At 39.1% G+C, this 72,089-nt stretch overlaps 5 long non-coding RNA genes and 1 other non-coding gene across 8 annotated transcripts; 3 read left to right on the top strand and 3 right to left on the bottom strand.

Moving 5' to 3' along the window:
• The first annotated feature begins 15,343 nt into the window (after nucleotides 1-15,343).
• LOC146706320 (uncharacterized) lies at nucleotides 15,344-22,296 on the top strand. 2 transcript variants are annotated; one of them, XR_014921495.1, is made up of 4 exons: nucleotides 15,344-15,637; nucleotides 17,500-17,637; nucleotides 20,538-21,687; nucleotides 21,765-22,296. It is a non-coding gene; the product is annotated as an uncharacterized LOC146706320 (long non-coding RNA). The 2 variants fall into 2 exon arrangements; XR_014921494.1 differs by having other exon boundaries at nucleotides 20,538-22,296.
• A 3,480-nt stretch (nucleotides 22,297-25,776) lies between these two features.
• Nucleotides 25,777-25,940, bottom strand: LOC146706319 (U1 spliceosomal RNA). The gene has a single exon (XR_014921787.1). It is a non-coding gene; the product is annotated as a U1 spliceosomal RNA (small nuclear RNA).
• Nucleotides 25,941-26,048: 108 nt separating this feature from the next.
• Nucleotides 26,049-28,711, top strand: LOC146706318 (uncharacterized). The gene is made up of 2 exons (XR_014921749.1): nucleotides 26,049-27,342; nucleotides 27,476-28,711. It is a non-coding gene; the product is annotated as an uncharacterized LOC146706318 (long non-coding RNA).
• Nucleotides 28,712-32,626: 3,915 nt separating this feature from the next.
• LOC146706317 (uncharacterized) lies at nucleotides 32,627-34,952 on the bottom strand. The gene is made up of 3 exons (XR_014921748.1): nucleotides 33,771-34,952; nucleotides 33,539-33,602; nucleotides 32,627-33,140 (listed from the first exon to the last, which is right to left on the bottom strand). It is a non-coding gene; the product is annotated as an uncharacterized LOC146706317 (long non-coding RNA).
• Nucleotides 34,953-49,443: 14,491 nt separating this feature from the next.
• On the top strand, nucleotides 49,444-56,208 carry LOC146706316 (uncharacterized). Of its 2 annotated transcripts, XR_014921493.1 has the most exons (5): nucleotides 49,444-50,170; nucleotides 52,033-52,170; nucleotides 54,765-55,821; nucleotides 55,881-56,042; nucleotides 56,133-56,208. It is a non-coding gene; the product is annotated as an uncharacterized LOC146706316 (long non-coding RNA). The 2 variants fall into 2 exon arrangements; XR_014921492.1 differs by having other exon boundaries at nucleotides 55,881-56,208.
• Nucleotides 56,209-62,801: 6,593 nt separating this feature from the next.
• LOC146706315 (uncharacterized) lies at nucleotides 62,802-65,166 on the bottom strand. Its single transcript, XR_014921491.1, has 3 exons — nucleotides 63,944-65,166; nucleotides 63,712-63,775; nucleotides 62,802-63,313 (listed from the first exon to the last, which is right to left on the bottom strand). It is a non-coding gene; the product is annotated as an uncharacterized LOC146706315 (long non-coding RNA).
• Between the last annotated feature and the right edge of the window lie 6,923 nt (nucleotides 65,167-72,089).

The raw sequence follows: 72,089 nt of genomic DNA, 5'->3' as shown, positions 1-72,089 counted from the left end.
TAGAAACAGCTAAAAAATGAGCGTTTTGTTGACACTGATGACAAAATCCTGATCAGATACAGACAGACACATGCATACAACACACACTACTGCTCAAAAGTTTGTGGTCAGTTTCAAACATTCTTGTCTTAATTTTAAAATTATATTTGCTATAACATAAAATTAGGCAAAGTTTATCAGAAATGTTTTCACAGATGTGTGTTAAACAGTGTTGGTCAAGTTACTTGAAAAAAGTAATCAGTAACTAATTACTGATTACTCCCCCAAAAAAGTAATCCCGTTACTTTACTGATTACTTATTTTCAAAAGTAATTAATTACTTAGTTACTTAGTTACTTAGTTACTTTTTAAAAACACGATTTACAACCTGAAGAGGTGATAAAGTGATAGATCTTTCAGCCCAATTCTACTTTTTCTACATAATCCATCATACAAAATGTAATCAAATGGAAAAGTCTCTTTTTTTAACTTGTTTTATCAGTTTTAATCTTTTAACTTCATGCATCAAGCAAAACATTTAATTATATGCAACATTCTCTGACTTGAATAAATTAGTTTAACATTTAAACCTATTTTCTACACATTCCAGCACATAAAATAAAATATTTTTTGTGTTTTCACTCACTCTTTCAAACAGATGCAAGTAAAACACAGCAGAAAATAAATAAAGTCAAAGACTCAGCGGTCCTTTTGCTCTATTTTCACCTGTAAAGCAGGAGCAGGGTAGGCGGAGGGTTACCCTGGTGCAGGTGTGCTGCGGTCAGTTGAAGAATCCGCGCGAGTGTCTCTGTGAGTTTCCCATTACGTCGTAGCTACTCGGTGCTTGCTCGGAAGTTTAGGGGTTTTTTTCGCTGTAAAAAGAAGTTTTCTTCCCACGCACGATGGACGCTAATGTTTTTGTCACTTTTTATGGAATCAAACTCAAAGTAAGGTCAGTACTTCCACACTTTAAACGCTGCACGCTCATACTCTCTCCCGCACTCGATATATTATCCATTGTTGATCTGCACACAGCTGCTGTCACCAACGTCGCACTTGCTTACGTCACTGTCATGAGACATTCTCGCAAAAAAATCACGGTTTTAGTAACGCAGTAACGCAGCGTTCCTACGGGAAAGTAACGGTAATCTAATTACTGATTTTGCAATAGTAATCCCTTACTTTACTCGTTACTTGAAAAAAGTAATCAGATTACAGTAACGCGTTACAAGTAACGCGTTACTGCCCATCTCTGGTGTTAAATGAATCATTTATGTTAAATCACCCATGATGCATTAGGAAATGTCTACACACATATACATGGGCCCATTTTTAGTAACCATCACTCCTGTGTGGACAGATCACATGGTTATAAACCAGGTGAAAACTGACTTCAAACCTTTGAGCTGTAGTGTAGATTGCAATGATAGCGTATAGTTATCTATTACAGAAGAATATATAGAAGTCTGAGGACAGGGAGACACTGTAAAAAAGTTATGAGCTGTCTTGCTGCAGAGAAAGTGGAGTCTGTCATCCTTGAAAAGCTCCCAAGATAGGCAGCTGGCAGGTTGAATGATGCTCTGCCTCTGTGGTCAAGTACAGACATAGGCCTTAAGCAACCATGAGCCACTGATAAGTGTGAGAAATTAGTGCACTTAATGCAGCGGTCCCCAACCCCCGGGCCTCGGACCGGTACCGGTCCGTGAGTCGTTTGGTACCGGGCCGCGAGAGTTGAGGCTCAGGTGTGAAATGTATGGTTTTCAGGGTTTTTATCGGTTTTCAGCGTTATTTTGTTATCGTTTTTATCGTTAACTCGGTGTCCCTGGGTCTTTTCAAGTGTGTCATAAATAAATCTTCTTTTTTTCGGTACCGGTACTAGTTTTATTTTGTTGTATTTATCCGCGACACCTTAAAGGCCGGTCCGTGAAAATATTGTTGGGCATAAACCGGTCCGTGGCGCAAAAAAGGTTGAGGACCACTGACTTAATGCATGTTTCCTAATTATATATGTATGAGCAACTAATAGGAGAAAATGAGCACGCAATAAAATGGACTTGTTAGGGAGAGATTGCCATCAGAGTTAAAACACTCCAACTCAATTTTGATGATAGAAACAGCTAAAAAATGAGCGTCTTGTTGAAACTGATGACAAAATCCTGATCAGATACAGACAGACACATGCATACAACACACACTACTGCTCAAAAGTTTGTGGTCAGTTTCAAACAGTTGTCTTTTAATTAATAATTTACATTTACTTTTAACATAATATTACATGAAAATGATCATAAATGTTTTCACAGATGTTTGTTTAATTAATCATTGAAGTTAAATCACCCATGATGCATTAGGAAATGTCTACACACTTATACATGGGCCCATTTTTAGTAGCCATCACTGCTGTGTGGACAGATCACATGGTTATAAACCAGCTGAAAACTGACTTCAAACCTTTGAGCTGTAGTGTAGATTGCAATGATAGTGTATAGTTATCTATTACAGAAGAACATATAGAAGTCTGAGGACAGGGAGACACTGTAAAAAAGTTATGAGCTGTCTTGCTGCAGAGAAAGTGGAGTCTGTCATCCTTGAAAAGCTCCCAAGATAGGCAGCTGGCAGGTTGAATGATGCTCTGCCTCTGTGGTCAAGTACAGACATAGGCCTTAAGCAACCATGAGCCACTGATAAGTGTGACAGATTAGGAAACATGCATACAGTTCATTAGTTAGACTCCTATGAGCCACTAATAGGAGAAAATGAGCACGCAATAAAGTGGACTTGTTAGGGAGAGATTGCCATCAGAGTTAAAACACTCCAACTCAATTTTGATGATAGAAACAGCTAAAAAATGAGCGTTTTGTTGACACTGATGACAAAATCCTGATCAGATACAGACAGACACATGCATACAACACACACTACTGCTCAAAGGTTTGTGGTCAGATTCAAACTGTCGTCTTTTTAATTAATAATTTACATTTACTTTTAACATAATATTACATGAAAAAGATCAGAAATGTTTTCACAGATGTGTGTTAAATGAATCATTTATGTTAAATCACCCATGATGCATTAGGAAATGTCTACACACTTATACATGGGCCCATTTTTAGTAACCATCACTCCTGTGTGGACAGATCACATGGTTATAAACCAGCTGAAAACTGACTTCAAACCTTTGAGCTGTAGTGTAGATTGACTGCAATGATAGTGTAGAGTTATCTATTACAGAAGAATATATAGAAGTCTGAGGACAGGGAGACACTGTAAAAAAGTTATGAGCTGTCTTGCTGCAGAGAAAGTGGAGTCTGTCATCCTTGAAAAGCTCCCAAGATAGGCAGCTGGCAGGTTGAATGATGCTCTGCCTCTGTGGTCAAGTACAGACATAGGCCTTAAGCAACCATGAGCCACTGATAAGTGTGAGAAATTAGTGCACTTAATGCAGCGGTCCCCAACCCCCGGGCCTCGGAAAGGTGCCGGTCCGTGAGTCGTTTGGTACCGGGCCGCGAGAGTTGAGGCTCAGGTGTGAAATGTATGGTTTTCAGGGTTTTTATCGGTATTCAGCGTTATTTTGTTATCATTTTTATCGTTAACTCGGTGTCCCTGGGTCTTTTCAAGTGTGTCATAAATAAATCTTCTTTTTTTCCGGTACCGGTACTAGTTTTATTTTGTTGTATTTATCCGCGACACCTTAAAGGCCGGTCCGTGAAAATATTGTCGGGCATAAACCGGTCCGTGGCGCAAAAAAGGTTGAGGACCGCTGACTTAATGCATGTTTCCTAATTATATACGTATGAGCCACTAATAGGAGAAAATGAGCACGCAATAAAGTGGACTTGTTAGGGAGAGATTGCCATCAGTGTTAAAACACTCCAACTCAATTTTGATGACAGAAACAGCTAAAAAATGAGCGTTTTGTTGAAACTGATGACAAAATCCTGATCAGATACAGACAGACACATGCATACAACACACACTACTGCTCAAAAGTTTGTGGTCAGATTCAAACATTCTTGTCTTAATTTTAAAATTATATTTGCTATAACATAAAATTAGGCAAAGTTTATCAGAAATGTTTTCACAGATGTGTGTTTAATGAATCATTTATGTTAAATCACCCATGATGCATTAGGAAATGTCTACACACTTATACATGGGCCCATTTTTAGTAACCATCACTGCTGTGTGGACAGATCACATGGTTATAAACAGGTGAAAATTGACTTCAAACTTTTGAGCTGTAGTGTAGATTGCAATGATAGTGTATAGTTATCTATTACAGAAGAATATATAGAAGTCTGAGGACAGGGAGACACTGTAAAAAAGTTATGAGCTGTCTTGCTGCAGAGAAAGTGGAGTCTGTCATCCTTGAAAAGCTCCCAAGATAGGCAGCTGGCAGGTTGAATGATGCTCTGCCTCTGTGGTCAAGTACAGACATAGGCCTTAAGCAACCATGAGCCACTGATAAGTGTGAGAAATTAGTGCACTTAATGCAGCGGTCCCCAACCCCCGGGCCTCGGACCGGTACCGGTCCGTGAGTCGTTTGGTACCGGGCCACGAGAGTTGAGGCTCAGGTGTGAAATGTATGGTTTTCAGGGTTTTTATCGGTTTTCAGCGTTATTTTGTTATCGTTTTTATCGTTAACTCGGTGTCCCTGGGTCTTTTCAAGTGTGTTATGAATAAATCTTCTTTTTTTCGGTACCGGTACTAGTTTTGTTTTGTTGTATTTATCCGCGACACCTTAAAGGCCGGTATGTGAAAATATTGTCGGGCATAAACCGGTCCGTTGCGCAAAAAAGGTTGAGGACCGCTGACTTAATGCATGTTTCCTAATTATATACGTAGGAGCCACTAATAGGAGAAAATGAGCACGCAATAAAGTGGACTTGTTAGGGAGAGATTGCCATCAGAGTTAAAACACTCCAACTCAATTTTGATGATAGAAACAGCTAAAAAATGAGCGTCTTGTTGAAACTGATGACAAAATCCTGATCAGATACAGACAGACACATGCATACAACACACACTACTGCTCAAAAGTTTGTGGTCAGTTTCAAACAGTTGTCTTTTAATTAATAATTTACATTTACTTTTAACATAATATTACATGAAAATGATCAGAAATGTTTTCACAGATGTTTGTTTAATTAATCATTGAAGTTAAATCACCCATGATGCATTAGGAAATGTCTACACACTTATACGTGAGCCAAATTTTAGTAACCATCACTGCTGTGTGGACAGATCACATGGTTATAAACAGGTGAAAATTGACATCAAACTTTTGAGCTGTAGTGTAGATTGCAATGATAGCATATAGTTATCTATTACAGAAGAATATATAGAAGTCTGAGGACAGGGAGACACTGTAAAAAAGTTATGAGCTGTCTTGCTGCAGAGAAAGTGGAGTCTGTCATCCTTGAAAAGCTCCCAAGATAGGCAGCTGGCAGGTTGAATGATGCTCTGCCTCTGTGGTCAAGTACAGACATAGGCCTTAAGCAACCATGAGCCACTGATAAGTGTGACAGATTAGGAAACATGCATACAGTTCATTAGTTAGACTCCTATGAGCCACTAATAGGAGAAAATGAGCACGCAATAAAGTGGACTTGTTAGGGAGAGATTGCCATCAGAGTTAAAACACTCCAACTCAATTTTGATGACAGAAACAGCTAAAAAAATGAGCGTTTTGTTGAAACTGATGACAAAATCCTGATCAGATACAGACAGACACATGCATACAACACACACTACTGCTCAAAGGTTTGTGGTCAGTTTCAAACAGTTGTTTTTTAATTAATAATTTACATTTACTTTTAACATAATATTACATGAAAATTATCAGAAATGTTTTCACAGATGTGTGTTTAATGAATCATTTATGTTAAATCACCCATGATGCATTAGGAAATGTCTACACACTTATACATGGGCCCATTTTTAGTAACCATCACTGCTGTGTGGACAGATCACATGGTTATAAACAGGTGAAAATTGACTTCAAACTTTTGAGCTGTAGTGTAGATTGCAATGATAGTGTATAGTTATCTATTACAGAAGAACATATAGAAGTCTGAGGACAGGGAGACACTGTAAAAAAGTTATGAGCTGTCTTGCTGCAGAGAAAGTGGAGTCTGTCATCCTTGAAAAGCTCCCAAGATAGGCAGCTGGCAGGTTGAATGATGCTCTGCCTCTGTGGTCAAGTACAGACATAGGCCTTAAGCAACCATGAGCCACTGATAAGTGTGAGAAATTAGTGCACTTAATGCAGCGGTCCCCAACCCCCGGGCCTCGGACCGGTGCCGGTCCGTGAGTCGTTTGGTACCGGGCCGCGAGAGTTGAGGCTCAGGTGTGAAATGTATGGTTTTCAGGGTTTTTATCAGTTTTCACCGTTATTTTGTTATCGTTTTTATCGTTAACTCGGTGTCCCTGGGTCTTTTCAAGTGTGTTATGAATAAATCTTCTTTTTTTCGGTACCGGTACTAGTTTTGTTTTGTTGTATTTATCCGCGACACCTTAAAGGCCGGTATGTGAAAATATTGTCGGGCATAAACCGGTCCGTTGCGCAAAAAAGGTTGAGGACCGCTGACTTAATGCATGTTTCCTAATTATGTACGTATGAGCCACTAATAGGAGAAAATGAGCACGCAATAAAGTGGACTTGTTAGGGAGAGATTGCCATCAGAGTTAAAACACTCCAACTCAATTTTGATGACAGAAACAGCTAAAAAAAATGAGCGTTTTGTTGACACTGATGACAAAATCCTGATCAGATACAGACAGACACATGCATACAACACACACTACTGCTCAAAAGTTTGTGGTCAGTTTCAAACAGTTGTCTTTTAATTAATAATTTACATTTACTTTTAACATAATATTACATGAAAATTATCAGAAATGTTTTCACAGATGTGTGTTTAATGAATCATTTATGTTAAATCACCCATGATGCATTAGGAAATGTCTACACACTTATACATGGGCCCATTTTTAGTAACCATCACTGCTGTGTGGACAGATCACATGGTTATAAACAGGTGAAAATTGACTTCAAACTTTTGAGCTGTAGTGTAGATTGCAATGATAGTGTATAGTTATCTATTACAGAAGAATATATAGCAGTCTGTGGACAGGGAGACACTGTAAAAAAGTTATGAGCTGTCTTGCTGCAGAGAAAGTGGAGTCTGTCATCCTTGAAAAGCTCCCAAGATAGGCAGCTGGCAGGTTGAATGATGCTCTGCCTCTGTGGTCAAGTACAGACATAGGCCTTAAGCAACCATGAGCCACTGATAAGTGTGAGAAATTAGTGCACTTAATGCAGCGGTCCCCAACCCCCGGGCCTCGGACAGGTACCGGTCCGTGAGTCGTTTGGTACCGGGCCGCGAGAGTTGAGGCTCAGGTGTGAAATGTATGGTTTTCAGGGTTTTTATCGGTTTTCAGCGTTATTTTGTTATCGTTTTTATCGTTAACTCGGTGTCCCTGGGTCTTTTCAAGTGTGTTATGAATAAATCTTCTTTTTTTCGGTACCGGTACTAGTTTTATTTTGTTGTAAAACTAGTACTGGGCGCAAAAAAGGTTGAGGACCGCTGACTTAATGCATGTTTCCTAATTATGTACGTATGAGCCACTAATAGGAGAAAATGAGCACGCAATAAAGTGGACTTGTTAGGGAGAGATTGCCATCAGAGTTAAAACACTCCAACTCAATTTTTGATGACAGAAACAGCTAAAAAAATGAGCGTTTTGTTGACACTGATGACAAAATCCTGGTCAGATACAGACAGACACATGCATACAACACACACTACTGCTCAAAAGTTTGTGGTCAGATTCAAACAGTTGTCTTTTAATTAATAATTTACATTTACTTTTAACATAATATTACATGAAAATTATCAGAAATGTTTTCACAGATGTGTGTTTAATGAATCATTTATGTTGAATCACCCATGATGCATTAGGAAATGTCTACACACTTATACATGGGCCCATTTTTAGTAACCATCACTGCTGTGTGGACAGATCACATGGTTATAAACCAGGTGAAAATTGACTTCAAACCTTTGAGCTGTAGTGTAGATTGCAATGATAGTGTATATTTATCTATTACAGAAGAATATATAGAAGTCTGAGGACAGGGAGACACTGTAAAAAAGTTATGAGCTGTCTTGCTGCAGAGAAAGTGGAGTCTGTCATCCTTGAAAAGCTCCCAAGATAGGCAGCTGGCAGGTTGAATGATGCTCTGCCTCTGTGGTCAAGTACAGACATAGGCCTTAAGCAACCATGAGCCACTGATAAGTGTGAGAAATTAGTGCACTTAATGCAGCGGTCCCCAACCCCCGGGCCTCGGACCGGTACCGGTCCGTGAGTCGTTTGGTACCGGGCCGCGAGAGTTGAGGCTCAGGTGTGAAATGTATGGTTTTCAGGGTTTTTATCGGTTTTCAGCGTTATTTTGTTATCGTTTTTATCGTTAACTCGGTGTCCCTGGGTCTTTTCAAGTGTGTTATGAATAAATCTTCTTTTTTTCGGTACCGGTACTAGTTTTATTTTGTTGTATTTATCCGCGACACCTTAAAGGCCGGTCCGTGAAAATATTGTCGGGCATAAACCGGTCCGTGGCGCAAAAAAGGTTGAGGACCACTGACTTAATGCATGTTTCCTAATTATATACGTATGAGCCACTAATAGGAGAAAATGAGCACGCAATAAAGTGGACTTGTTAGGGAGAGATTGCCATCAGAGTTAAAACACTCCAACTCAATTTTGATGATAGAACCAGCTAAAAAATGAGCGTTTTGTTGACACTGATGACAAAATCCTGATCAGATACAGACAGACACATGCATACAACACACACTACTGCTCAAAAGTTTGTGGTCAGTTTCAAACATTCTTGTTTTAATTTTAAAATTATATTTGCTATAACATAAAATTAGGCAAAGTTTATCAGAAATGTTTTCACAGATGTGTGTTTAATGAATCATTTATGTTAAATCACCCATGATGCATTAGGAAATGTCTACACACTTATACATGGGCCCATTTTTAGTAACCATCACTCCTGTGTGGACAGATCACATGGTTATAAACCAGGTGAAAATTGACTTCAAACGTTTGAGCTGTAGTATAGCTTGATTGCAATGATAGTGTATAGTTATCTATTACAGAAGAATATATAGAAGTCTGAGGACAGGGAGACACTGTAAAAAAGTTATGAGCTGTCTTGCTGCAGAGAAAGTGGAGTCTGTCATCCTTGAAAAGCTCCCAAGATAGGCAGCTGGCAGGTTGAATGATGCTCTGCCTCTGTGGTCAAGTACAGACATAGGCCTTAAGCAACCATGAGCCACTGATAAGTGTGAGAAATTAGTGCACTTAATGCAGCGGTCCCCAACCCCCGGGCCTCGGACCGGTGGCGGTCCGTGAGTCGTTTGGTACCAGGCCGCGAGAGTTGAGGCTCAGGTGTGAAATGTATGGTTTTCAGGGTTTTTATCGGTTTTCAGCGTTATTTTGTTATCGTTTTTATCGTTAACTCGGTGTCCCTGGGTCTTTTCAAGTGTGTTATGAATAAATCTTCTTTTTTTCCGGTACCGGTACTAGTTTTATTTTGTTGTATTTATCCGCGACACCTTAAAGGCCGGTATGTGAAAATATTGTCGGGCATAAACCGGTCCGTGGCGCAAAAAAGGTTGAGGACCGCTGACTTAATGCATGTTTCCTAATTATATACGTATGAGCCACTAATAGGAGAAAATGAGCACGCAATAAAGTGGACTTGTTAGGGAGAGATTGCCATCAGAGTTAAAACACTCCAACTCAATTTTGATGATAGAACCAGCTAAAAAATGAGCGTTTTGTTGACACTGATGACAAAATCCTGATCAGATACAGACAGACACATGCATACAACACACACTACTGCTCAAAAGTTTGTGGTCAGTTTCAAACATTCTTGTTTTAATTTTAAAATTATATTTGCTATAACATAAAATTAGGCAAAGTTTATCAGAAATGTTTTTACAGATGTGTGTTTAATGAATCATTTATGTTAAATCACCCATGATGCATTAGGAAATGTCTACACACTTATACATGGGCCCATTTTTAGTAGCCATCACTGCTGTGTGGACAGATCACATGGTTATAAACCAGGTGAAAATTGACTTCAAACCTTTGAGCTGTAGTGTAGATTGCAATGATAGTGTATAGTTATCTATTACAGAAGAATATATAGAAGTCTGAGGACAGGGAGACACTGTAAAAAAGTTATGAGCTGTCTTGCTGCAGAGAAAGTGGAGTCTGTCATCCTTGAAAAGCTCCCAAGATAGGCAGCTGGCAGGTTGAATGATGCTCTGCCTCTGTGGTCAAGTACAGACATAGGCCTTAAGCAACCATGAGCCACTGATAAGTGTGAGAAATTAGTGCACTTAATGCAGCGGTCCCCAACCCCCGGGCCTCGGAAAGGTGCCGGTCCGCGAGAGTTGAGGCTCAGGTGTGAAATGTATGGTTTTCAGGGTTTTTATCGGTTTTCAGCGTTATTTTGTTATCGTTTTTATCGTTAACTCGGTGTCCCTGGGTCTGTTCAAGTGTGTCATAAATAAATCTTCTTTTTTTCCGGTACCGGTACTAGTTTTATTTTGTTGTATTTATCCGCGACACCTTAAAGGCCGGTCCGTGAAAATATTGTCGGGCATAAACCGGTCCGTGGCGCAAAAAAGGTTGAGGACCACTGACTTAATGCATGTTTCCTAATTATATACGTATGAGCCACTAATAGGAGAAAATGAGCACGCAATAAAGTGGACTTGTTAGGGAGAGATTGCCACCAGAGTTAAAACACTCCAACTCAATTTTGATGATAGAACCAGCTAAAAAATGAGCGTTTTGTTGACACTGATGACAAAATCCTGATCAGATACAGACAGACACATGCATACAACACACACTACTGCTCAAAAGTTTGTGGTCAGTTTCAAACATTCTTGTTTTAATTTTAAAATTATATTTGCTATAACATAAAATTAGGCAAAGTTTATCAGAAATGTTTTCACAGATGTGTGTTTAATGAATCATTTATGTTAAATCACCCATGATGCATTAGGAAATGTCTACACACTTATACATGGGCCCATTTTTAGTAACCATCACTCCTGTGTGGACAGATCACATGGTTATAAACCAGGTGAAAATTGACTTCAAACGTTTGAGCTGTAGTATAGCTTGATTGCAATGATAGTGTATAGTTATCTATTACAGAAGAATATATACAAGTCTGAGGACAGGGAGACACTGTAAAAAAGTTATGAGCTGTCTTGCTGCAGAGAAAGTGGAGTCTGTCATCCTTGAAAAGCTCCCAAGATAGGCAGCTGGCAGGTTGAATGATGCTCTGCCTCTGTGGTCAAGTACAGACATAGGCCTTAAGCAACCATGAGCCACTGATAAGTGTGACAGATTAGGAAACATGCATACAGTTCATTAGTTAGACTCCTATGAACCACTAATAGGAGAAAATGAGCACGCAATAAAGTGGACTTGTTAGGGAGAGATTGCCATCAGAGTTAAAACACTCCAACTCAATTTTGATGATAGAAACAGCTAAAAAATGAGCGTTTTGTTGACACTGATGACAAAATCCTGATCAGATACAGACAGACACATGCATACAACACACACTACTGCTCAAAGGTTTGTGGTCAGATTCAAACTGTCGTCTTTTTAATTAATAATTTACATTTACTTTTAACATAATATTACATGAAAATGATCAGAAATGTTTTCACAGATGTGTGTTTAATAAATCATTGAAGTTAAATCACCCATGATGCATTAGGAAATGTCTACACACATATACATGGGCCCATTTTTAGTAATCATCACTGCTGTGTGGACAGATCACATGGTTATAAACCAGGTGAAAACTGACTTCAAACCTTTGAGCTGTAGTGTAGATTGCAATGATAGTGTATAGTTATCTATTACAGAAGAATATATAGAAGTCTGAGGACAGGGAGACACTGTAAAAAAGTTATGAGCTGTCTTGCTGCAGAGAAAGTGGAGTCTGTCATCCTTGAAAAGCTCCCAAGATAGGCAGCTGGCAGGTTGAATGATGCTCTGCCTCTGTGGTCAAGTACAGACATAGGCCTTAAGCAACCATGAGCCACTGATAAGTGTGAGAAATTAGTGCACTTAATGCAGCGGTCCCCAACCCCCGGGCCTCGGATCGGTGCCGGTCCGTGAGTCGTTTGGTGCCGGTCCGCGAGAGTTGAGGCTCAGGTGTGAAATGTATGGTTTTCAGGGTTTTTATCGGTATTCAGCGTTATTTTGTTATCGTTTTTATCGTTAACTCGGTGTCCCTGGGTCTTTTCAAGTGTGTTATGAATAAATCTTCTTTTTTTCGGTACCGGTACTAGTTTTATTTTGTTGTATTTATCCGCGACACCTTAAAGGCCGGTCCATGAAAATATTGTCGGGCATAAACCGGTCCGTGGCGCAAAAAAGGTTGAGGACCACTGACTTAATGCATGTTTCCTAATTATATACGTATGAGCCACTAATAGGAGAAAATGAGCACGCAATAAAGTGGACTTGTTAGGGAGAGATTGCCATCAGTGTTAAAACACTCCAACTCAATTTTTGATGATGGACACAGCTAAAAAAATGAGCGTTTTGTTGACACTGATGACAAAATCCTGATCAGATACAGACAGACACATGCATACAACACACACTACTGCTCAAAAGTTTGTGGTCAGTTTCAAACATTCTTGTTTTAATTTTAAAATTATATTTGCTATAACATAAAATTAGGCAAAGTTTATCAGAAATGTTTTCACAGATGTGTGTTTAATGAATCATTTATGTTAAATCACCCATGATGCATTAGGAAATGTCTACACACATATACATGGGCCCATTTTTAGTAACCATCACTGCTGTGTGGACAGATCACATGGTTATAAACCAGGTGAAAACTGACTTCAAACCTTTGAGCTGTAGTGTAGATTGCAATGATAGTGTATAGTTATCTATTACAGAAGAATATATAGAAGTCTGAGGACAGGGAGACACTGTAAAAAAGTTATGAGCTGTCTTGCTGCAGAGAAAGTGGAGTCTGTCATCCTTGAAAAGCTCCCAAGATAGGCAGCTGGCAGGTTGAATGATGCTCTGCCTCTGTGGTCAAGTACAGACATAGGCCTTAAGCAACCATGAGCCACTGATAAGTGTGAGAAATTAGTGCACTTAATGCAGCGGTCCCCAACCCCCGGGCCTCGGACCGGTGCCGGTCCGTGAGTCGTTTTGTACCAGGCCGCGAGAGTTGAGGCTCAGGTGTGAAATGTATGGTTTTCAGGGTTTTTATCGGTATTCAGCGTTATTTTGTTATCGTTTTTATCGTTAACTCGGTGTCCCTGGGTCTTTTCAAGTGTGTCATAAATAAATCTTCTTTTTTTCGGTACCGGTACTAGTTTTATTTTGTTGTATTTATCCGCGACACCTTAAAGGCCGGTCCGTGAAAATATTGTCGGGCATAAACCGGTCCGTGGCGCAAAAAAGGTTGAGGACCACTGACTTAATGCATGTTTCCTAATTATATACGTATGAGCAACTAATAGGAGAAAATGAGCACGCAATAAAGTGGACTTGTTAGGGAGAGATTGCCACCAGAGTTAAAACACTCCAACTCAATTTTGATGATAGAAACAGCTAAAAAATGAGCGTTTTGTTGACACTGATGACAAAATCCTGATCAGATACAGACAGACACATGCATACAACACACACTACTGCTCAAAAGTTTGTGGTCAGTTTCAAACATTCTTGTTTTAATTTTAAAATTATATTTGCCATAACATAAAATTAGGCAAAGTTTATCAGAAATGTTTTCACAGATGTGTGTTTAATGAATCATTTATGTTAAATCACCCATGATGCATTAGGAAATGTCTACACACTTATACATGGGCCCATTTTTAGTAACCATCACTCCTGTGTGGACAGATCACATGGTTATAAACCAGGTGAAAATTGACTTCAAACGTTTGAGCTGTAGTATAGCTTGATTGCAATGATAGTGTATAGTTATCTATTACAGAAGAATATATAGAAGTCTGAGGACAGGGAGACACTGTAAAAAAGTTATGAGCTGTCTTGCTGCAGAGAAAGTGGAGTCTGTCATCCTTGAAAAGCTCCCAAGATAGGCAGCTGGCAGGTTGAATGATGCTCTGCCTCTGTGGTCAAGTACAGACATAGGCCTTAAGCAACCATGAGCCACTGATAAGTGTGACAGATTAGGAAACATGCATACAGTTCATTAGTTAGACTCCTATGAGCCACTAATAGGAGAAAATGAGCACGCAATAAAGTGGACTTGTTAGGGAGAGATTGCCACCAGAGTTAAAACACTCCAACTCAATTTTGATGATAGAACCAGCTAAAAAATGAGCGTTTTGTTGACACTGATGACAAAATCCTGATCAGATACAGACAGACACATGCATACAACACACACTACTGCTCAAAAGTTTGTGGTCAGTTTCAAACATTCTTGTTTTAATTTTAAAATTATATTTGCTATAACATAAAATTAGGCAAAGTTTATCAGAAATGTTTTCACAGATGTGTGTTTAATGAATCATTTATGTTAAATCACCCATGATGCATTAGGAAATGTCTACACACTTATACATGGGCCCATTTTTAGTAGCCATCACTGCTGTGTGGACAGATCACATGGTTATAAACCAGGTGAAAATTGACTTCAAACCTTTGAGCTGTAGTGTGGATTGCAATGATAGTGTATAGTTATCTATTACAGAAGAATATATAGAAGTCTGAGGACAGGGAGACACTGTAAAAAAGTTATGAGCTGTCTTGCTGCAGAGAAAGTGGAGTCTGTCATCCTTGAAAAGCTCCCAAGATAGGCAGCTGGCAGGTTGAATGATGCTCTGCCTCTGTGGTCAAGTACAGACATAGGCCTTAAGCAACCATGAGCCACTGATAAGCGTGACACTACTGCTCAAAGGTTTGTGGTCAGATTGAAACAGTCGTCTTTTAATTAATAATTTACATTTACTTTAACATAATATTACATGAAATTTATCAGTAATGTTTACACAGATGTGTGTTTAATGAATCATTTATGTTAAATCACCCATGATGTATTAGGAAATATCTACACACTTATACATGGGCCCATTTGTAGTAACGATCACTGCTGTATGGACTGATCACATGGTTATATACCTGCAACACATCTGACAAGTGCAAACAGAAAATGGAGTGATCCATCACAAACTTCAACAATTTGCTCTTTTTAATCCACACAATGATTTTGGTTTGTGCTGATATCTTTGGAAAAATATTTCTTGACTGACAAGTTGGGATCTAACATCACAAACTGACATCTGGTGATACGATGTACCAAATAAAAATGGGCCTCAGTAGATGTCATGGTTCCCTTGCTCTCTTTTGCTGGCCTGCTTCTTTCTCTCTCCTCTTTCGGTGTATGCCTGTGTTGTTGTCCGTGTGCTTGTCTTTTTTAGGGTATGCTCCTCCATCTTCCCGTCCCTCAGTCACTTGTGAACAATCAGCTGATTACTCGCCTGTTCCTCGCGAGGTCTTCATGCTGGCTTCTAAACAACCAGATCATTGCAGTACCAAGGTAACGTATTATGCCACAGTCATGTCACATTTTCCATCAGTTCTTGCCTTTGAATTGAATAGAATAGAATAGAATAGAATAGAATTCAACTTTATTGTCATTGCACATGCACAGGTACAGGGCAACGAAATGCAGTTTGCATCCATCCAGAAGTGCTTTAGTGATATAGATATATTACAATATATATTAGCAATAATATAGATATGTGAGTATATTACAGAAATGGGTCTATTATGGTATGTTATAATGTACACGGTATGAAGTATGTTGTGAATATTCTATAACTATAAGTATGTACAGGCTGTAGTGAGTACAAGCTATGTACAGGATATGAACAGGATATAAATATGAAAAACTATACAGAATATGAAATAAATAACTTTACAGAATCTGGGATATACAGCTATACAGAAATGGGAACTATGCAAGTTGTAAACAGTTGTAGGATTAAAAATTATCGAATGTACAGAATGATTATTTACACAGAGCTATACAGTAGTGCAGTTAAGATAAGTGAGGGTGTAGATAGTTTCTACAGAGGCTGTATAAAGTGCTAGTGGTTGTGAGTGGTGGTTCAGTCCATGTTATTATTGTGTTTGAGGGTACAGTTGTCCATTGTGGGTGTGTGTATGTTCAGTCCATGAGTTTAACGTGGGTCAGATGTCAGGAGGCAGAGTTCAGGAGTCTGACAGCTGTGGGGAAGAAGCTGTTCCGGTACCTGGTGGTCTTAGTCCGGAGGCTCCTGTGGCGCCTCCCAGAGGGCAGGAGGGTGAAGAGTCCATGTGATGGGTGACTGGGGTCTTTGATGATTTTCCCAGCCCTTTTCAGACACCGCTTCCTGTAGATGTCTTTTATGGCAGGAAGTGGTGCTCCGGCGATGCGCTGGGCAGTTTTCACGACCCTCTGCAACGCCTTCCGGTCCGAGGCAGAGCAGTTCCCGTACCAGACTGTTATACAGTTGGTCAGGATGCTCTCGATGGTGCAGCGATAGAAGTTCACCAGGATGTCTGAGGACAGGTGGTTCTTCCTCAGAGTCCTCAAGAAGAAGAGGCGCTGGTGAGCCTTCTTGACCAGCTTGGAGCAGTTGGTCGTCCAGGTGAGATCCTCGGAGATGTGGACTCCCAGGAACTTGAAGCTGCTCACACGCTCCACAGCCGTCCCCTTAATGTGGATGGGTGGATGTGGGTCAGCATTCCTCCTGTAGTCCACGATGAGCTCCTTGGTCTTCTCGGTGTTAAGCAGCAGGTTGTTTCTGTCGCACCACTCAGCCAGACGATCCACCTCCTCCCTGTAGGCGGCCTCATCGTTGTCACTGATGAGGCCAATCACCGTGGTGTCATCTGCAAACTTAATGATGGTGTTGGAACCATCAGCAGGTCTGCAGTCGTGGGTGAAGAGGGAGTAGAGGAAAGGGCTCATCACACAGCCTTGTGGTACACCGGTGTTCATTGTGATGGTAGATGAGCAGCGGTTATCCAGCCGGACATGTTGGGGGCGGTTGGTCAGGAAGTCCAGTAACCATTTGCAGATGAGGGAACTGATACCCAGGTCTGTCAGTTTCCTGATGAGTTGTGAGGGGTGGATTGTATTGAATGCTGAACTGAAGTCTATAAACAGCATTCTGGCGTAGGTGTTGTTGTTGTCCAGGTGTGAGAGGACAGAGTGCATTGCGATGGAGACTGCATCCTCTGTGCTCCTGTTCCGGCGGTATGCGAATTGGTGGGGGTCCAGGGTGGGGGGGAGACAGGATTTGAAGTGTGCTAGGACCAGTCGCTCTAAGCACTTAGTGATGATGGGGGTGAGTGCTACTGGGCGGTAATCATTGAGGCAAGATGGGTTGCTCACTCTTTGTTTCTGTGCAGACGTTTCAGTGTTACGGATCTCCATGACCTTCTGTGACAGTGTCTGAGTGTGCCTCCAGACAACCTTCCCTACCTCTGCCCCGTCTCCTGGAGCCCACAGTGTTTATCCTGTATTGATAACTATCTGCAAATATACCTGTAAGACTTTACCACAGTGTCTCATCATCATTCTGTTGTTTTCATAACAGTACACTGTAGAAATAATGGACTGTCTAATAGGTATTGAGGTCATAGTGAATGTAGTTTATTAGTGTGTGTCGTAGTATGATTTTGTTGTTTATAGGATTTAAGATTAGAAAATAGAAAATAGTCCTGGGATGGGAACAAAGAACTGGGGTGCAGGGAAGTGGGGCAATTAACCCCAAACACAGGACAGTAGCAAGATTTACTGAGGGTGAGGGGCAGACAATTGCCAATGTACATTACCTTAAAAGGAGATGGGGGTCAGGGTGTCAGCACCCCAGGCCACTTTACCAGTGTTTTTCCATTGTGGGGGATTTACTGTAGAAATTGGAGACCAGAGACTATAACTGTAGCTGTTGTGTGAAACTCTTCAGATCAGCCTTTAGAGTAGGACTGCACAGGATGCAGTGTGCTGATCTCCAGATGCATCTGTAAGGAAAATGGGTAATAAAAGGATTGTGTGAAATTTGGAAACATCTCTGCGTGATCTCTACCGAGACAAAAAGAATTGGAGAGTCTCAACAACACTAAGTAGATATTCCACTAAATCTCATTTGTGATTTATGATAAATGTTACCGTTAATTATTTATATTTCTTTACGCTTCTGATTAATTTAGTAAAACTTCTAAACGATTTTTACTGTTGTCAGAAAATAAGACATTTCTAATTCTCTACAGACTTTTGAGCTGTAGTATAGATTGCAATAATAGTGTATGGTTGTTGTTTATAGCAGATGAAATAGCAGTATCGGGACAGATACGAGAGAAACGCTCTCGTATTTTAACATTAAACTCATAACTTTCCTTTTTGATGGTTTGCATTTGGCCTCTCAGGGCCACCACAGTACAGCCCCCCCCCCCCCCCCCCCCATTTTTTTTTAACTTAACCCAACAACATAGTTGGTTAAATTGTACAAAAAAAAAAATCATATGTGCCCATAAAAGAGGTCAAAATAACAGAACTCTACTCAAAGTTAACAACAACCAATACTGATACCTCAAACAAACTGACCTCACTAAAGAAGACAACGGGGGAAACTTAAATAGTGGCTGATCAGCCCACAAAAATCACAAAAAGGGGTAAAGCACACAAAAACCTAACTGAGACCAAAACCAGTTATTTATTATCCTGTAAATTAAACCTTATATTTAAAGAAAGACCAATGTGAATGCAGTGTTGTGTGTAAGCCTCTACACTGATATTACCACTGTGTGGCTGTAACTGCAGCCATCACACCGCCTGACCACGTTAAGGTGGTAATCTCTCAGGGGGAAAACAGAAAAACAAAACAACAAAAAAGAAAATAAAATAATGCTCATCAGATTCTAACAATTCAAAACATGACATTTACCTTAACTGGATGACCTATATAATAAATATATTCTAACCCAACAATAGTACTTCACACTATTGCCAATATTAACAAAACCAAAAAGGGTAAACCAAGTTATTTAAAAAAAGACAATTCACAAAGTCTTGAAAAATAGAAATAAAGAATAAAAATCCTCAATCCACTCTATAACAACAGTCTCCTGCTTCCCTGCAGATCAACACGTTCTCACTCCTAACTCGTCATATGTGCGACGCCCATACAGCATGTATCACTTCTCAGTTATTTATTGCACTTCTTGCTCGTCAGTGAGGCACTTTTAGTGCTTTATCTATTTTTGTGTGGGGACTTGTTATAAATCAGTCTTCAACCTTTAATCTCTCTCTGAAAATGACTGGGATTAAATGCAGTATAATAAACTTTCCTGAACGTGTGTCTTGTCATGATCTCCAGTGCTGCCATTTCATAGGATCTCCTGTCCAGGGCTTCTCAAACGTTGGTTGTTTTTATAACTCCTCTCACCTTCTGCTCTTGTGTCTGCTGTGATAAGCCTTTTATACTCACCCATTTTATTTCCATTTCTGTTTCTCACTATTTTTCTTAACAAGATTAAGCCAGAATCAAGGTATGACTCAAGTATGTGAGGAAATTCTACACTAATTGGTACCTGCGGTCTTTCTTCTGTTGCATACCACACCCCAAAGAATGGACACACATAATGCAGACACATTTTCAGTGACCCAAATAACATTCAAACACGCTCCGTATCATAACCTCCTTTTTGTTTGTGTTTATTTTAAGCAGTTGATTTAACATAAGGATTAAAATAGAAAGAACAATCCTTGAAATAACACATGTGTGTGAAATACATAATAAAAAACATAAAATAAATAAAATAAATAACTATGTCAAACCTCCTGAGATCCAGCCTCACAATCACTTGTTCTATGATGACTAAAGGAAGTTTATTTACTTCACAGACCCAGTGACGCCCATTCAGTTTCATTATCCAGGAAATAACAGCTGATGCTCACTTCTGTTTAAGACACAGTCCAATCTTAGGTTCCTCATCCTGAGTGGAACAATGGGTCTATAGAATAGAATAGAATAGAATAGAATAGAATAGAATAGAATAGAATAGAATGCCTTTATTGTCACTATACAGTTGTACAGAGCATCTCATACTCAGTGTAAACATGCTGGGGGGGGGGGGGGGGGGGGGTACCGTTCTGCAGCGCTATGTACATATGGACAGTATTAACATGAGGAAAAACATATATATATATAAAATGTACAATATACAAGACGTAAGTAATATGTAATAAATAGTGTTATGTATATACAGTTGAGTATTGCACATGGAATTGGTATAAATAGTGTTATGTATATACAGTGTGAGTACAGCTGCCTTTTTCAGATCATCTCTACATTATATGAGTTGATGATTCTAGCATTACAGAAAATGTCTTAATTATTCCAGACTGAGCTGTGGTGAGATCTTTTATTTTCTTTCTTGTGTTTCAGTGACAGCCTTAGCCATCACAGCCGGGCAGGTAACAAACCTATTTGCTTATTTATTTATTTTTGTCTCTAAAACTCATAAATACATATCAATACATGTATTCATTGTGAAGCATCCTGATGATCAGTAACCAAGTGTTTCTTCCTGAAACAATTACATGTAACTGTGCTGCAGTGAGGATAATACGATGTAGTATTAGGGCAAAGTTAAGAAAGGTATTATCGATCATTTTGAGAATAAAGTCAAAATGTGGAGATTACAGCTGTCTCAAGGCAAGCTGCCATGGTTGCTACTGTATATCATCTGAGTTGGTGAAACCGTACTTCAGAATTGGTTTTAGCAAGAAGGAAACATGAGCTAAAATAACCAGAACACAACTTTAAAATGCTTTTCACCAGGAGTTTTAGCTCATGAGCTAAAACTCCCTGGTTTTAGCTCATAAACGCAGTGTGGTGATAAGTATTAGGTTGTACCAAAAAAAGGGCTGGTAATAATAATAATGGATTGCATTTATATAGCGCTTTTCAAGACCCTCAAAGCGCTTTACAATTCCACTATTCATTCACTCTCACATTCACACACTAGTGGAGGCAAGCTACAGTTGTAGCCACAGCTGCCCTGAGGCAGGCCGACAGAAGCGAGGCTGCCATATCACGCCATCGGGCCCTCTGGCCTCTACTAGTAGGCGGTAGGTGAAGTGTCTTGCCCAAGGACACAACGACCAAGACTGTCCGAGCCGTGGCTTGAACCGGCAACCTTCCAATTACAAGACAAACTGCCAACTCTTGAGCCACGATCTAATGGACAGATGCAAGGTTATCGATGGTTACATCCTCGTGTAATAAAGAAGTTGAATGTTGTATCACACAATGGCTGATCAATTTGTTTCACTAACTCATCTAAATAAGGAATTTTGTAGCAGAAACAGTAATTATAGCAGTTTGTTGTGGGACAGTAATGTCCATATCAACAACTTTTTTCTTGTGGCTCTAAAACTCCATCGTAGCGTAGAGCCTCCCCGTCTTCTCTGTAGCTCAGTTACTTGATCTAAATCCTTGATCAGCTGTGTGCTGAGCTATGGCCCAGTTAGATGTTAATGTGTGTTCTTATGTTGTGTTATAGTGACAGCTGTGTGTACTGCTGCAGGAGCAAGTAAGCAGTTTATTTATCTTTAACTAATTTGAATCAAAGCCCGATCCATGTCTGATACATGTCTTGTCTTCCTGCAGTAGGTGCTGTAGTCACTGCTCCTGCTCTTCTGGGAGCTGCAGGTTTCAACTCAGCTGGAATAGCTGCAGGCTCCTGCGCTGCAGGCATGATGTCGTCTGCTGCAGCTTCTAATGGAGGAGAAGTGACAGCCGGAGGTGTGGTGGCTGTTTTGCAGTCAGCAGGTAAATATATAATTAGATGTTTTATTAGGATTTTAACTTACAACAACATGCAAAAAGAAGAAGTTCATGGCTTTGGGCCTTGGATTCCAGGCCGGAGTTGTGTCCTCAGCCTGTAGTCTGACTTGGAGGAAGAAAACTAAATCTTGTGGACCCCATTGCAGTGTGAGTGTGGTGGTTTCTTACTGGTCAATAGTAGACCTTACTACAGTCTTGTACGGGAGTCATTTTGAACCGTACGTAACATTTGACGTTTGTCGACAGGATTTTTATTCAGCATACAAAACCACCTGCCTTAGACTGATCAATATGGCTGATGAACTATCTGAAACCGTTAATATGGTGTGTGTGAATATCAAATAAAGTCTTATGAATCAAATTATGTCAGTCCTTCGTGACATGTATCACTTGTTTTTTTTTGGAGTGTTTTTTTTCTGTTTTTTAATTTTGTTATCCACATGAAAAATTCCAAAACTGCAGATTTTAGACACTTTAGACCTAAAATGTATATTCATTAGGGGAAAAAAACATTCATTTGTGATAGTAAACGTAAAACAACCTGAAAGACTCCATGTGACAGTCAGAACATTGAGCTTAACAAGTAAGGTCCAGTTATTTGTTTTAACAAACATTTCAAGCACATCCTCTAGTCTATTTGTAGGATTGTTGGCTGTCCACTCAAGAAGTTCAGAATACAAAAAGCAGAATAAGAGATTTTTGACTACCCGACTTCTGTCTGTATTAAGAGTGGCCTTTGGTGTCATATTTCAGCTGCTGCACATGTCAATTGATTTTGTAACACCAAGACTTTAATATTTGAGACTGCTATTAAGCAGGTCAAAAATGAAATTTCATGCTCATCTGAGGCTACATATATACAAACCCGATTTACTTCACACCACATCATTTTTCATATGTAGGAAAAGGTAAGTTCATCAGATGAAACTTAAAGGATCTTTGGCTCACGTCTTCATCTGGATCAGCGGTCCCCAACCCCCGGTCCGTGAGTCCTTTGGTACCGGGCCACGAGAGTTGAGGCTCAGGTGTGAAATGTCAAGTCAATGAAAGTAGAAAAATGTTTTAATATATATTAATTTTATAGTATTTTGTAAACGTAAACAGGGGTGGCCATTTTTGGCCACGAACAAGCTGAGAGGGAGTTTTTTTGTTTTTCTGTTACTGCACACAAAAAAACAAAGATACATAAAACTCATTGATACTTTTAATTATTGCTATGCATCTAACCTCCATCATGGTTAGAAAATAATTCAGTTTGCATGTTTTATTTGGAAAAAAATTGGGGTTTTGTGATTTTTTCCATTTATGAGTTCCTAGGATTATGTGATCTAACTGGTATTTAAAGGGTTAGAATTCTGAATTTGAATGAAATTTTGATTTTCATGAACAGCACTGATGCTAATCTAAAAAATCAAGTAAAAAAAAGTGGAAATTTTTCTTAATATATATGAATTTTATAGCATTTTGTAGTTGTAAACAAGGGGTGGCCATTTTTGGCCACGAACAAGCTGAGAGGGAGTTTTCATGTTTTTGCTCTCTCTGCACAAAAATAACAATGCATTATAATCAATGTTGATGTGAATCAATTACATGACCCATACTCTACTATTAATAATACAAGAAATTTCAGTAGCAACTCAATTATATAAAATTGCAAGATTTGAGGTTGTCTTCCAGCTAGTCGCAGTGGACAAACAAACTGGTGTTTAAAGGGTTAAAAATGTAAAAAGTAATAATTATTTTATATTTATGAAAAGAACTGAAGTTACTTAAAAGCTTTATGCAGATAAAATGGCAAAATAAACATGAAAATAACAGACCTAATCTGTTGGTGGCCACGAACAAGCTGAAAGGGTAGTGATTTTGAACAAAGGCAAGGCAAGGCAAATTTATTTGTATAGCACAATTCAACAACAAGGTGATTCAAAGTGCTTTACAGAGACATTAGAAACAAAAACAAATAAAAAGTATGATTTAAAATTGATTAAAACAAGCAAACAAACAAACTAACTAAACACACACATTTCACACCTGTTCGTGCGATCTGAACCCTTATCGTAAGGGGAGCTACCAGTCCTTCTGTGGACGAGCTACTTTCTATTTTAAATTCCCTGAATTTAAAATACTCTCTAGACCCAGTCTAGACCCAGCTGGGGAGCTACCCAGAGCTCTAACCCACTTAACAAACAAACAAACAAACAAAGCAGTATGTAAAATCAAAACAGATAAAATCAGAACAGTAGATAAAATCAGTAGTTAATGTAAGTTTTGAAATTTAAGCTTAACTAATTAACAAACAAACAAAACAGTATATAAAATCAAAACAGATAAAATCAGAAATAGATAAGATCAGTAGTTAATGTAAGTTGAGAAACTGCTTTTTCAATGATCTTACTTAAAAACGGGAGATTTGAGATCGGCCTGTAGTTGTTCATTTGTGTCTTGTCAAGATTGTCCTTTTTCAGTATAGGTTTGATTACAGCAGTTTTTAGTGGTTCTGGAAACACACCTGACATTAAGGAAAAGTCGACGATCTGTAACAGGTCTGACTCTAAAGTCTTTGAGACCTTTTTGAAAAAACTTGTTGGCAGGACATCTAAACAGCAAGAGGAGGAGTTCAGTTGACCTAAGATGTCCTCCAGGTCTTTGCTGTTAATCGGGTGAAACTCTTTGATGGTGTTTAAACAGTTTTTCAGTGGACACAGTACATATCCTGGATCTGCTGTTGATGTACCAACTGCTTGTCTAATCTTTTGGATTTTGTCTGTGAAGAATTTGGCAAAGTCATTGCAGGCCATGGTTGAATGAAGTTCAGCTGCCACTGGCACAGGAGGGTTTGTTAGCCTGTCAACTGTAGAAAATAAGACCCGAGCATTATGGCTGTTTTTAGTGATGATGTCAGAGAAGTAGGACCTTCTTGCACTCCTCAGTTGTAAATTATAATTGTGAAGTTTCTCTTTATAGATGTCATAGTGAACCTGGAGGTTTGTTTTTCTCCATCTGCGCTCAGCTTTCCTACACTCTCTTTTTTCATTTTTCACTAGTGTGGAGTTTCTCCATGGAGACTTTTTCCTTCCAGAGATAACCTTCACCTTAATGGGGGCAATAGTATCCATTACATTTAACAGTTTTGCCTTAAAGCTATTGACGAGCTCATTGACTGAACCTTTGGACAGGTCAGGTGTTAATGGGAAGACCTGGTTAAAGATCTCACTACTGTCTTCAGTTATACACCGTTTTGTGATCACTGCTGTTGATATATTTGTGTGGGCTGAGATTTTACTTTCAAAGAAAACACAGTAATGATCAGATAAGCCCACATCAGACACAGCAATGTTTGAAATGCTCAGGCTTGGAGATCAGTAGGTCAAGAGTGTGTCCTCTATTATGTGTGGCCTCTGTTACATGCTGAGTCAGCCCAAAGTTGCCCAGAGTGTTACTCAGGTCTTTAGTCCCTTTGTCCTGAGGGTTGTCCACATGGATGTTAAAATCCCCAACAATAATTACACAGTCGAAATCAACACAGATCACAGACAGCAGTTCACTGAGGTCATTAATGAATCATTTCAATGTAAGCAGCTGTCTCCTGGAAGTTTTCAGTCTTTTGAATATGTGGCTTTACAGCTGAAGGCCCCATCCAAAGTTGTGTTTGTTAATGTTTACAGGCCTCCCAAATGCTGCACAGACTTTTTTAAATAAGACAGCATCCCCTCCTCCTCTCCTGCTTACCCTGGCCTCACTGATAAAACTGTAGTTAGGAAGCCAGAAGATTGCATGACGTCGTCATTGAAAATAAGCGCAAACATTCCCACTCATTTTTCTTTCAACATATGATGAGGGGAGAGCGCGAACGCAGTCCCCACTACCAGAAATTATGTAGTCGAGATCCCCACATTTGGGGAATTCGCAGGCTGTCAGCAAAGCCAGAGTGCAATGGCTGAGCCTCGGCCTGAGAGAACCATCTTCGTGATCATGGTATCTCTCCTACCAGGTAAGTATGAATTCTTTAGCTCACATATGGGGCAGTCTTTCACACACAAACCCTGCACACTCACGGTGCTCACAATCTCAAAATCAACACAAACACAGCCTGTAGGAAGCTGGGACTACACACTATTTATATATACACATGAAGCAGTTTCCAACAGAGCCCCATAAGGTTATTTAGCTTTACAAATACCGGGAGAATTTCCCATCATGCATTGCTGTATCTGCGCAACAAGAGCTAGCTGAAAGATAACTTTTTTTCATCCATTTAACCTCCTTAAATCCACCAACAAACCACCAGAAGTTCAGCTAACTCAAAGGTAAAGCACGCTGCTAAACGAGTTTGTCTGATACTCGGGAAAAAGAGGATAAACGCAAAAGTTTTCTAGTTGAAGCACAGTCACTTCCGGTCTTTTCGTTAACTGCTGCTAGGCAACCAACAGTTTCCCGCTACGGTCTCGGAGTATGAACAGTGTTGCTCACGAAAACACGTCTGTGAACATGTCCGTGTGCAACAAACAACCAGAAAACAATCCAAATAAAAACACTAAAAATTTACTCATTAACAACGACTGAATTCACTCAGAGCAACTTTTTGCTTTGGCGGGAGTTTATTACCTGCTAAAGATGGCAGGAAGTCTCAAATCACGCGGGTCCGGCGCACATACACGTCTGGATGGTACAGCATAACCAGGTTAAGACATCTCTAAAAAAATATATTTTTGAGTGTTTTTCAGTGTTTTTAATTATTTGTTTTAATTTTGTTTATTTTCCATTGTTCACTGTGGCCTGATAAACATTTTATCAAAATATATTTCATAAGGCCATCGCTAAATATTTACAAGAAATCAGGCATTATACAGTGTGTAAACTTCAGTGTGATTTGGATGCTCAGCAGAAAATGTAGCCAGATATCAGCTGGGTTTAGATACATTTCAGATAAGAAAACCTTTGTTAGTCCCAGAGTTGGGAAATTCAAATTGTTACTGCAGCAGAGTACACAAGGCAGGAACAAATGAACACACACAGCATACCTAACAGCAATAATGCTATGCAAAAATAGAAGAAATATAGACTAAGAAATAGATAAGTACTTATATATGTAAGTCTATTTATCTATATCCATAGCCATCTATCTATATATATCTACATACATACATATACTTATATATGATGTAATAATACAGATTACTATTAGAAGAAGAATGAAACACAAGAAAACCCCAGGAAGGAGATCCTGTTTATTTTAATACCTGCAGTTGCCATCCCATTGGTTATCGCTTGCCTCTTCTTTCTGGTTTGCTTGTGTCGCAATAAACATAAGGCTTCAAATGACACACCACCTCGTTCCCAGCTCAGCAGCTCACCCTCCCAGGACACGGAGCTGTCGCCCCTGAATCATCAAAAACAACAGGTAGCAATAATAATAACAAGGTAACATTAAATATGGTCACAGTAAATGTGATTTACATACATTTGTTTAAGTATTGTTGAATTCTGGTGGCCAGAGTCTTTGGTGACATGTATTTATTGTTTCATGGCTGCAGGCGAAGCTGCGTGAGATTAACATGTCAGCAGTGCGATTTATGGAGGGGCTCGGTGAGGACCGGTTTGGCAAGGTGTACAAGGGCCACCTATATGGCACAGTACCTGGTGAGCAGACCCAAGTGGTGGCCATAAAAACTTTAAAGGACAAGGTAGATTCTGCTCTTTGTGAGGAATTTCACCATGAAGCTATGGTCCGTTTCCATCTGCAGCACCCAAACATTGTTTGTTTGCTTGGCGTGGTCATTTCATAGTGCAGTGGTTGGGTGTTAATAGGTATTAACAGGTATTGCACACTGATATATGCAAAGACCCCAGTGTGTGAATATGTGGTGTACATTCATTGCTGTTGTGCAGTGTACAGTCTGACAGCAGCTGGAGGGAAAGGCCTCCAAAATGTCCACTTGGAACACGGCCTGTCACTGAAGGGTGACCTGTATGGGGTGGGAGCTGTTATCTGACAGGGATAACTACCTCCACTGGGTCAAGAGGACATCCCAGAACAGAGCTAGTTTTCTTGATGAACCTGTTCAGTTTCTTCCTATCCCCAGCAGACCACACCATAAAACATGGACAATACCACCACAGCGTCTGAGGTCTTCAGGAGCTCTCCCTGCTCCCTTCCAAAAGACTTCTCTGTTGCAAATACAACCGTCTTTATCCTTTTGTGTAGATGTACACTCTGTTGTTACTCCAGATCCGTTTATTAATCAGATCACTTATATGAGTCAGCTATCTTAATGCCCATTCTCTGGATGTTCACTGGTGTAGGTGGAGTCCACTACCTGCTCCTTGGTTTTCGGAGTGTTGATCTGGAAGTGGTTCTGCTGGCACCAGTTGACAAAGTCCTCAGTCAGTTCTCTGTATTCCCTGTTGTCCTGTTGTACACATCGAGGAGATGCTCTCATTGCCCACCCATTATTTTAAAATAGAGATAGCCTACATAGTTCATACATATGAGAGACCATTATGAGCCAATTAGGAGAAAGCATTAAATGAGCTGTGGGCCACTGCTGGCACTGTCATCACATTGGAGGGTCACTTTAGTGTTCAAGTAGTATAAAAATGTTTGTCTTTAAACAAGAAAAAACTCACTAATATTTCAGAAAATGTAGTGTTTTGTTTTAATTTTCAAATATTGTATAACAAGGCAAAACTGCAAATGTGAATGCAAATTCTTTTTCCTCAATCTTAATTAACTAAAACCTTTCATTGAATAAAAAAAGAATTGGCACTCAGACATGTGGCAGCACTTTGCTATAATTTTTGTTTTATTTAACAAAATAAAAATGCAGACATAAGTGTACATTTATGTCTACTAGTGAAAATTGTTTTCTTTACAAATAACTCTCACTGAACTAACACAGCCAATCCCTCAACATGGTTTTACTCTCTGCTCATATTGCCTTCATATTAAATCATTTTTTGCTTTTTATAGAAGTTATTTTCACATTGCACTCAACAACAAAATCCCCCGTAACAAAAACTAACTTCAAGGACCAAAATGCACAATATTTCCTCACGTCAACAGTACGGGTGGCAAGTAGGGGTGATGTGGGCCTCACGCAAGTCGGCCCCGGGCCGTGTGTTTCAGACCGCTGATTCACCTACTGTCACTATAGTGAAATTACTGTTTTTGTTTTGAAAGGTGGATGCTGGCAACCATCTTGGAAGAGAACAATACAATCTGTTGTAAGGCCTTCACTGGAAAATTGTGTATTTAGAATATAATACCAACATGTCATTTGAAGATAACATAGTACTTCAGTGACCAAATAGTATTTGGGTAAAAGTCACTGAATAGTGTTGGAATAAAGTGTGAAATTTGTGAAGAATTAAAATATCCAGGAGCTCAAATTGGATATTTTGTTTCAATCATATTTTATCAACACAAATTGCACAGGTTTATTGAATATGAATAACTTCACCTCAGTTGTTTAAGCTCCTGCCAAAGCAAAACATCTGTGTGCAACCAGTGTCCACTATTGAATTAAGTAAACCCAACATGTTCTTTTTCAGTGCATAATCACATTTAGTGAAATAAACTATTAAACCAGAATTACATATTAGGATTTAGCCAAGTGTTAGGATGTAATGCAGAGAAGTATTTCTAGTAGGCTTTTTTTCATATGCCTGTTTTCATTTTATTTTCTAATTTTTAAAGAAGGCTTTAGAAAGGTCAAAATAAATCTTCTGTAAGGGAGTATCAGCTATTCTAGTAGAATTTATTTTACCAATGCAAGGGTGCATTAATACCTTGTAATACAACATATCTATTTCATAAAGGGTGAACACAAATTTCCAAAGAGACTTCCTGGCAGCTGCCATTTTAAGTATAACCTCTGGTACGGGCACGTTCAGTTTGCAGCAGCTATACAACAGTGGCCTCTAGAGGTGTTTACACACTATGACCAAATCAGACAATGCAACACAACACGCAGGTCGCCCCAATGAATTGATTAGGCTGGTAGCAGTGACTTGTTAACTTATCATTTATCAAGCATATCTCCCATGAATGATATGAAATAATTTAGAGACATAACATTGACTAAACAAAGTAGAAGCTGCAATCAGTTTTTAGGAAAGTGAGTTTAATAAGAGTAGGTGAAATAATGCAGTAATTTTCTTAGATTTTATAATCCCTTTATAAATCATGTTGGCTACTGCCTATTTAGCAGTGCAACAAGAGCATTAGACAAACAAACAAATAAATAAACAGTCAGCAAAAACAAAAAAGTTAGTACCCAGGGATAAAAATGTTGAGTATGAAAGGGAAACCTAATGGACAGATGTGATGCCTGAACAGTGGTGGCTTTAAGTGATGTATCAACTTAAACATGCATCCACAGTCTATGTTACATAAGTACGATGATCAGTGGTGACGGCTGGCGCCACTTTGGAAGCAGAAACTGTTGGTTTGAAAGCCTTTAGTGTCTCCTTGTGGCGGGACTCTTATACTGTACTGTGAGATGTCGAGCAGTGACACCCCCCCGTCACTCTGGCTCCTACCTCAAAGCACACTGTGCGCTGTCGATCTTACGTGCTGCACAATAATATTCAATATTTAGTATTTACTGTTATATTCACATAGATCATCGCGATGATGTTATTTATTATATTGCTCTCTTTTTTTTTGCTCGTTTTCTCTTTTTTCTTTCCTGACAGGTGATCCAGGTGATTGATATATGTATTTTTTTGTCTGTTTGTTTTTCTTTTTTGTCCTTTATCACGTTCCTCTTCCCCGCTGTTTTTCTTTCCCTCTTTCTTTCTCCATTTTCTTTCCCGCAGTCAAATCTGTCCCATGTTTAGCAAGTGAAAATAAAACAAAATAAACAACAAAAGCAAAGGTGAATCAAATAGATCATTAAGGCAAGGCTGGGATGGTCCATTTGGTAAAGTAAATCTGTTGGGCATCTTTCTTTGTCTTTACACAATAATTCTGATGGCAAAAGAACCAAACGGGACACGCAAAAAAAAGAAAAGAAGATGTCGAGCAGTGTCAGTAGTATGCTAGAAAGTGATACATTAACATTTCTGGGGTCACCATGAAGAGCTCACTTCCTTTCTTGCTCAGTGTGTAAAATGTGGTACTTAATGGATTGAAAAGAAAAAGGATGGCACCCTTGTAGTTCACACAGGTGGTGATGATTCAGGGTTTTAATTTGTAAGGTTTGAATTTTGAGCCATCATAAATTTTAAACCAGGAAAGTATAATATTTAACACATAAGTCAAAGCTAATATAGCTGCTCATATATAGCTACTTATAATTTGAAGAGCTGCCTACACCAATGAGTAGACTTCCCAGAATGGAAACAGCACTCTTTGTGAGGTTGGAGAAAACAGTCAAGTTGTTAAGAACTCTGACTGAGAAGAATCCGCCCGTGTACAGCAGCAGGCTGCCTTCCTAGAATTTGGATATCCCCCGTGCGCTCGTCTCTGTATTATGTGCATTACCTCTCTTGGAAAATTAAAACCACAGCAGCTTTTTATAGTTTTCTTCATTCACTATCAGCTTACACCAAAAGTCTACTCTGAAGAAGATTATTCAAAACATGCAACACAGTCACCAATCCCAGCAAATCCACCCCTAAGTCAGACTGTACAATACAGAAAATAAAAGAGCTACAGCTCAGACTCTACAGGCTTCAGTTAGCATGTTAAATGTGAAAGCTCAGTTAGAAAAAGACTGAACAAAAACGGCCTGAGTTTAGCAATTAACCAAAGTGACAAACATTGCTCTAAATAATACTCCCCTAATCCAAGTAGTCACCCAAACCTGGACGTGGATTTAGAGGCCCGAGGGCCATCTCACACGTTTATTCAGAATAAAACAAGTTTCAATTAAAAAAATCAAAATCTTGTGGACGTATGCCTTTTACATGTTGGTAAAATGTTTAGGATGAGATGGAGATATAACACTCATGCACCCTGAAAATTATGAAGGTCTAAACATGTATCAAAGGGACTCACTGAACATCAGTGGATTTCTATGGGGCAAACGTACTTAAACTAGCCACTGTGACCATTGAGGCAGAGCAGAATGAATGATACTGACGGGAACTATGAGGGTTTGTAGTTAAATTCCTGCTCTTACACACTGTAAAATCGAATTAGTTAGAACTCAAAATAATTGAGGAAACTCGTTGCCTCAAAAAAATTGAGTAAAGCTTAGCTAAAAATGACTAAATTAGGACAACTTATTTATTTTGAGTACTCTGTACAAGCTCATTTGTTCCCAGAACTCAAGAAAATTGGATCAAGTTTACGTAAGTTGACCAAGTTAGGGCAACTTACTCATTTTGAGTACACTGTAAAGCCTTGTTAGTTCCCAGAACTCAAAAAAATTAAGGAAACTCATTGCCTCAAAAAAACTAAGTAAAGCTTACTTAAGATGACTGTTAGGACAACTTATACAGTGCAAGTCTGCAGTATTAAGAATAACTTGATATTTCTGACTGTACAGTGCTAATTGTTTACTTACTGACAAACATTTCAAGTTCAACTAAATGAAAAAACAATTTGTGGTAACCTGAATATCGTTAGCTTCATAGCATAAGTGCCTAAGTCATTGACTTAGTCAAATGACTTAGGCAATTATGCTATGAAGCTAACGATATGATTAAAAATAATTAACAACACTTTTTGTCTTGATGTTAAAATCAGACCAACTTTTATTTTCAAACACAACAAAGTATAACAGCCAACATACTGGACACTGTTCTGCTGAACAACAAACAATTATATTGCCATCACTGTTATAATCTTACAATGAAACAAGGTCGCAGATGTAGTTATTCTGAAAATAAGTTTAGGCCTACCACAAGTTTGTTTTGTACTTACATTACTTATATAATCAAAATAAAAATATGTGTTGTTCTGTCACAAGTGCAGTCTCTAATTTAAACAACACATTTGTTTTGCATTCCAACACATGAGCTGGAATGTTGTAATGTTTTAAGGATGGCTTGTTTCCAGTCCAGGCATTACTGCCTGAATGACTATCATGGATCGAGGTGATCCAAATGTAGGTGCAGAAGAAAGTCTTTAACTTCCCTTAAGTACAGTGGCAGTGGATGTGGGTTGGAGATGCAATGAGCTTGAACCTGCAGGCGACCATCTTCACTGACCACACCATCTGTGACGGAGGACTCATCTCTCCTGGTGTCCTGCAAGCAAACAATCATATTTTTTGGAACATGAACTTAATTGCTTTCTTAAAACATTTTTTTCTGCATTTGGTATAAAACAGACTCCAATTTGGACAATCTCAGGCTCCCTCCCCACTGGAGAGGTGACATTCAATGTCCCAATTGTCAGTCTGGATAGCCCTGACCCCCACCCGACACACAATAATGTCATGAAAGTATCATTTTAAAAAGGGCTATGCAAACATGGCCAATAACTTTCATTCTAATGATGTGCAAAATGATTTGGGCACAAAACAAATTTTGCTGTTAGAAAACTTGCAGACTTCACTATATTCAGTGTAGACCCTCTAAACTAAGTTTGGGGGATGTGATCTTTCAAGAAATGCAGACCAAACTGTTGTTGTTTGTTTACTTACACAGCATGTCTTGTAGAATTAACTGGAGTCACCAGCAACAGCCTAGTGCAGTCATATCTCAAGTCTAATAACAGAAGACAGGAAAAGATCAGTAAAGAAACAACTTCCCCAAACCAAAAAAGAAGTAAAACAATAAGTAAAACAGGCTGATCTAAAGTATGCTTAAAGTTCAGCCTGAATAATATAAATGTCACTGACAGTTGCTAATATATTGGAAAACCAAAATACTTACCACTGAGTTGATGTCTTTCTGTCCAACAGCAGGAGTGCTGGTCCCGAGCCTCAAAGACAGTATGAAGCAAGCAGAGGGAGAAAAAACAGAACATTTTTCAGAAACCGATTTGATCCTTAATGGCTGTGCAATCATTGTAACATAGAGTTTGCTTATGTTGTTAAATAAAGGCTAGATTTGACATTAATAGATGCCACAGATGTTCAAGGTGCCACAAAGCATGAAAAAAATAGACATCTCAGAAAACGTCGGGGCATTTTTGCAAATATGTGATGTCTTGATAAATCGAGCAGATATTTGAACTTTCGACAGCTACATTCTCGCCTGAAAATATCTTAAAAGTTGATTTTGTGACCCAGAAAAAGCAATAAGCCGCGCTCCTCCGCCATTGGCGAGCTTACAAGTACGCACAGGCTCCGACAACCATGGCCGACATATGCGATCCTCCTTTCCCCTAGATTACCCTTTCTGGGTCACAAAATAACCTTTTAAGATATTTTCAGTGGAGAATGTAGCTGTGTAATGCTCAAATATCTACTTAATTTATCAAAATATCACATATTTGCAAAAGTGCTTCCACGTTTTCGGAGAGCTCTGTTACCCACCAGCGCGATAGCTGACCGGGAGGTCAAGGCTTGATAAGAGTCCGCAAGCACAGCTAACTCTTGGCTTATTGTTTTCACCCCCCCGAAGAATTTTGTCTGGGCTCTTATCTCACTTTTTTATTTCAAACAATCAACAGAAAATTTCACAGACATATTTTTATATAAGGTTTTTAAGGCTGTGGTGTTAATTTTTAAGTAACATGAGCCCAGCCGCAGCAGCAACGCTAGGCTAACACTAACTAGCTAGCACGATTATAAACCTGGTGCTAAACTAAGAGAAGCCACAAAATCAGTTTGAATAAGAGTAAACATTTACTCACCAAGTCAGTGTATCAGGTAAAGATCCACAGCAATGACAACAATAATCCCTTGAGCTGACGCTTTTCTAGGTTTGCTCAACATATTCCATAAAAAATGCTGGCACCATGAACATGCGGACTGATCCGTGCTAGGGAGGAGGACGGTAGTGACGTGGCATTTTCAAAACACATCTTTCATCCTTCCACACTGAGAAGAAAAACTTCCATCTTACTTAGTTTTTCTAAGTTAAGACAACTCAAATAAATTGAGTTTATCAGCATTTCTATAGCGGACAGAACCACCTGCTTTAATCTACCATGATGCTCTGTGTTATGTTGTCATGGCAATATGAAGTCAAATAAATACAAATATATAAACTGCACATTTGAAGGAGGACAAGAAGACAGGCAACTGGAAGAGCTTTTGAAGCAGGAAAACTTTTCTGGATTACTCTTAATTTAACTGGAAATTTTGCGAATACAAGTCAAGGAGGAAACAAGGAGGCAGGTTGGATTATATTTGAGGACAGGACGCACGAAGGAGAAGCATGAGGAGAGAGGAAACAGCAGAGCGATGGTGCAGAGCTAATCGTGGATCAAGTCGAAGAAGCAAGCATCAAAACTGTGAGTAAACATAACACATAAAGACTTAAAAATTACTGTGCTGATTAAGGAAACATTAAATTTGGTTAGTTTGGGGTCTGCAGCTTCAGGTTTGTGGGTTCAGTTGGTCTCAAAATTGAGGAAAGACAAAAAAATTTCTTTTGAAAGGTTGTTGGAGGATTTTTACTGTAAGAAATATCTGGGTGTGCAACTGCTTTTATTTAAAAAAAAAATTAATTTTATTTAGTCACATTGGAAAGGGAAAATTGGAGGATCGGGACAATAATGTGGCCAGATTTACTGTTTCCTTAATCAGAACAATAAGTTTGATCTGAACTAGAAATTTTGAAATGGGTTATTTTCTTTCTTCTCTACTGATCACTGTGTGATCGGTTGAGTTACTTGTCAGTCTACATTTATGTTAAAGGTAATTTTAAAAAATGCAGTTTATTCGTAATTTTGTAGAAAAAGGCTCCGCACCTATGAAAAAACAGAAAATGGGTATCCACACCCCCAAAATTCCTGTAGATCAGAGTAGCTAAGCCCTGGTTAACTGCAATTATATAACAGAAGATGAAAAATATTGGAATGATTGAAAGAAACAAAGATTGCTTTAGGGTTTGAAGATTTGACTTTCTTATTGAAAGAGACGAAAACTAATCCATGTGTGACACTGAGAAAAAAACTGAAAGCTTAAAAGATCTGGAGGTCTGACTACTGTTATTCAAATGTGCAAAATTGTTTTAATGACATTAGAAAGAAAAATGGGATGTTTAAAAAGGTAATATATAAAGATGATTTTTATATTACTTGAAAAAATGATGTTGTTTAGCGCTTCTGTACTTAGAAAAATGCTGGGTCACTAGTAAGCTGAGATTTAATGTGATAAACTGAGGAAAGGTAATATAATCTACACACTCGCTGTTATTGTTGCAATCCATACACCAGTTAATATTTAATCAATCGTCATTCATAATTGGTGATCTATGCAAGTTTTAAGGAATAATATTTGAATTGAGGTTGAATGACGCTCTGCCTCTGTGGTCAAGTACAGACATAGGCCTTAAGCAACCATGAGCCACTGATAAGTGTGGCAGATTAGGAAACATGCATACAGTTCATTAGTTAGACTCCTATGAGCCACTAATAGGAGAAAATGAGCACGCAATAAAGTGGACTTGTTAGGGAGAGATTGCCACCACACTCCAACTCAATTTTGATGATAGAACCAGCTAAAAAATGAGCGTTTTGTTGACACTGATGACAAAATCCTGATCAGATACAGACAGACACATGCATACAACACACACTACTGCTCAAAAGTTTGTGGTCAGATTCAAACATTCTTGTCTTAATTTTAAAATTATATTTGCTATAACATAAAATTGGGCAAAGTTTATCAGAAATGTTTTCACAGATGTGTGTTTAATGAATCATTTATGTTAAATCACCCATGATGCATTAGGAAATGTCTACACACTTATACATGGGCCCATTTTTAGTAACCATCACTCCTGTGTGGACAGATCACATGGTTATAAACCAGGTGAAAATTGACTTCAAACGTTTGAGCTGTAGTATAGCTTGATTGCAATGATAGTGTATAGTTATCTATTACAGAAGAATATATAGAAGTCTGAGGACAGGGAGACACTGTAAAAAAGTTATGAGCTGTCTTGCTGCAGAGAAAGTGGAGTCTGTCATCCTTGAAAAGCTCCCAAGATAGGCAGCTGGCAGGTTGAATGATGCTCTGCCTCTGTGGTCAAGTACAGACATAGGCCTTAAGCAACCATGAGCCACTGATAAGTGTGACAGATTAGGAAACATGCATACAGTTCATTAGTTAGACTCCTATGAACCACTAATAGGAGAAAATGAGCACGCAATAAAGTGGACTTGTTAGGGAGAGATTGCCATCAGTGTTAAAACACTCCAACTCAATTTTGATGACAGAAACAGCTAAAAAATGAGCGTTTTGTTGACACTGATGACAAAATCCTGATCAGATACAGACAGACACATGCATACAACACACACTACTGCTAAAAGGTTTGTGGTCAGATTCAAACTGTCGTCTTTTTAATTAATAATTTACATTTACTTTTAACATAATATTACATGAAAATGATCAGAAATGTTTTCACAGATGTGTGTTTTATGAATCATTTATGTTAAATCACCCATGATGCATTAGGAAATGTCTACACACTTATACATGGGCCCATTTTTAGTAGCCATCACTGCTGTGTGGACAGATCACATGGTTATAAACAGGTGAAAATTGACTTCAAACTTTTGAGCTGTAGTGTAGATTGCAATGATAGTGTATAGTTATCTATTACAGAAGAATATATAGAAGTCTGAGGACAGGGAGACACTGTAAAAAAGTTATGAGCTGTCTTGCTGCAGAGAAAGTGGAGTCTGTCATCCTTGAAAAGCTCCCAAGATAGGCAGCTGGCAGGTTGAATGATGCTCTGCCTCTGTGGTCAAGTACAGACATAGGCCTTAAGCAACCATGAGCCACTGATAAGTGTGAGAAATTAGTGCACTTAATGCAGCGGTCCCCAACCCCCGGGCCTCGGATCGGTGCCGGTCCGTGAGTCGTTTGGTGCCGGGCCGCGAGAGTTGAGGCTCAGGTGTGAAATGTATGGTTTTCAGGGTTTTTATCGGTATTCAGAGTTATTTTGTTATTGTTTTTATCGTTAACTCGGTGTCCCTGGGTCTTTTCAAGTGTGTCATAAATAAATCTTCTTTTTTTCCGGTACCGGTACTAGTTTTATTTTGTTGTATTTATCCGCGACACCTTAAAGGCCGGTCCGTGAAAATATTTTTTGGCATAAACCGGTCCGTGGCGCAAAAAAGGTTGAGGACTACTGACTTAATGCATGTTTCCTAATTATATACGTATGAGCCACTAATAGGAGAAAATGAGCACGCAATAAAGTGGACTTGTTAGGGAGAGATTGCCACCAGAGTTAAAACACTCCAACTCAATTTTGATGACAGAAACAGCTAAAAAATGAGCGTTTTGTTGACACTGATGACAAAATCCTGATCAGATACAGACAGACACATGCATACAACACACACTACTGCTCAAAAGTTTGTGGTCAGATTCAAACATTCTTGTCTTAATTTTAAAATTATATTTGCTATAACATAAAATTAGGCAAAGTTTATCAGAAATGTTTTCACAGATGTGTGTTTAATGAATCATTTATGTTAAATCACCCATGATGCATTAGGAAATGTCTACACACTTATACATGGGCCCATTTTTAGTAGCCATCACTGCTGTGTGGACAGATCACATGGTTATAAACCAGCTGAAAATTGACTTCAAACCTTTGAGCTGTAGTGTAGATTGCAATGATAGTGTATAGTTATCTATTACAGAAGAATATATAGAAGTATGAGGACAGGGAGACACTGTAAAAAAGTTATGAGCTGTCTTGCTGCAGAGAAAGTGGAGTCTGTCATCCTTGAAAAGCTCCCAAGATAGGCAGCTGGCAGGTTGAATGATGCTCTGCCTCTGTGGTCAAGTACAGACATAGGCCTTAAGCAACCATGAGCCACTGATAAGTGTGACAGATTAGGAAACATGCATACAGTTCATTAGTTAGACTCCTATGAACCACTAATAGGAGAAAATGAGCACGCAATAAAGTGGACTTGTTAGGGAGAGATTGCCATCAGTGTTAAAACACTCCAACTCAATTTTGATGACAGAAACAGCTAAAAAATGAGCGTTTTGTTGACACTGATGACAAAATCCTGATCAGATACAGACAGACACATGCATACAGCACACACTACTGCTCAAAGGTTTGTGGTCAGATTCAAACTGTCGTCTTTTTAATTAATAATTTACATTTACTTTTAACATAATATTACATGAAAATGATCAGAAATGTTTTCACAGATGTGTGTTTAATGAATCATTTATGTTAAATCACCCATGATGCATTAGGAAATGTCTACACACTTATACATGGGCCCATTTTTAGTAACCATCACTCCTGTGTGGACAGATCACATGGTTATAAACCAGGTGAAAACTGACTTCAAACCTTTGATCTGTAGTGTAGATTGCAATGATAGTGTATAGTTATCTATTACAGAAGAATATATAGAAGTCTGAGGACATGGAGACACTGTAAAAAAGTTATGAGCTGTCTTGCTGCAGAGAAAGTGGAGTCTGTCATCCTTGAAAAGCTCCCAAGATAGGCAGCTGGCAGGTTGAATGATGCTCTGCCTCTGTGGTCAAGTACAGACATAGGCCTTAAGCAACCATGAGCCACTGATAAGTGTGAGAAATTAGTGCACTTAATGCAGCGGTCCCCAACCCCCGGGCCTCGGAAAGGTGCCGGTCCGCGAGAGTTGAGGCTCAGTTGTGAAATGTATGGTTTTCAGGGTTTTTATCGGTTTTCAGCGTTATTTTGTTATCGTTTTTATCGTTAACTCGGTGTCCCTGGGTCTTTTCAAGTGTGTCATAAATAAATCTTCTTTTTTTCCGGTACCGGTACTAGTTTTATTTTGTTGTATTTATCCGCGACACCTTAAAGGCCGGTCCATGAAAATATTGTCGGGCATAAACCGGTCCGTGGCGCAAAAAAGGTTGAGGACCACTGACTTAATGCATGTTTCCTAATTATATACGTATGAGCCACTAATAGGAGAAAATGAGCACGCAATAAAGTGGACTTGTTAGGGAGAGATTGCCACCAGAGTTAAAACACTCCAACTCAATTTTGATGATAGAACCAGCTAAAAAATGAGCGTTTTGTTGACACTGATGACAAAATCCTGATCAGATACAGACAGACACATGCATACAACACACACTACTGCTCAAAAGTTTGTGGTCAGATTCAAACATTCTTGTCTTAATTTTAAAATTATATTTGCTATAACATAAAATTAGGCAAAGTTTATCAGAAATGTTTTCACAGATGTGTGTTTAATGAATCATTTATGTTAAATCACCCATGATGCATTAGGAAATGTCTACACACTTATACATGGGCCCATTTTTAGTAGCCATCACTGCTGTGTGGACAGATCACATGGTTATAAACCAGGTGAAAATTGACTTCAAACGTTTGAGCTGTAGTGTAGATTGCAATGATAGTGTATAGTTATCTATTACAGAAGAACATATACAAGTCTGAGGACAGGGAGACACTGTAAAAAAGTTATGAGCTGTCTTGCTGCAGAGAAAGTGGAGTCTGTCATCCTTGAAAAGCTCCCAAGATAGGCAGCTGGCAGGTTGAATGATGCTCTGCCTCTGTGGTCAAGTACAGACATAGGCCTTAAGCAACCATGAGCCACTGATAAGTGTGACAGATTAGGAAACATGCATACAGTTCATTAGTTAGACTCCTATGAACCACTAATAGGAGAAAATGAGCACGCAATAAAGTGGACTTTTTAGGGAGAGATTGCCATCAGTGTTAAAACACTCCAACTCAATTTTGATGACAGAAACAGCTAAAAAATGAGCATTTTGTTGACACTGATGACAAAATCCTGATCAGATACAGACAGACACATGCATACAACACACACTACTGCTCAAAGGTTTGTGGTCAGATTCAAACTGTCGTCTTTTTAATTAATAATTTACATTTACTTTTAACATAATATTACATGAAAATGATCAGAAATGTTTTCACAGATGTGTGTTAAATGAATCATTTATGTTAAATCACCCATGATGCATTAGGAAATGTCAACACACTTATACGTGCGCCAAATTTTAGAAACAATCACTCCTGTGTTGACAGATCACATGGTTATAAACCAGGTGAAAACTGACTTCAAACGTTTGAGCTGTAGTGTAGATTGCAATGAGAGTGTATAGTTATCTATTACAGAAGAACATATAGAAGTATGAGGACATGGAGACACTGTAAAAAAGTTATGAGCTGTCTTGCTGCAGAGAAAGTGGAGTCTGTCATCCTTGAAAAGCTCCCAAGATAGGCAGCTGGCAGGTTGAATGATGCTCTGCCTCTGTGGTCAAGTACAGACATAGGCCTTAAGCACCCATGAGCCACTGATAAGTGTGAGAAATTAGTGCACTTAATGCAGCGGTCCCCAACCCCCGGGCCTCGGATCGGTGCCGGTCCGTGAGTCGTTTGGTGCCGGGCCGCGAGAGTTGAGGCTCAGGTGTGAAATGTATGGTTTTCAGGGTTTTTATCGGTATTCAGCATTATTTTGTTATCGTTTTTATCGTTAACTCGGTGTCCCTGGGTCTTTTCAAGTGTGTCATAAATAAATCTTCTTTTTTTCGGTACCGGTACTAGTTTTATTTTGTTGTATTTATCCGCGACACCTTAAAGGCCGGTCCGTGAAAATATTGTCGGGCATAAACCGGTCCGTGGCGCAAAAAAGGTTGAGGACTACTGACTTAATGCATGTTTCCTAATTATATACGTATGAGCCACTAATAGGAGAAAATGAGCACGCAATAAAGTGGACTTGTTAGGGAGAGATTGCCATCAGAGTTAAAACACTCCAACTCAATTTTGATGATAGAAACAGCTAAAAAATGAGCGTTTTGTTGAAACTGATGACAAAATCCTGATCAGATACAGACAGACACATGCATACAACACACACTACTGCTCAAAAGTTTGTGGTCAGATTCAAACATTCTTGTCTTAATTTTAAAATTATATTTGCTATAACATAAAATTAGGCAAAGTTTATCAGAAATGTTTTCACAGATGTGTGTTTAATGAATCATTTATGTTAAATCACCCATGATGCATTAGGAAATGTCTAAACACTTATACATGGGCCCATTTTTAGTAGCCATCACTGCTGTGTGGACAGATCACATGGTTATAAACCAGGTGAAAATTGACTTCAAACCTTTGAGCTGTAGTGTAGATTGCAATGATAGTGTATAGTTATGTATTACAGAAGAACATATACAAGTCTGAGGACAGGGAGACACTGTAAAAAAGTTATGAGCTGTCTTGCTGCAGAGAAAGTGGAGTCTGTCATCCTTGAAAAGCTCCCAAGATAGGCAGCTGGCAGGTTGAATGATGCTCTGCCTCTGTGGTCAAGTACAGACATAGGCCTTAAGCAACCATGAGCCACTGATAAGTGTGAGAAATTAGTGCACTTAATGCAGCGGTCCCCAACCCCCGGGCCTCGGACCGGTACCGGTCCGTGAGTCGTTTGGTACCGGGCCGCGAGAGTTGAGGCTCAGGTGTGAAATGTATGGTTTTCAGGGTTTTTATCGGTTTTCAGCGTTATTTTGTTATCATTTTTATCGTTAACTCGGTGTCCCTGGGTCTTTTCAAGTGTGTCATAAATAAATCTTCTTTTTTTCCGGTACCGGTACTAGTTTTATTTTGTTGTATTTATCCGCGACACCTTAAAGGCCGGTCCGTGAAAATATTGTCAGGCATAAACCGGTCCGTGGCGCAAAAAAGGTTGAGGACCGCTGACTTAATGCATGTTTCCTAATTATATACGTATGAGCAACTAATAGGAGAAAATGAGCACGCAATAAAGTGGACTTGTTAGGGAGAGATTGCCATCAGTGTTAAAACACTCCAACTCAATTTTTGATGATAGAAACAGCTAAAAAATGAGCGTTTTGTTGACACTGATGACAAAATCCTGATCAGATACAGACAGACACATGCATACAACACACACTACTGCTTAAAAGTTTGTGGTCAGATTCAAACATTCTTGTCTTAATTTTAAAATTATATTTGCTATAACATAAAATTAGGCAAAGTTTATCAGAAATGTTTTCACAGATGTGTGTTTAATGAATCATTTATGTTAAATCACCCATGATGCATTAGGAAATGTCTACACACTTATACATGGGCCCATTTTTAGTAGCCATCACTGCTGTGTGGACAGATCACATGGTTATAAACCAGGTGAAAATTGACTTCAAACGTTTGAGCTGTAGTGTAGATTGCAATGATAGTGTATAGTTATGTATTACAGAAGAACATATACAAGTCTGAGGACAGGGAGACACTGTAAAAAAGTTATGAGCTGTCTTGCTGCAGAGAAAGTGGAGTCTGTCATCCTTGAAAAGCTCCCAAGATAGGCAGCTGGCAGGTTGAATGATGCTCTGCCTCTGTGGTCAAGTACAGACATAGGCCTTAAGCAACCATGAGCCACTGATAAGTGTGACAGATTAGGAAACATGCATACAGTTCATTAGTTAGACTCCTATGAGCCACTAATAGGAGAAAATGAGCACGCAATAAAGTGGACTTGTTAGGGAGAGATTGCCATCAGAGTTAAAACACTCCAACTCAATTTTGATGATAGAAACAGCTAAAAAATGAGCGTTTTGTTGACACTGATGACAAAATCCTGATCAGCTACAGACAGACACATGCATACAACACACACTACTGCTCAAAGGTTTGTGGTCAGATTCAAACTGTCGTCTTTTTAATTAATAATTTACATTTACTTTTAACATAATATTACATGAAAATGATCAGAAATGTTTTCACAGATGTGTGTTAAATGAATCATTTATGTTAAATCACCCATGATGCATTAGGAAATGTCTACACACTTATACATGGGCCCATTTTTAGTAACCATCACTGCTGTGTGGACAGATCACATGGTTATAAACCAGCTGAAAACTGACTTCAAACCTTTGAGCTGTAGTGTAGATTGCAATGATAGTGTATAGTTATCTATTACAGAAGAATATATAGAAGTATGAGGACAGGGAGACACTGTAAAAAAGTTATGAGCTGTCTTGCTGCAGAGAAAGTGGAGTCTGTCATCCTTGAAAAGCTCCCAAGATAGGCAGCTGGCAGGTTGAATGATGCTCTGCCTCTGTGGTCAAGTACAGACATAGGCCTTAAGCAACCATGAGCCACTGATAAGTGTGAGAAATTAGTGCACTTAATGCAGCGGTCCCCAACCCCCGGGCCTCGGAAAGGTGCCGGTCCGTGAGTCGTTTGGTGCCGGGCCGCGAGAGTTGAGGCTCAGGTGTGAAATGTATGGTTTTCAGGGTTTTTATCGGTATTCAGCGTTATTTTGTTATCGTTTTTATCGTTAGTTCGGTGTCCCTGGGTCTTTTCAAGTGTGTCATAAATAAATCTTCTTTTTTTCCGGTACCGGTACTAGTTTTATTTTGTTGTATTTATCCGCGACACCTTAAAGGCCGGTCCGTGAAAATATTGTCGGGCATAAACCGGTCCGTGGCGCAAAAAAGGTTGAGGACCACTGACTTAATGCATGTTTCCTAATTATATACGTATGAGCAACTAATAGGAGAAAATGAGCACGCAATAAAATGGACTTGTTAGGGAGAGATTGCCATCAGAGTTAAAACACTCCAACTCAATTTTGATGACAGAAACAGCTAAAAAATGAGCGTCTTGTTGACACTGATGACAAAATCCTGATCAGATACAGACAGACACATGCATACAACACACACTACTGCTCAAAAGTTTGTGGTCAGTTTCAAACAGTTGTCTTTTAATTAATAATTTACATTTACTTTTAACATAATATTACATGAAAATGATCATAAATGTTTTCACAGATGTTTGTTTAATTTATCATTGAAGTTAAATCACCCATGATGCATTAGGAAATGTCAACACACTTATACGTGCGCCAAATTTTAGAAACAATCACTCCTGTGTTGACCGATCACATGGTTATAAACCAGGTGAAAATTGACTTCAAACTTTTGAGCTGTAGTGTGGATTGACTGCAATGATAGTGTAGAGTTATCTATTACAGAAGAATATATAGAAGTCTGAGGACAGGGAGACACTGTAAAAAAGTTATGAGCTGTCTTGCTGCAGAGAAAGTGGAGTCTGTCATCCTTGAAAAGCTCCCAAGATAGGCAGCTGGCAGGTTGAATGATGCTCTGCCTCTGTGGTCAAGTACAGACATAGGCCTTAAGCACCCATGAGCCACTGATAAGTGTGAGAAATTAGTGCACTTAATGCAGCGGTCCCCAACCCCCGGGCCTCGGATCGGTGCCGGTCCGTGAGTCGTTTGGTGCCGGGCCGCGAGAGTTGAGGCTCAGGTGTGAAATGTATGGTTTTCAGGGTTTTTATCGGTATTCAGCATTATTTTGTTATCGTTTTTATCGTTAACTCGGTGTCCCTGGGTCTTTTCAAGTGTGTCATAAATAAATCTTCTTTTTTTCGGTACCGGTACTAGTTTTATTTTGTTGTATTTATCCGCGACACCTTAAAGGCCGGTCCGTGAAAATATTGTCGGGCATAAACCGGTCCGTGGCGCAAAAAAGGTTGAGGACTACTGACTTAATGCATGTTTCCTAATTATATACGTATGAGCCACTAATAGGAGAAAATGAGCACGCAATAAAGTGGACTTGTTAGGGAGAGATTGCCATCAGAGTTAAAACACTCCAACTCAATTTTGATGATAGAAACAGCTAAAAAATGAGCGTTTTGTTGAAACTGATGACAAAATCCTGATCAGATACAGACAGACACATGCATACAACACACACTACTGCTCAAAAGTTTGTGGTCAGATTCAAACATTCTTGTCTTAATTTTAAAATTATATTTGCTATAACATAAAATTAGGCAAAGTTTATCAGAAATGTTTTCACAGATGTGTGTTTAATGAATCATTTATGTTAAATCACCCATGATGCATTAGGAAATGTCTAAACACTTATACATGGGCCCATTTTTAGTAGCCATCACTGCTGTGTGGACAGATCACATGGTTATAAACCAGGTGAAAATTGACTTCAAACCTTTGAGCTGTAGTGTAGATTGCAATGATAGTGTATAGTTATGTATTACAGAAGAACATATACAAGTCTGAGGACAGGGAGACACTGTAAAAAAGTTATGAGCTGTCTTGCTGCAGAGAAAGTGGAGTCTGTCATCCTTGAAAAGCTCCCAAGATAGGCAGCTGGCAGGTTGAATGATGCTCTGCCTCTGTGGTCAAGTACAGACATAGGCCTTAAGCAACCATGAGCCACTGATAAGTGTGAGAAATTAGTGCACTTAATGCAGCGGTCCCCAACCCCCGGGCCTCGGACCGGTACCGGTCCGTGAGTCGTTTGGTACCGGGCCGCGAGAGTTGAGGCTCAGGTGTGAAATGTATGGTTTTCAGGGTTTTTATCGGTTTTCAGCGTTATTTTGTTATCATTTTTATCGTTAACTCGGTGTCCCTGGGTCTTTTCAAGTGTGTCATAAATAAATCTTCTTTTTTTCCGGTACCGGTACTAGTTTTATTTTGTTGTATTTATCCGCGACACCTTAAAGGCCGGTCCGTGAAAATATTGTCAGGCATAAACCGGTCCGTGGCGCAAAAAAGGTTGAGGACCGCTGACTTAATGCATGTTTCCTAATTATATACGTATGAGCAACTAATAGGAGAAAATGAGCACGCAATAAAGTGGACTTGTTAGGGAGAGATTGCCATCAGTGTTAAAACACTCCAACTCAATTTTTGATGATAGAAACAGCTAAAAAATGAGCGTTTTGTTGACACTGATGACAAAATCCTGATCAGATACAGACAGACACATGCATACAACACACACTACTGCTTAAAAGTTTGTGGTCAGATTCAAACATTCTTGTCTTAATTTTAAAATTATATTTGCTATAACATAAAATTAGGCAAAGTTTATCAGAAATGTTTTCACAGATGTGTGTTTAATGAATCATTTATGTTAAATCACCCATGATGCATTAGGAAATGTCTACACACTTATACATGGGCCCATTTTTAGTAGCCATCACTGCTGTGTGGACAGATCACATGGTTATAAACCAGGTGAAAATTGACTTCAAACGTTTGAGCTGTAGTGTAGATTGCAATGATAGTGTATAGTTATGTATTACAGAAGAACATATACAAGTCTGAGGACAGGGAGACACTGTAAAAAAGTTATGAGCTGTCTTGCTGCAGAGAAAGTGGAGTCTGTCATCCTTGAAAAGCTCCCAAGATAGGCAGCTGGCAGGTTGAATGATGCTCTGCCTCTGTGGTCAAGTACAGACATAGGCCTTAAGCAACCATGAGCCACTGATAAGTGTGACAGATTAGGAAACATGCATACAGTTCATTAGTTAGACTCCTATGAGCCACTAATAGGAGAAAATGAGCACGCAATAAAGTGGACTTGTTAGGGAGAGATTGCCATCAGAGTTAAAACACTCCAACTCAATTTTGATGATAGAAACAGCTAAAAAATGAGCGTTTTGTTGACACTGATGACAAAATCCTGATCAGCTACAGACAGACACATGCATACAACACACACTACTGCTCAAAGGTTTGTGGTCAGATTCAAACTGTCGTCTTTTTAATTAATAATTTACATTTACTTTTAACATAATATTACATGAAAATGATCAGAAATGTTTTCACAGATGTGTGTTAAATGAATCATTTATGTTAAATCACCCATGATGCATTAGGAAATGTCTACACACTTATACATGGGCCCATTTTTAGTAACCATCACTGCTGTGTGGACAGATCACATGGTTATAAACCAGCTGAAAACTGACTTCAAACCTTTGAGCTGTAGTGTAGATTGCAATGATAGTGTATAGTTATCTATTACAGAAGAATATATAGAAGTATGAGGACAGGGAGACACTGTAAAAAAGTTATGAGCTGTCTTGCTGCAGAGAAAGTGGAGTCTGTCATCCTTGAAAAGCTCCCAAGATAGGCAGCTGGCAGGTTGAATGATGCTCTGCCTCTGTGGTCAAGTACAGACATAGGCCTTAAGCAACCATGAGCCACTGATAAGTGTGACAGATTAGGAAACATGCATACAGTTCATTAGTTAGACTCCTATGAGCCACTAATAGGAGAAAATGAGCACGCAATAAAGTGGACTTGTTAGGGAGAGATTGCCACCAGAGTTAAAACACTCCAACTCAATTTTGATGATAGAAACAGCTAAAAAATGAGCGTTTTGTTGACACTGATGACAAAATCCTGATCAGATACAGACAGACACATGCATACAACACACACTACTGCTCAAAAGTTTGTGGTCAGATTCAAACTGTCGTCTTTTTAATTAATAATTTACATTTACTTTTAACATAATATTACATGAAAATGATCAGAAATGTTTTCACAGATGTGTGTTTAATGAATCATTTATGTTAAATCACCCATGATGCATTAGGAAATGTCTACACACTTATACATGGGCCCATTTTTAGTAACCATCACTCCTGTGTGGACAGATCACATGGTTATAAACCAGGTGAAAATTGACTTCAAACGTTTGAGCTGTAGTATAGCTTGATTGCAATGATAGTGTATAGTTATCTATTACAGAAGAATATATAGAAGTCTGAGGACAGGGAGACACTGTAAAAAAGTTATGAGCTGTCTTGCTGCAGAGAAAGTGGAGTCTGTCATCCTTGAAAAGCTCCCAAGATAGGCAGCTGGCAGGTTGAATGATGCTCTGCCTCTGTGGTCAAGTACAGACATAGGCCTTAAGCAACCATGAGCCACTGATAAGTGTGACAGATTAGGAAACATGCATACAGTTCATTAGTTAGACTCCTATGAACCACTAATAGGAGAAAATGAGCACGCAATAAAGTGGACTTGTTAGGGAGAGATTGCCACCAGAGTTAAAACACTCCAACTCAATTTTGATGATAGAACCAGCTAAAAAATGAGCGTTTTGTTGACACTGATGACAAAATCCTGATCAGATACAGACAGACACATGCATACAACACACACTACTGCTCAAAAGTTTGTGGTCAGTTTCAAACATTCTTGTTTTAATTTTAAAATTATATTTGCTATAACATAAAATTAGGCAAAGTTTATCAGAAATGTTTTCACAGATGTGTGTTTAATGAATCATTTATGTTAAATCACCCATGATGCATTAGGAAATGTCTACACACTTATACATGGGCCCATTTTTAGTAGCCATCACTGCTGTGTGGACAGATCACATGGTTATAAACCAGGTGAAATTTGACTTCAAACGTTTGAGCTGTAGTATAGCTTGATTGTAATGATAGTGTATAGTTATCTATTACAGAAGAATATATAGAAGTATGAGGACAGGGAGACACTGTAAAAAATTTATGAGCTGTCTTGCTGCAGAGAAAGTGGAGTCTGTCATCCTTGAAAAGCTCCCAAGATAGGCAGCTGGCAGGTTGAATGATGCTCTGCCTCTGTGGTCAAGTACAGACATAGGCCTTAAGCAACCATGAGCCACTGATAAGCGTGACACTACTGCTCAAAGGTTTGTGGTCAGATTGAAACAGTCGTCTTTTAATTAATAATTTACATTTACTTTAACATAATATTACATGAAATTTATCAGTAATGTTTTCACAGATGTGTGTTTAATGAATCATTTATGTTAAATCACCCATGATGTATTAGGAAATATCTACACACTTATACATGGGCCCATTTGTAGTAACGATCACTGCTGTATGGACTGATCACATGGTTATATACCTGCAACACATCTGACAAGTGCAAACAGAAAATGGAGTGATCCATCACAAACTTCAACAATTTGCTCTTTTTAATCCACACAATGATTTTGGTTTGTGCTGATATCTTTGGAAAAAGATTTCTTCACTGACAAGTTGGGATCTAACATCACAAACTGACATCTGGTGATACGATGTACCAAATAAAAATGGGCCTCAGTAGATGTCATGGTTCCCTTGCTCTCTTTTGCTGGCCTGCTTCTTTCTCTCTCCTCTTTCGGTGTATGCCTGTGTTGTTGTCCGTGTGCTTGTCTTTTTTAGGGGATGCTCCTCCATCTTCCCGTCCCTCAGTCACTTGTGAACAATCAGCTGATTACTCGCCTGTTCCTCGCGAGGTCTTCATGCTGGCTTCTAAACAACCAGATCATTGCAGTACCAAGGTAACGTATTATGCCACAGTCATGTCACATTTTCCATCAGTTCTTGCCTTTGAATTGAATAGAATAGAATAGAATAGAATAGAATTCAACTTTATTGTCATTGCACATGCACAGGTACAGGGCAACGAAATGCAGTTTGCATCCATCCAGAAGTGCTTTAGTGATATAGATATATTACAATATATATTAGCAATAATATAGATATGTGAGTATATTACAGAAATGGGTCTATTATGGTATGTTATAATGTACACGGTATGAAGTATGTTGTGAATATTCTATAACTATAAGTATGTACAGGCTGTAGTGAGTACAAGCTATGTACAGGATATGAACAGGATATAAATATGAAAAACTATACAGAATATGAAATAAATAACTTTACAGAATCTGGGATATACAGCTATACAGAAATGGGAACTATGCAAGTTGTAAACAGTTGTAGGATTAAAAATTATCGAATGTACAGAATGATTATTTACACAGAGCTATACAGTAGTGCAGTTAAGATAAGTGAGGGTGTAGATAGTTTCTACAGAGGCTGTATAAAGTGCTAGTGGTTGTGAGTGGTGGTTCAGTCCATGTTATTATTGTGTTTGAGGGTACAGTTGTCCATTGTGGGTGTGTGTATGTTCAGTCCATGAGTTTAACGTGGGTCAGATGTCAGGAGGCAGAGTTCAGGAGTCTGACAGCTGTGGGGAAGAAGCTGTTCCGGTACCTGGTGGTCTTAGTCCGGAGGCTCCTGTGGCGCCTCCCAGAGGGCAGGAGGGTGAAGAGTCCATGTGATGGGTGACTGGGGTCTTTGATGATTTTCCCAGCCCTTTTCAGACACCGCTTCCTGTAGATGTCTTTTATGGCAGGAAGTGGTGCTCCGGCGATGCGCTGGGCAGTTTTCACGACCCTCTGCAACGCCTTCCGGTCCGAGGCAGAGCAGTTCCCGTACCAGACTGTTATACAGTTGGTCAGGATGCTCTCGATGGTGCAGCGATAGAAGTTCACCAGGATGTCTGAGGACAGGTGGTTCTTCCTCAGAGTCCTCAAGAAGAAGAGGCGCTGGTGAGCCTTCTTGACCAGCTTGGAGCAGTTGGTCGTCCAGGTGAGATCCTCGGAGATGTGGACTCCCAGGAACTTGAAGCTGCTCACACGCTCCACAGCCGTCCCCTTAATGTGGATGGGTGGATGTGGGTCAGCATTCCTCCTGTAGTCCACGATGAGCTCCTTGGTCTTCTCGGTGTTAAGCAGCAGGTTGTTTCTGTCGCACCACTCAGCCAGACGATCCACCTCCTCCCTGTAGGCGGCCTCATCGTTGTCACTGATGAGGCCAATCACCGTGGTGTCATCTGCAAACTTAATGATGGTGTTGGAACCATCAGCAGGTCTGCAGTCGTGGGTGAAGAGGGAGTAGAGGAAAGGGCTCATCACACAGCCTTGTGGTACACCGGTGTTCATTGTGATGGTAGATGAGCAGCGGTTATCCAGCCGGACATGTTGGGGGCGGTTGGTCAGGAAGTCCAGTAACCATTTGCAGATGAGGGAACTGATACCCAGGTCTGTCAGTTTCCTGATGAGTTGTGAGGGGTGGATTGTATTGAATGCTGAACTGAAGTCTATAAACAGCATTCTGGCGTAGGTGTTGTTGTTGTCCAGGTGTGAGAGGACAGAGTGCATTGCGATGGAGACTGCATCCTCTGTGCTCCTGTTCCGGCGGTATGCGAATTGGTGGGGGTCCAGGGTGGGGGGGAGACAGGATTTGAAGTGTGCTAGGACCAGTCGCTCTAAGCACTTAGTGATGATGGGGGTGAGTGCTACTGGGCGGTAATCATTGAGGCAAGATGGGTTGCTCACTCTTTGTTTCTGTGCAGACGTTTCAGTGTTACGGATCTCCATGACCTTCTGTGACAGTGTCTGAGTGTGCCTCCAGACAACCTTCCCTACCTCTGCCCCGTCTCCTGGAGCCCACAGTGTTTATCCTGTATTGATAACTATCTGCAAATATACCTGTAAGACTTTACCACAGTGTCTCATCATCATTCTGTTGTTTTCATAACAGTACACTGTAGAAATAATGGACTGTCTAATAGGTATTGAGGTCATAGTGAATGTAGTTTATTAGTGTGTGTCGTAGTATGATTTTGTTGTTGATAGGATTTAAGATTAGAAAATAGAAAATAGTCCTGGGATGGGAACAAAGAACTGGGGTGCAGGGAAGTGGGGCAATTAACCCCAAACACAGGACAGTAGCAAGATTTACTGAGGGTGAGGGGCAGACAATTGCCAATGTACATTACCTTAAAAGGAGATGGGGGTCAGGGTGTCAGCACCCCAGGCCACTTTACCAGTGTTTTTCCATTGTGGGGGATTTACTGTAGAAATTGGAGACCAGAGACTATAACTGTAGCTGTTGTGTGAAACTCTTCAGATCAGCCTTTAGAGTAGGACTGCACAGGATGCAGTGTGCTGATCTCCAGATGCATCTGTAAGGAAAATGGGTAATAAAAGGATTGTGTGAAATTTGGAAACATCTCTGCGTGATCTCTACCGAGACAAAAAGAATTGGAGAGACCGACGTCTCAACAACACTAAGTAGATATTCCACTAAATCTCATTTGTGATTTATGATAAATGTTACCGTTAATTATTTATATTTCTTTACGCTTCTGATTAATTTAGTAAAACTTCTAAATGATTTTTACTGTTGTCAGAAAATAAGACATTTCTAATTCTCTACAGACTTTTGAGCTGTAGTATAGATTGCAATAATAGTGTATGGTTATTGTTTATAGCAGATGAAATAGCAGTATCAGGACAGATACGAGAGAAACGCTCTCGTATTTTAACATTAAACTCATAACTTTCCTTTTTGATGGTTTGCGTTTGGCCTCTCAGGGCCACCGCAGTACAGCCCCCCCCCCCCCCCCCCCCATTTTTTTTAACTTAACCCAACAACATAGTTGGTTAAATTATACAAAAAAAAAAATCATATGTGCCCATAAAAGAGGTCAAAATAACAGAACTCTACTCAAAGTTAACAACAACCAATACTGATACCTCAAACAAACTGACCTCACTAAAGAAGACAACGGGGGAAAGTTAAATAGTGGCTGATCAGCCCACAAAAATCACAAAAAGGGGTAAAGCACACAAAAACCTAACTGAGACCAAAACCAGTTATTTATTATCCTGTAAATTAAACCTTATATTTAAAGAAAGACCAATGTGGATGCAGTGTTGTGTGTAAGCCTCTACACTGATATTACCACTGTGTGGCTGTAACTGCAGCCATCACATCGCCTGACCACGTTAAGGTGGTAATCTCTCAGGGGGAAAACAGAAAAACAAAACAACAAAAAAGAAAATAAAATAATGCTCATCAGATTCTAACAATTCAAAACATGACATTTACCTTAACTGGATGACCTATATAATAAATATATTCTAACCCAACAATAGTACTTCACACTATTGCCAATATTAACAAAACCAAAAAGGGTAAGCCAAGTTATTTAAAAAAAAGACAATTCACAAAGTCTTGAAAAATAGAAATAAAGAATAAAAATCCTCAATCCACTCTATAACAACAGTCTCCTGCTTCCCTGCAGATCAACACGTTCTCACTCCTAACTCGTCATATGTGCGACGCCCATACAGCATGTATCACTTCTCAGTTATTTATTGCACTTCTTGCTCGTCAGTGAGGCACTTTTAGTGCTTTATCTATGTTTGTGTGGGGACTTGTTATAAATCAGTCTTCAACCTTTAATCTCTCTCTGAAAATGACTGGGATTAAATGCAGTGTAATAAACTTTCCTGAACGTGTGTCTTGTCATGATCTCCAGTGCTGCCATTTCATAGGATCTCCTGTCCAGGGCTTCTCAGACGTTGGTTGTTTTTATAACTCCTCTCACCTTCTGCTCTTGTGTCTGCTGTGATAAGCCTTTTATACTCACCCATTTTATTTCCATTTCTGTTTCTCACTATTTTTCTTAACAACATTAAACCAGAATCAAGGTATGACTCAAGTATGTGAGGAAATTCTACACTAATTGGTACCTGCGGTCTTTCTTCTGTTACATACCACACCCCAAAGAAAGGGCACACATAATGCAGACACATTTTCAGTGACCCAAATAACATTCAAACACGCTCCGTATCATAACCTCCTTTTTGTTTGTGTTTATTTTAAGCAGTTGATTTAACATAAGGATTAAAATAGAAAGAACAATCCTTGAAATAACACGTGTGAAATACATAATAAAAAACATAAAATAAATAAATATGTCAAACCTCCTGAGATCCAGCCTCACAATCACTTGTTCTATGACGACTAAAGGAAGTTTATTTACTTCACAGACCCAGTGACGCCCATTCAGTTTCATTATCCAGGAAATAACAGCTGATGCTCACTTCTGTTTAAGACACAGTCCAATCTTAGGTTTCTCATCCTGAGTGGAACAATGGGTCTATGTGAGTACAGCTGCCTTTTTCAGATCATCTCTACATTATATGAGTTGATGATTCTAGCATTACAGAAAATGTCTTAATATTTCCAGACTCAGCTGTGGTGAGATCTTTAGTTTTCTTTCTTGTGTTTCAGTGACAGCCTTAGCCATCACAGCCGGGCATTTAACAAACCTATTTGCTTATTTATTTATTTTTATTTTATCTCTAAAACTCATAGGTAAATACATATCAATACATGTATTCATTGTGAAGCATCCTGATGATCAGTAACCAAGTGTTTCTTCCTGAAACAATTACATGTAACTGTGCTGCAGTCAGGATAATACGATGTAGTATGAGGGCAAAGTTAAGAAAGGTATTATCGATCATTTTGAGAATAAAGTCAAAATGTGGAGATTACAGCTGTCTCAAGGCAAGCTGCCATGGTTGCTACTGTATATCATCTGAGTTGGTGAAATCGTACTTCAGAATTGGTTTTAGCAAGAAGGAAACATGAGCTAAAATAACCAGAACACAACTTTAAAATGCTTTTCACCAGGAGTTTTAGCTCATAAACACAGTGTGGTGATAAGTATTAGGTTGTACCAAAAAAAGGGCTAGTAATAATGGATTGCATTTATATAGCACTTTTTTTTACAGTTGTAGCCACAGCTGCCCTGAGGCAGGCCGACAGAAGCGAGGCTGCCATATCACGCCATCGGGCCCTCTGGCCTCCACTAGTAGGCGGTAGGTGAAGTGTCTTGCCCAAGGACACAACGACCAAGACTGTCCGAGCCGCGGCTTGAACCGGCAACCTTCCAATTACAAGACAAACTGCCAAGTCTTGAGCCACGATCTAATGGACAGATGCAAGGTTATCGATGGTTACATCCTCGTGTAATAAAGAGGTTGAATGTTGTATCACACAATGGCTGATCAATTTGTTTCACTAACTCATCTAAATAAGGAATTTTGTAGCAGAAACAGTAATTATAGCAGTTTGTTGTGGAACAGTAATGTCCATATCAACAACTTTTTTCTTGTGGCTCTAATACTCCATCGTAGCGTAGAGCCTCCCCGTCTTCTCTGTAGCTCAGTTACTTGATCTAAATCCTTGATCAGCTGTGTGCTGAGCTATGGCCCAGTTAGATGTTAATGTGTGTTCTTATGTTGTGTTATAGTGACAGCTGTGTGTACTGCTGCAGGAGCAAGTAAGCTAATTTGAATCAAAGCCCAATCCATGTCTGATACATGTCTTGTCTTCCTGCAGTAGGTGCTGTAGTCACTGCTCCTGCTCTTCTGGGAGTTGCAGGTTTCAATTCAGCTGGAATAGCTGCAGGCTCCTGCGCTGCAGGCATGATGTCGTCTGCTGCAGCTTCTAATGGAGGAGAAGTGACAGCCGGAAGTGTGGTGGCTGTTTTGCAGTCAGCAGGTAAATAAATAATTAGACGTTTTATTAGGATTTTAACTTACAACAACATGCAAAAAGAAGAAGTTCATGGCTTTGGGCCTTGGATTCCAGGCCGGAGTTGTGTCCTCAGCCTGTAGTCTGACTTGGAGGAAGAAAACTAAATCTTGTGGACCCCATTGCAGTGTGAGTGTGGTAGTTTCTTACTGGTCAATATTAGACCTTACTACGTTCTTGTACGGGAGTCATTGTGAACCATACGTAACATTTGACGTTTGTCGACGGGATTTTTGACCAGCATACAAAACCACCTGCCTTAGACTGATCAATATGGCTGATGAACTATCTGAAACCGTTAATATGGTGTCACCATTTTTTATTGGTGCACCCTGTGTACCAGAATTTTGTGGCTTAACACGAATTACGAAGACCGGGAGAGCCAGATTAGTGCAATGCTCCATGCTCAAAAGTGGTCTATAGAACAGCAGTGTGATTTTGTGCTGAGTGCATTAGGAGAACCACAACGTGAAATTCTTATTTTGGAGCAAGTGGAGCGGGATACGCCAGATAAGATCTTTCTTCAACTTAAAGAACTGTACGGGGACAAAACAGCTGTGGGTACCTTGCGTGCCATGTTTTATGACTGCAGACAAAGGCCAGAAGAGCCTATTAGAAAGTTCACTTTACATTTAAGGGAGATCTGTAATTTATTACTTTGGTTTGATTTTTCAGTTTTAACGATGGATAAGCTTGGTGTTAGTCCTTTCCATCAAGTTTGCTTTGTTAAAGCTGTTTTCTGCTTACAGTATGTGAATATCAAATAAAGTCTTATGAATCAAATTATGTCAGTCCTTCATCACATGTATCACTTGTTTTTTTGGAGTGTTTTTTTTTCTTTGTTTTTTAATTTTGTTATCCACATGAAAAATTCCAAAACTGCAGATTTTAGACACTTTAGACCTAAAATGTATATTCATTAGGGGAAAAAACATTCATTTGTGATAGTAAACGTAAAACAACCTGAAAGACTCCATGTGACAGTCAGAACATTGAGCTTAACAACTAAGGTCCAGTTATTTGTTTTAACAAACATTTCAGGCACATCCTCTAGTCTATTTGTAGGATTGTTGGCTGTCCACTCAAGAAGTTCAGAATACAAAAAGCAGAATAAGAGATTTTTGACTACCTGACTTCTGTCTGTATTAAGAGTGGCCTTTGCTGCCCCTGGGTGGGTCCGGGATGGGCGTGAGGTTCTGGGGGCGCTCCGTCTCTGGGCTGGGGCCCGGGCCGGGCCTCGGGGGCTTGGGTCCTGGTTGGTGTGTTGCCGGGGTTGTGGGCGGGTGGGTGCATGGGGGCCCAGCCCTGGAGCAGGGTGCCGCCGGTGCGTCGAGCCACCTGGGGGGCTCTTCAACTGGTGGGGGAGATAGTCACATCTTGCAGGAGCTTTCCTCTCTTCAGGAACTCTCTCTGCAGGAGGGGGAGATACAGGAGAGGTGGAGGAAGATCTCAGCCTGGGCGTTTATTGTCTTATGTAGTCTGGAAGATGAGTGGATGGTGGGGTGGGTGCAGTTTTCTCTGTGGTGGGGTTGGGTGGACTGTCCCGGGCTCTGTGGGGCCGGGAGGCGCTGCTGCACTGGGCCCCGGTCTGGATGGGCCTGGGCCCCCTTTCCCTGGCGGGTCGCGGAGTGTGGGAGTGCCTACTGGGGTCAGATAGATTTCGTTAAATATTTACAAGAAATCAGGCATTATACAGTGTAAACTTCAGTCCAGTGTGATTTGGATGCTCAGCAGAAAATGTAGCCAGATATCAGCTGGGTTTAGATACAGTTCAGATAAGTTGGGAAATTCAAATTGTTACTGCAGCAGAGTACACAAGGCAGGAACAAATGAACACATGCAGCATACCTAACAGCAATAATGCTTTGCAAAAATAGAAGAAATATAGACTATGCAGGTACAATGAATAGATATGTACTTATATATGTAAATCACTCTATCTATCTATCTATCTATCTATCTACACATACACACACACACGTACACACACACACACACACAAATACACACACATACATATACAGACATACATATATACACATATATGATGTAATTATACAGATTACTAGTAGAAGAAGAATGAAACATAGTGCAGTGTTTGGGTGTTAATAGTAGCAGGTATTTAGTATTGCACACTGATATATGTAAAGACCCCAGTGTGTTCATATGTGGTGTACATTCACTGCTGTTGTGCAGTGTACAGTCTGACAGCAGCAGCAGCCTGTCACTGAAGGGACTGCTCAGTGTTGTCAGGGTGACCTGTATGGGATGGATCGAAGATGGGGTATTTTAATCGAGTATATAGGGAAATGTGAACTCCTCTGACAATCTGAGTAATTGGATAACGCACTGTTATTGAAATTTCCAACTTCTGAGCCACAGAAAGACATAACAGGCTTCATTAGGTTACCTTCCACTTGTTGACAGCAACTAAATAAAACCAACATATCCACATAATAACACCTTAAAGCAGGGGTGTCAATCTTAAATGAGCTGTGGGCCACTGCTGGTACTGTCATGTCATTGGAGGGCCACTTTAGTGTTCAAGTAGTACAAAAACAAACAAACAAGAAAACACCCACAAATCTTTCAGAAAATGTAGTGTTTTGTTTGTTTGTTTTAAGTTTCAAATATTGTATAACAAAACTGCAAATGTGAATGCAAAAAACTTCTCACTCTTAACTAACTGAAACCTTGTTATTGAACTAACAAATAAAAAGGAAAGATACTCTCTTTCTGGCCAGACACGTGGAAGCATTTCTACAATAGTTTTGTCCATATTTAACAAAATAAAAATGCAGACATAAGTGAACACATTAGTTTTTGACTGCTAGTGAAAATTGTTTTCTTTACATATAACTCTCTCACTGAACTAATACAGCCAATCCCTCAACATGTTTTTACTCTCTGCTCATATTGCCCTCATTTTAAAACATTTTTGCTTTTTAAACAACTTATTTTCAATTTCCACAAAATCCCCCGTAACAAAAACTAACTTCAAGGGCCAAATTGCATTTCCTTTCTTCACGTCAACAGTAAGGGTGGCAAGTAGGGGTGACGTGGGCCGCAGGTGGCCCCTGAGCCGTGAGTTTGAGACCCCTGGTTTACCTACTGTCACTGCAGTGATATTAGCGTTTTTGTTTTGAAAGGTTACTAGGGGATGCTGGCAACAATCTTGGAAGAGAACAATACAATCTGTTATAAGGCTTTCACTGGAAAATATTTGGAATGTAATACCAACATGTAATTTGAAGATAACATGTAGTTAAAGAAGCTTGCAAAGAAAAGCATCTGGACTTCTTTAAGTTACTTGAAGACGTAACTTAAAGAAGTTGCAAGCTCCTTTGACTACGATGACCTGGATGACTGAGAACCTTCACAGACAAGATAACATATAGTATTTCAGTGACCAAATAGTATTTGGGTAAAAGTTACTGAATAGTGTTGGAATAAAGTGTGAAAATTGTGAAGGATTAAAATATCCAGGAGCTCAAATTACTTCACCAAAACATGTTTCAATCATATTTTATCAACACAAATTGCACAGGTTTATTGAATATGAATAACTTGTGTTAATTCACCTCAATAGTTTAAGTTCGTGCCAAAGCAAAACATCTGTGTGCAACCAGTGTCCACTATTGAATTATCTAAACCAACATGTTTTTTTTCAGTGCATAATCACATTTAGTGAAATAAACTATTAAACCAGAATTACATATTAGGATTTAGCCAAGTGTTAGGATGTAATGCAGAGTAGTATTTCTAGTAGGCTTTTTTTCATATGCCTGTTTTCATTTTATTTTCTAATTTTTAAAGAAGGCTTTAGAAAGGTCAAAATAAATCTTCTGTAAGGGAGTATCAGCTATTCTAGTAGAATTTATTTTACCAATGCAAGGGTGCATTAGTACCTTGCAATACAACATATCTATTTCATAAAGGGTGAACACAAATGTCCAAAGAGACTTCCTGGCAGCTGCCATTTTAAGTATAACCTCTGGTACGGGCACGTTCAGTTTGCAGCAGCTATACAACAGTGGCCTCTAGAGGTGTTTACACACTATGACCAAATCAGACAATGCAGCACAACACGCAGGTCGCCCCAATGAATTGATTAAGCTGGTAGCAGTGACTTGTTAACTTATCATTTATCAAGCATATCTCCCATGAATGATATGAAATAATTTAGAGACATAACATTGACTAAACAAAGTAGAAGCTGCAATCAGTTTTTAGGAAAGTGAGTTTAATAAGAGTAAAATAATGCAGTAATTTCTTAGATTTTATAATCCCTTTATAAATCATGTTGGCTACAGCCTATTTAGCAGTGCAACAAGAGCATTAGACAAACAAACAAATAAATAAACAGTCAGCAAAAACAAAAAAGTTAGTACCCAGGGATAAAAATGTTGAGTATGAAAGGGAAACCTAATGGACAGATGTGATGCCTGAACAGTGGTGGCTTTAAGTGATGTATCAACTTAAACATGCATCCACAGTTTATGTTACATAAGTACGATGATCGGTGGTGACAGCTGGCGCCACTTTGGAAGCAGAAACTGTTGGTTTGAAAGCCTTTGTGTCTCCTTGTGGCGGGACTCTTATACTGTACTGTGAGATGTCGAGCGGTGACCCCCCCCCGTCACTCTGGCTCCTACCTCAAAGCACACTGTGCGCTGTCGATCTTACGTGCTGCACAATAATATTCAATATTTAGTATTTACTGTTATATTCACATAGATCATCGCGATGATGTTATTTAGTATATTGCTTTCTTTTTTTTTTTGCTCGTTTTCTCTTTTTTCTTTCCTGACAGGTGATCCAGGTGATTGATATATGTATTTTTTTGTCTGTTTGTTTTTCTTTTTTGTCCTTTATCACGTTCCTCTTCCCCACTGTTTTTCCTTTCCTCTTTCTTTCTCCATTTTCTTTCCCGCAGTCAAATCTGTCCCATGTTTAGCAAGTGAAAATAAAACAAAATAAACAATAAAAGCAAAGGTGAATCAAATAGATCATTAAGGCAAGGCTGGGATGGTCCATTTGGTAAAGTAAATCTGTTGGGCATCTTTCTTTGTCTTTACACAATAATTCTGATGGCAAAAGAACCAAACGGGACACGCAAAAAAAAGAAAAGAAGATGTCGAGCAGTGTCAGTAGTATGCTAGAAAGTGATACATTAACATTTCTGGGGTCACCATGAAGAGCTCACTTCCTTTCTTGCTCAGTGTGTAAAATGTGGTACTTAATGGATTGAAAAGAAAAAGGATGGCACCCTTGTAGTTCACACAGGTGGTGATGATTCAGGGTTTTAATTTGTAAGGTTTGAATTTTGAGCCATCATAAATTTTAAACCAGGAAAGTATAATATTTAACATATGATAAGTCAAAGCTAATATAGCTGCTCATATATAGCTACTTATAATTTGAAGAGCTGCCTACACCAATGAGTAGACTTCCCAGAATGGAAACAGCACTCTTTGTGTGGTTGGAGAAAACAGTCAAGTTGTTAAGAACTCTGACTGAGAAGAATCCGCCTGTGTACAGCAGCAGGCTGCCTTCCTAGAATTTGGATATCCCCCGTGCGCTCGTCTCTGCATTATGTGCATTACCTCTCTTAGAAAATTAAAACCACAGCATCTTTTTATAGTTTTCTTCATTCACTATCAGCTTACACCAAAAGTCTACTCTGAAGAAGATTATTCAAAACATGCAACGCAGTCACCAATCCCAGCAAATCCACCCCTAAGTCAGACTGTACAATACAGAAAATAAAAGAGCTACAGCTCAGACTCTACAGGCTTCAGTTAGCATGTTAAATGTGAAAGCTCAGTTAGAAAAAGACTGAACAAAAACGGCCTGAGTTTAGCAATTAACCAAAGTGACAAACATTGCTCTAAATAATACTCCCCTAATCCAAGTAGTCACCCAAACCTGGACGTGGATTTAGAGGCCCGAGGGCCATCTCACACATTTATTCAGAATAAAACAAGTTTCAATTAAAAAAATCAAAATCTTGTGGACGTATGCCTTTTACATGTTGGTAAAATGTTTAGGATGAGATGGAGATGTAACACTCATGCACCCTGAAAATTATGAAGGTCTAAACATGTATCAAAGGGACTCACTGAACATCAGTGGATTTCTATGGGGCAAACGTACTTAAACTAGCCACTGTGACCATTGAGGCAGAGCAGAATGAATGATACTGACGGGAACTATGAGGGTTTGTAGTTAAATTCCTGCTCTTACACACTGTAAAATCTAATTAGTTAGAACTCAAAATAATTGAGGAAACTCGTTGCCTCAAAAAAATTGAGTAAAGCTTAGCTAAAAATGACTAAATTAGGACAACTTATTTATTTTGAGTACTCTGTACAAGCTCATTTGTTCCCAGAACTCAAGAAAATTGGATCAAGTTTACGTAAGTTGACCAAGTTAGGGCAACTTACTCATTTTGAGTACACTGTAAAGCCTTGTTAGTTCCCAGAACTCAAAAAAATTAAGGAAACTCATTGCCTCAAAAAAAACTAAGTAAAGCTTACTTAAGATGCCTGTTAGGACAACTTATACAGTGCAAGTCTGCAGTATTAAGAATAACTTGATATTTCTGACTGTACAGTGCTAATTGTTTACTTACTGACAAACATTTCAAGTTCAACTAAATGAAAAAACAATTTGTGGTAACCTGAATATGATTAAAAATAATTAACAACACTTTTTGTAAGGATGTTAAAATCAGACCAACTTTTATTTTCAAACACAACAAAGTATAACAGCCAACATACTGGACACTGTTCTGCTGAACAACAAACAATTATATTGCCATCACTGTTATAATCTTACAATGAAACAAAGTCGCAGATGTAATTATTCTGAAAATAAGTTTAGGCCTACCACAACTTTGTTTTGTACTTACATTACTTATATAATCAAAATAAAATATGTGTTGTTCTGTCACAAGTGCAGTCTCTAATTTAAACAACACATTTGTTTTGCATTCCAACACATGAGCTGGAATGTTGTAATGTTTTAAGGATGGCTTGTTTCCAGTCCAGGCATTACTGCCTGAATGACTATCATGGATCGAGGTGATCCAAATGTAGGTGCAGAAGAAAGTCTTTAACTTCCCTTAAGTACAGTGGCAGTGGATGTGGGTTGGAGATGCAGTGAGCTTGAACCTGCAGGCGACCATCTTCACTGACCACACCATCTGTGACGGAGGACTCATCTCTCCTGGTGTCCTGCAAGCAAACAATCATATTTTTTGGAACATGAACTTAATTGCTTTCTTAAAACATTTTTTTCTGCATTTGGTATAAAACAGACTCCAATTTGGACAATCTCAGGCTCCTTCCCCACCGGAGAGGTGACATTCAATGTCCCAATTGTCAGTCTGGATAGCCCTGACCCCCACCCGACACACAATAATGTCATGAAAGCATCATTTTAAAAAGGGCTATGCAAACATGGCCAATAACTTTCATTCTAATGATGTGCAAAATGATTTGGGCACAAAACAAATTTTGCTGTTAGAAAACTTGCAGACTTCACTATATTCAGTGTAGACCCTCTAAACTAAGTTTGGGGGATGTGATCTTTCAAGAAATGCAGACCAAACTGTTGTTGTTTGTTTACTTACACAGCATGTCTTGTAGAATTAACTGGAGTCACCAGCAACAGCCTAGTGCAGTCATATCTCAAGTCTAATAACAGAAGACAGGAAAAGATCAGTAAAGAAACAACTTCCCCAAACCAAAAAACAAATAAAACAATAAGTAAAACAGGCTGATCTAAAGTATGATTAAAGTTCAGCCTGATTAATATAAATGTCACTGACAGTTGCTAATATATTGGAAAACCAAAATACTTACCACTGAGTTGATGTCTTTCTGTCCAACAGCAGGAGTGCTGGTCCCGAGCCTCAAAGACAGTAAGAAGCAAGCAGAGGGAGAAAAAACAGAACATTTTTCAGAAACCGATTTGATCCTTAATGGCTGTGCAATCATTGTAACATAGAGTTTGCTTATGTTGTTAAATAAAGGCTAGATTTGACATTAATAGATGCCACAGATGTTCAAGGTGCCACAAAGCATGAAAAAAATGGACATCTCAGAAAACGTCGGGGCATTTTTGCAAATATGTGATGTCTTGATAAATCGAGCAGATATTTGAACTTTCGACAGCTACATTCTCGCCTGAAAATATCTTAAAAGTTGATTTTGTGACCCAGAAAAAGCAATAAGCCGCGCTCCTCCGCCATTGGCGAGCTTACAAGTACGCACAGGCTCCGACAACCATGGCCGACATATGCGATCCTCCTTTCCCCTAGATTACCCTTTCTGGGTCACAAAATAACCTTTTAAGATATTTTCAGTGGAGAATGTAGCTGTGTAATGCTCAAATATCTACTTAATTTATCAAAATATCACATATTTGCAAAAGTGCTTCCACGTTTTCGGAGAGCTCTGTTACCCAGCTGACCGGGAGGTCAAGGCTTGATAAGAGTCCGCAAGCACAGCTAACTCTTGGCTTATTGTTTTCACCCCCCCCGAAGAATTTTGTCTGGGCTCTTATCTCACTTTTTTATTTCAAACAATCAACAGAAAATTTCACAGACATATTTTTATATAAGGTTTTTAAGGCTGTGGTGTTAATTTTTAAGTAACATGAGCCCAGCCGCAGCAGCAACGCTAGGCTAACACTAACTAGCTAGCACGATTATAAACCTGGTGCTAAACTAAGAGAAGCCACAAAATCAGTTTGAATAAGAGTAAACATTTACTCACCAAGTCAGTGTATCAGGTAAAGATCCACAGCAATGACAACAATAATCCCTTGAGCTGACGCTTTTCTAGGTTTGCTCAACATATTCCATAAAAAATGCTGGCACCATGAACATGCGGACTGATCCGTGCTAGGGAGGAGGACGGTAGTGACGTGGCATTTTCAAAACACATCTTTCATCCTTCCACACTGAGAAGAAAAACTTCCATCTTACTTAGTTTTTCTAAGTTAAGACAACTCAAATAAATTGAGTTTATCAGCATTTCTGTAGCGGACAGAACCACCTGCTTTAATCTACCATGATGCTCTGTGTTATGTTGTCATGGCAATATGAAGTCAAATAAATACAAATATATAAACTGCACATTTGAAGGAGGACAAGAAGACAGGCAACTGGAAGAGCTTTTGAAGCAGGAAAACTTTTCTGGATTACTCTTAATTTAACTGGAAATTTTGCGAATACAAGTCAAGGAGGAAACAAGGAGGCAGGTTGGATTATATTTGAGGACAGGACGCACGAAGGAGAAGCATGAGGAGAGAGAAAACAGCAGAGCGATGGTGCAGAGCTAATCGTGGGTCAAGTCGAAGAAGCAAGCATCAAAACTGTGAGTAAACATAACACATAAAGACTTAAAAATTACTGTGCTGATTAAGGAAACATTAAATTTGGTTAGTTTGGGGTCTGCAGCTTCAGGTTTGTGGGTTCAGTTGGTCTCAAAATTGAGGAAAGACAAAAAAATTTCTTTTGAAAGGTTGTTGGAGGATTTTTACTGTAAGAAATATCTGGGTGTGCAACTGCTTTTATTTAAAAAAAAAATTAATTTTATTTAGTCACATTGGAAAGGGAAAATTGGAGGATCGGGACAATAATGTGGCCAGATTTACTGTTTCCTTAATCAGAACAATAAGTTTGATCTGAACTAGAAATTTTGAAATGGGTTATTTTCTTTCTTCTCTACTGATCACTGTGTGATCGGTTGAGTTACTTGTCAGTCTACATTTATGTTAAAGGTAATTTTAAAAAATGCAGTTTATTCGTAATTTTGTAGAAAAAGGCTCCGCACCTATGAAAAAAAGAAAATGGGTATCCACACCCCCAAAATTGCTGTAGATCAGAGTAGCTAAGCCCTGGTTAACTGCAATTATATAACAGAAGATGAAAAATATTGGAATGATTGAAAGAAACAAAGATTTCTTTAGGGTTTGAAGATTTGACTTTCTTATTGAAAGAGACGAAAACTAATCCATGTGTGACACTGAGAAAAAAACTGAAAGCTTAAAAGATCTGGAGGTCTGACTACTGTTATTCAAATGTGCAAAATTGTTTTAATGACATTAGAAAGAAAAATGGGATGTTTAAAAAGGTAATATATAAAGATGATTTTTATATTACTTGAAAAAATGATGTTGTTTAGCACTTCTGTACTTAGAAAAATGCTGGGTCACTAGTAAGCTGAGATTTAATGTGATAAACTGAGGAAAGGTAATATAATCTACACACTCGCTGTTATTGTTGCAATCCATACACCAGTTAATATTTAATCAATCGTCATTCATAATTGGTGATCTATGCAAGTTTTAAGGAATAATATTTGAATTGAGGTTGAATGATGCTCTGCCTCTGTGGTCAAGTACAGACATAGGCCTTAAGCAACCATGAGCCACTGATAAGTGTGAGAAATTAGTGCACTTAATGCAGCGGTCCCCAACCCCCGGGCCTCGGATCGGTGCCGGTCCGTGAGTCGTTTGGTGCCGGGCCGCGAGAGTTGAGGCTCAGTTGTGAAATGTAGGGTTTTCAGGGTTTTTATCGGTATTCAGCGTTATTTTGTTATCGTTTTTATCGTTAACTCGGTGTCCCTGGGTCTTTTCAAGTGTGTTATGAATAAATCTTCTTTTTTTCGGTACCGGTACTAGTTTTATTTTGTTGTATTTATCCGCGACACCTTAAAGGCCGGTCCGTGAAAATATTTTCGGGCATAAACCGGTCCGTGGCGCAAAAAAGGTTGAGGACTACTGACTTAATGCATGTTTCCTAATTATATACGTATGAGCCACTAATAGGAGAAAATGAGCACGCAATAAAGTGGACTTGTTAGGGAGAGATTGCCACCAGAGTTAAAACACTCCAACTCAATTTTGATGATAGAAACAGCTAAAAAATGAGCGTTTTGTTGACACTGATGACAAAATCCTGATCAGATACAGACAGACACATGCATACAACACACACTACTGCTCAAAAGTTTGTGGTCAGTTTCAAACATTCTTGTTTTAATTTTAAAATTATATTTGCTATAACATAAAATTAGGCAAAGTTTATCAGAAATGTTTTCACAGATGTGTGTTTAATGAATCATTTATGTTAAATCACCCATGATGCATTAGGAAATGTCTACACACTTATACATGGGCCCATTTTTAGTAACCATCACTCCTGTGTGGACAGATCACATGGTTATAAACCAGGTGAAAATTGACTTCAAACGTTTGAGCTGTAGTGTAGATTGCAATGATAGTGTATAGTTATCTATTACAGAAGAATATATAGAAGTCTGAGGACAGGGAGACACTGTAAAAAAGTTATGAGCTGTCTTGCTGCAGAGAAAGTGGAGTCTGTCATCCTTGAAAAGCTCCCAAGATAGGCAGCTGGCAGGTTGAATGATGCTCTGCCTCTGTGGTCAAGTACAGACATAGGCCTTAAGCAACCATGAGCCACTGATAAGTGTGACAGATTAGGAAACATGCATACAGTTCATTAGTTAGACTCCTATGAACCACTAATAGGAAAAAATGAGCACGCAATAAAGTGGACTTGTTAGGGAGAGATTGCCATCAGTGTTAAAACACTCCAACTCAATTTTTGATGACAGACACAGCTAAAAAATGAGCGTCTTGTTGACACTGATGACAAAATCCTGATCAGATACAGACAGACACATGCATACAACACACACTACTGCTCAAAAGTTTGTGGTCAGATTCAAACTGTCGTCTTTTTAATTAATAATTTACATTTACTTTTAACATAATATTACATGAAAATGATCAGAAATGTTTTCACAGATGTGTGTTTAATGAATCATTTATGTTAAATCACCCATGATGCATTAGGAAATGTCTACACACTTATACATGGGCCCATTTTTAGTAACCATCACTGCTGTGTGGACAGATCACATGGTTATAAACCAGGTGAAAATTGACTTCAAACGTTTGAGCTGTAGTGTAGATTGCAATGATAGTGTATAGTTATCTATTACAGAAGAACATATAGCAGTATGAGGACATGGAGACACTGTAAAAACGTTATGAGCTGTCTTGCTGCAGAGAAAGTGGAGTCTGTCATCCTTGAAAAGCTCCCAAGATAGGCAGCTGGCAGGTTGAATGATGCTCTGCCTCTGTGGTCAAGTACAGACATAGGCCTTAAGCAACCATGAGCCACTGATAAGTGTGAGAAATTAGTGCACTTAATGCAGCGGTCCCCAACCCCCGGGCCTCGGATCGGTGCCGGTCCGTGAGTCGTTTGGTGCCGGTCCGCGAGAGTTGAGGCTCAGGTGTGAAATGTATGGTTTTCAGGGTTTTTATCGGTATTCAGCGTTATTTTGTTATCGTTTTTATCGTTAACTCGGTGTCCCTGGGTCTTTTCAAGTGTGTTATGAATAAATCTTCTTTTTTCCGGTACCGGTACTAGTTTTATTTTGTTGTATTTATCCGCGACACCTTAAAGGCCGGTCCATGAAAATATTGTCGGGCATAAACCGGTCCGTGGCGCAAAAAAGGTTGAGGACCACTGACTTAATGCATGTTTCCTAATTATATACGTATGAGCCACTAATAGGAGAAAATGAGCACGCAATAAAGTGGACTTGTTAGGGAGAGATTGCCATCAGAGTTAAAACACTCCAACTCAATTTTGATGATAGAACCAGCTAAAAAATGAGCGTTTTGTTGACACTGATGACAAAATCCTGATCAGATACAGACAGACACATGCATACAACACACACTACTGCTCAAAAGTTTGTGGTCAGTTTCAAACATTCTTGTTTTAATTTTAAAATTATATTTGCTATAACATAAAATTAGGCAAAGTTTATCAGAAATGTTTTCACAGATGTGTGTTTAATGAATCATTTATGTTAAATCACCCATGATGCATTAGGAAATGTCTACACACTTATACATGGGCCCATTTTTAGTAACCATCACTCCTGTGTGGACAGATCACATGGTTATAAACCAGGGGAAAATTGACTTCAAACGTTTGAGCTGTAGTATAGCTTGATTGCAATGATAGTGTATAGTTATCTATTACAGAAGAATATATAGAAGTCTGAGGACAGGGAGACACTGTAAAAAAGTTATGAGCTGTCTTGCTGCAGAGAAAGTGGAGTCTGTCATCCTTGAAAAGCTCCCAAGATAGGCAGCTGGCAGGTTGAATGATGCTCTGCCTCTGTGGTCAAGTACAGACATAGGCCTTAAGCAACCATGAGCCACTGATAAGTGTGACAGATTAGGAAACATGCATACAGTTCATTAGTTAGACTCCTATGAGCCACTAATAGGAGAAAATGAGCACGCAATAAAGTGGACTTGTTAGGGAGAGATTGCCATCAGTGTTAAAACACTCCAACTCAATTTTGATGATAGAAACAGCTAAAAAATGAGCGTTTTGTTGACACTGATGACAAAATCCTGATCAGATACAGACAGACACATGCATACAACACACACTACTGCTCAAAGGTTTGTGGTCAGATTCAAACTGTCGTCTTTTTAATTAATAATTTACATTTACTTTTAACATAATATTACATGAAAATGATCAGAAATGTTTTCACAGATGTGTGTTAAATGAATCATTTATGTTAAATCACCCATGATGCATTAGGAAATGTCAACACACTTATACGTGCGCCAAATTTTAGAAACAATCACTCCTGTGTGGACAGATCACATGGTTATAAACCAGGTGAAAACTGACTTCAAACCTTTGAGCTGTAGTGTAGATTGCAATGATAGTGTATAGTTATCTATTACAGAAGAATATATAGAAGTCTGAGGACAGGGAGACACTGTAAAAAAGTTATGAGCTGTCTTGCTGCAGAGAAAGTGGAGTCTGTCATCCTTGAAAAGCTCCCAAGATAGGCAGCTGGCAGGTTGAATGATGCTCTGCCTCTGTGGTCAAGTACAGACATAGGCCTTAAGCAACCATGAGCCACTGATAAGTGTGAGAAATTAGTGCACTTAATGCAGCGGTCCCCAACCCCCGGGCCTCGGATCGGTGCCGGTCCGTGAGTCGTTTGGTGCCGGGCCGCGAGAGTTGAGGCTCAGGTGTGAAATGTATGGTTTTCAGGGTTTTTATCGGTATTCAGAGTTATTTTGTTATCGTTTTTATTGTTAACTCGGTGTCCCTGGGTCTTTTCAAGTGTGTTATGAATAAATCTTCTTTTTTTCGGTACCGGTACTAGTTTTATTTTGTTGTATTTATCCGCGACACCTTAAAGGCCGGTCCATGAAAATATTGTCGGGCATAAACCGGTCCGTGGCGCAAAAAAGGTTGAGGACCACTGACTTAATGCATGTTTCCTAATTATATACGTATGAGCCACTAATAGGAGAAAATGAGCACGCAATAAAGTGGACTTGTTAGGGAGAGATTGCCATCAGAGTTAAAACACTCCAACTCAATTTTGATGATAGAACCAGCTAAAAAATGAGCGTTTTGTTGACACTGATGACAAAATCCTGATCAGATACAGACAGACACATGCATACAACACACACTACTGCTCAAAAGTTTGTGGTCAGTTTCAAACATTCTTGTTTTAATTTTAAAATTATATTTGCTATAACATAAAATTAGGCAAAGTTTATCAGAAATGTTTTCACAGATGTGTGTTTAATAAATCATTGAAGTTAAATCACCCATGATGCATTAGGAAATGTCTACACACATATACATGGGCCCATTTTTAGTAACCATCACTGCTGTGTGGACAGATCACATGGTTATAAACCAGGTGAAAACTGACTTCAAACCTTTGAGCTGTAGTGTAGATTGCAATGATAGTGTATAGTTATCTATTACAGAAGAATATATAGAAGTCTGAGGACAGGGAGACACTGTAAAAAAGTTATGAGCTGTCTTGCTGCAGAGAAAGTGGAGTCTGTCATCCTTGAAAAGCTCCCAAGATAGGCAGCTGGCAGGTTGAATGATGCTCTGCCTCTGTGGTCAAGTACAGACATAGGCCTTAAGCAACCATGAGCCACTGATAAGTGTGACAGATTAGGAAACATGCATACAGTTCATTAGTTAGACTCCTATGAGCCACTAATAGGAGAAAATGAGCACGCAATAAAGTGGACTTGTTAGGGAGAGATTGCCATCAGTGTTAAAACACTCCAACTCAATTTTGATGATAGAAACAGCTAAAAAATGAGCGTTTTGTTGACACTGATGACAAAATCCTGATCAGATACAGACAGACACATGCATACAACACACACTACTGCTCAAAGGTTTGTGGTCAGATTCAAACTGTCGTCTTTTTAATTAATAATTTACATTTACTTTTAACATAATATTACATGAAAATGATCAGAAATGTTTTCACAGATGTGTGTTAAATGAATCATTTATGTTAAATCACCCATGATGCATTAGGAAATGTCAACACACTTATACGTGCGCCAAATTTTAGAAACAATCACTCCTGTGTGGACAGATCACATGGTTATAAACCAGGTGAAAACTGACTTCAAACGTTTGAGCTGTAGTGTAGATTGCAATGATAGTGTATAGTTATCTATTACAGAAGAACATATAGAAGTATGAGGACATGGAGACACTGTAAAAAAGTTATGAGCTGTCTTGCTGCAGAGAAAGTGGAGTCTGTCATCCTTGAAAAGCTCCCAAGATAGGCAGCTGGCAGGTTGAATGATGCTCTGCCTCTGTGGTCAAGTACAGACATAGGCCTTAAGCAACCATGAGCCACTGATAAGTGTGAGAAATTAGTGCACTTAATGCAGCGGTCCCCAACCCCCGGGCCTCGGATCGGTGCCGGTCCGTGAGTCGTTTGGTGCCGGGCCGCGAGAGTTGAGGCTCAGGTGTGAAATGTATGGTTTTCAGGGTTTTTATCGGTTTTCAGCGTTATTTTGTTATCGTTTTTATCGTTAACTCGGTGTCCCTGGGTCTTTTCAAGTGTGTTATGAATAAATCTTCTTTTTTTC

This window comes from Copadichromis virginalis, linkage group LG7 (assembly GCF_057382275.1).
Source record: "Copadichromis virginalis isolate Kocher_CV1m ecotype Utaka linkage group LG7, C_Virginalis_male_GT1.1, whole genome shotgun sequence".
In the NCBI taxonomy this organism is placed as follows: domain Eukaryota; kingdom Metazoa; phylum Chordata; class Actinopteri; order Cichliformes; family Cichlidae; genus Copadichromis; species Copadichromis virginalis.
The sequence above is the reverse complement of the archived record's forward strand: the minus strand, read 5'-3'. Positions and strand labels throughout refer to the sequence as shown.